The sequence below is a fragment of the Zootoca vivipara genome, chromosome 6 (assembly GCF_965207765.1).
Source record: "Zootoca vivipara chromosome 6, rZooViv2.hap1.1, whole genome shotgun sequence".
NCBI lineage: Eukaryota > Metazoa > Chordata > Lepidosauria > Squamata > Lacertidae > Zootoca > Zootoca vivipara.
In genome coordinates this window covers 61,411,497-61,466,289 of record NC_142589.1, presented here as the reverse complement: position 1 = coordinate 61,466,289, position 54,793 = coordinate 61,411,497, and the positions used below count along the sequence as shown (strand labels likewise).

Genomic DNA, 54,793 nt, shown 5'->3' with positions numbered 1-54,793 from the left:
TCAAAATCTTGTGGGGGTGGGGCTTGCAAATTATCTCGAAGCTTCTACTCGGCTACTCGTGAATATTCTACCAGCATCTAATTCACAGAAAACTTTGTATCTGGAGGTTTCTTGTGCGTGTGCTCTAGTGGGATAGCATTGAACTAAGAAAGCTTGCTTGCAATTCTATTTCAAGATCAAATCAATCTTATTTTGATCCATTGTCACGGGGCCGTAAGCCAAGGCCTACTCTGCCTATTTCGTAATCCGGCTCTGTCCAGCAACTTCATTGTGCCCCCACCTTCCTGCCTTCTTTCTTACATCCAGTTCAGAGCGCAAGGTCTGTGAGCTTAGGCTCAGTGTTGCCCTTGTAGAACTCAGCAGGGAGAAGGATGGTGACAAAACTAGAATTACGGTAATTGGCTTTGCCTCTCATTAGCTGTGGCTCCACCTACTGCTGGCCATCCTGTCTTCCGCCTCACCAGTCCCAAAGGGCACCAGTCACCACTTTTTATTTCAGACTGCATAGGATCGACTTGTAAAACATCGTGAGCTTTACCCAAAGTATGTTCAACTACCTCAACTGCAGCCTTTAGCTTTCAATTAAAATACAAACAGTCTTGCAAAGAAATGTTCCTACTTAAAGTGTGAACCCCAACAAAGAAAAGGAATGAAAGATCAGGTTTGTGTATGCAGTGTCTGCTTCTTATCCTCATTCTCTGACTTCCTCTGAGTCTCATTTGCTTGGCAAAAGAAGTTGGGTCCCTCTGTTATTGGATGCTCTTGCTCCAGAAAAATAATTAAAATTCGGAGGTGCATTCCCTCTTCACTACACTACAGATTGACACTGACTCACCACCAGGTCATAAACCCCACCTGCTCTACACACCACTTCAAGCAGACATAGCTTCCCCAGAATAAAGCTGCAAGCTATAGTTTGTTAATGGTGCGGAGAGTTGTTAGAACGGCACATATTCCTTTCATAGAGCTACCATTTCAATCTAGAGTGGTTTAAAAGTCAACCCCTCTCCCCAAGGAACTCTGGAAATTGTAGCTCTATGAGGGGAATGAGTTTGCCTAAGAACTCTCAGCACCCTTAACACTGCTACACCACATTTCACACAGTTCATTGAACTCGACATTGACTTTCCCATGTGAGTGTTTGTTTGGCTACACTTTTAATCACATTGCATTTAGTTGATTGGGGGAGCCACATGTATGCTGCAATTGCGTAAAGGATGTAGATTTGCAGGTGGGGTGGGGATAAAATAAACTGCTCAAAACTTGACGCCTGCAATTCCCTTAAAAAGAGCTACAGCTTCCAGATCATTTATCACACCTCCAGGTGTCTGTGCATTCTTTCCTACCTATTTCAAAATGCTGCAAACATAAATAAAACCCCACTTTTGGCAGTTCAGATGCAAAATGACAGCAGAAATGAGGTCAGTACGGTGGAAAGAGATGTTTAAATGATGCTGTAAGAGAGGATTAGTCTGCATTCTTCCATGAGATGGTTTGAATAGGATGGAGAGATGCAACTCCACCTATAAGGTGTCCCAACACCAAACGTTTAACAATAACAATCCACAGTAGGCTATGACTGGTTTTGAGTATATCACCTATATAGGGGGAGGAAAATGAATGTGCCATTTGTCTGCAATATACAGATGAGGAGTGCTGGATCTCATGGGCGTAGGCAGAGGGGGCTGTTGCCCCCCCCTAGAAGCAGGGCCGCTGGCCAGCCTACCCCGCTGGCCGCCGCTGCTCCTTTTCTTTTACTCTAAAGAGCAGTCTTTCCAGGGGGAAAGCAGGGGATAAAGGCAAAACTGCTAGGACCCATGCATAGAAAGCATAGGTCAAGTGGAAAAGCACTTTATAGACACAGGACAAGCAGAAGTGTGAACAAGCCCTGAAATGCAGCCAACCTTCAAAATTCACACTTCTCCTAATTTTGCAGTGCAGTTCTCCAGCCAAGTGATGAGTACAAAAATGCACGTACTGGGATGGTGTGTGCATAAAAATGCATATGAGTGAAAACAACATACAAAAATACATTATATTAGGAGAAATGCTTTGCAAAAATGTGTATATTAGGAGGAATTCACACTGAAAAGCTGATGATTTTCATTAAGACTAATTTTTTAAAAACCGCAAACTGATGTGGGCATTTGGATAATTTAAGATGGGAGAAATTGAAACTGAAATTGACAGACTTTCCCTTTTTGGAGCCACTTTTCTCTCTTGCTTCAACGCCGAGTTAAAAATCCCCACATGAAACTTACACCCTGCACATTCAAAAGCCATTTGCTTGCTTGTCTCTGTTGTCAGTCTTGCTTCCCCCATGTCTCTTTCCCTTCCCTTGACCTTCTCTCCCACACAGTCATTATTGAAACGAGTATTGAAACTTTTTTGGGAATTGTGCCAGTAAGTGCTGCAATTTAGTATTTATTGTATTTTGATACTATGGATCCTGGAGATTTTAGCTTGGGATCCTATGACTGTATTCTTTCTTGCAAATCAAATAGATTTTTAAAATGGTGAGCAGTACATAAATTATATGCATGCACGTATAAATAAATATAAAGTTTGGTTTGCATCCACTTTGAGGGAGACCTCTGTGCAACTTTTTTCCTAGTGCCATGTAAATTAATGACACTGTGCAGATAACTGCAGCCTTTGTCCTCTCAGCTGCTGAGAAGCACTTGTATGAAAAAAAAAGAAAACACTGCTAAGTATCCAGAAACTGTTGGACCTGGGAGGGCATACTCAACCCTTCACATTCATTTACTCTTCCCTGGACTCCTCAGGAGCCATTGCCTGGTTGGTGCCTGGAAGTGTGGTGGTGTGAATTGGGGCTTGCTTAACAGGCCAGGTGGGGGCAACAAACCAGTGAGCACTTGTGGCCCATCACAAACATGAAGCAAGGCAACTTAGGCACCCCAGGCCCAACCTGTCTGATACAGAGGCGTATTTTCTAACTGTCAATGCTTGATATTAGTTTCTGCTCCAATTTGTTGGTGTCACCTTAAATTTTGAGACCAATCCTCTAGAATGTTTGCAGGCCCCTTGAATTTTGTTTCCTCTGTTAAGAAGATCAGAGCCAGCCTTGTCACTAACTCTAAAGGAATGCTGTAGTCACAGCTATTGCAACCCACTATAACGCATGTAGAACACTAATTAATCAGTGAACTGATTATGTATGTTCTTTACTGTTACTTTTTGTAACAGACAATCCAATAATATGTATTCCATATGCTGTTTTCATTTTTATGTTGTATTCCTGGTGTTACTGTTGAAAACCAATATAATATATATTTAAAATAAAAATAAAGGAATGCCGTAGGATGCCTGCCTAGTGTCAGTCCATTGACAGTAACACCAACTGATGTTCTTTTTACTTACTTTATTATTAAATTTGCCCATCACTTTATCTTGCCCAGGGCAACCCAAAACAACTTAAAATCAAAGAGTAGCTCCTTGTAGGTCACATTTTAAAAGAAAGTCCTGTGGGACTACTAGGTAAGTTCAGAATTCCCAATGCTGGCAAGCCTAGAGCCATAATAGCTGATCTTCTGCTTACCTCTACACACTAACCTCAGCTACCATAACTAAATAAACCATGTCTTCTTCCTCCTCTTCTTCCCCTCCCCATCATTTCTAAGAAAACTATGTTTTCTACCCATCTAGGCAGCTCTGAACAGGAAAGATAGAACTAAGGCCTCATTTGCTCAGTTAACAACCATTTCATTGCCTTGAATTGTTCCACCACCACAGTAATTTAATTAGGGTGAGGCAACAGCAACACCTTCCTCCAGGCAAAAAGCAGAACTGGTTCTCAAAGTCTGGGCAACACATTCTGAGGCGGCATGCCTCTCTATGCCTTCTGATATTTCACCGAAATTCAGAGACAGATAACCAGTGGTGTAGTGGTAAAATCTGAAGAGCAGGAATTCATCTTGATAATCCCTGTAGTCATCACACCCACCCCAGGCAAGTCAAAAAAATGCACATACCTATATTACATTCACATACACACGCACAAAAGACAACAGTACCATCCACACACATGAGGAAGGCGTCAGGAACAGGCTTGGAGGAACCCCAAGGTTTGCAGATGTAGAAGTGCATTTTTGGGTGGGGGGTAGAACCAAAGCTGGGGATGGGGTCAGGAGACCAAAAGCAGCTCAGTGAGGACTGAGCATGCTCAGCGGGCACAGAATACCGAGTGTCTGGGGTATGGAATGGAAAGAAAAGGACAATTCTATAGAATATTGTTGCATTTTAAGCCTCCGTCTTTTAATTCCAGTGCTAGAGCCCACAGATTCCTTCCAGATTCGTTTCAGCCACTGGTTTAATAGTTTGCTGGCGCCACCACGTGGTAGAATAGGCATATGACCTCAGAGAAAAAGGCTAGCAAAAGATTAGACTAGGAGCCTTTTCACACAACCTTCAGGCACACACCATAGAATCACAGTTGGAAGAGAACCCAAGGGTCATCTAGTCCAATCCCCCGCAATACAGAAATCTCAACTAAAGCATCCCTGACAGATTTCCTCCCAATCAAAGAGGATAGTCCCAATTCCCCAGTTCCACTGTTGAAGAAATTTCAGGCAACTGTAAATTCTCAGCAGCAGGACCTTTCGCAGGATTATAAGAGCCTGCTGGATCAAGCCAATGGCCCATCTAGTTCAGCATCCTTTTCTCACAGTGGCCGACCAGATGACATATATGTTACTATCTTACCATTATTTATGTGAAAATGGAGGGGTGGCATTTGCAACATTGAGTGTGTATTCTGGTGAATGGAGATTTTATATTCGAGTTACAAACCTGATCGAAATAAGAGCCACTTAAGTCAAGAGTGAAACACCCCCTATAGACCACAATAGGACACGATCAAAGCTTACAGTGAAAATTCCCTGCCCTCTTCTACAATTGCATCACAACTGTTGCTGAAAACTAAATACAGTGGTACCTGGTTTAAGTACACAATTGGTTCCAGAAGTCTGTACTTAACCTGAAGCGTACTTAACCTGAAGCGAACTTTCCCATTGAAAGTAATGGAAAGTGGATTAATCCGTTCCAGATGGGTCTGCGGAGTACTTAAACTGAAAGTACTCAAACCGAGGTGTACTTAAACCGAGGTATGACTGTAGGTTTTAAAAGCAATCCCTGATTACATGTATGGCGAGTGAGAAGGATTATTCAGTCATGGAACCCAAGTGTTCTAAGTTTGAAAATATTATTTTAGAGTTCTTTACAGTCCGTAAAGAACAGGCCAGCATGACTAAGCCGCTTCTGGCGAACCAGAGCAGCACACGGAAACGCTGTTTACCTTCCCGCTGTACCTATTTATCTACTTGCACTTTGACGTGCTTTTGAACTGCTAGGTGGGCAGGAGCTGGGACCGAACAGGAGCTCACCCTGTCATGGGGATTCAAACCACCAACCTTCTGCTAGATATGAGAAGGGAGGACTGCAATAAAATGTTGCAGTGAGAATCCCCAGCCTTGGACAGCAGTATTCTTGTTCAGAGCTCCAGGCCACTTGGTAGAGGAGCTTGGAGCACTCTGCTGGAGCTCAAAGTAGGGCAGGATTCAGGAGATGGAAAAGGAACACAATTTCCTCCTTTCTCATCTGGTTGAAACCTCTTCTGTTGCGCTATCAAGAATTACAGCTTGGGGACTGGTTGCCAACTCCAAAACTGAGAGGCTTATTGCTGTAGCATATACCACGTGTAGGAAGTTTCCAGAAGTGGGAAAGAGATAAGGGATCACTTTTTCTTTCCAGTCTGAAAGAGCCCTGTTATCTGCAAAGAGGGGAATTGCCTATTAAACTCATAACACATGTTGGGCTCGTCACTCACTCTCAACTCAACCTACCTCTAAGGGCTGGTGTGAGGATAACATGGAGCGAAGAACTATGTACCGGTATGCTACTTTGAGCTTCTTAGAGGAAAGGTGGAATATAAATGCTAAAATAAACATCACCTACAAGCCTAATCCCCACCTGCAGGATATTTACCATCCTAACATGATAATAAGATAATTAATTATGTAAAATTTCCCCACAGTGGACAGTGAGATGAATAACATATTTTTTTGGCACACACTGAACTGCAGAACAAAATGGTTCTTATCTAAATGCATGAGCAAAATGACCTTGTGGACCAAAGCCAGGCAGTACTGTGTTTACAGTAGACATTAAATGTGGAGATTTGTCTGATGGTTTGTATCTTGCCTCCAACTTTGGTTCAAGACACCACTCCAGTGGAATAGATTACATCACTGCAGATGTTTAACCTAGGCTATTTCAAGCAGTCTCTATCAATTCATTGTGGAAACAAACTGTTTTTATTCTATTAAAAGAGAGTTCCAGCAGTTCAAACTAGGTACATGACAAGAAGCCATCTCTTTTAAAGTTGCAATGTGATTTCACTGCAATAAAATAACGACTTGTTTAATTGTTGAGCTTTCTCGATAAGCAAAAGCCATTTAATATATTTTCTTTGTCAGTGGCCTGTCCAGTGCAGCAGCTGGAGCAACTGTGTGTTTGGTGGTGTGTGTCTTTCTTGCACAATGTGTCCTCACAGCAGGAAATACTGGTGCAACACTAGCACAACACGGCTGTAGCTTTGCCAAACATGTTTGTTGCATAAAGTGTAAACCAGCTCTTCTGAATCTTGTGCGGTTGCTGTGGAAAGAGTGTTATTTTTACAGGGCAATCTTAAAGCTATCTACTCAGAAGCAAGTTCCACCGAGTTTAATAAGGTCTACTCCCAGTTAAGCACACAGAATTCTGGTCTTAATAAGGTAAAGGTTGAAAATAGGGTTGTGGGGGAACATCATTTCAGTTTGCATTTAAAGGTGGATCTACCTAATTCACACTTTCCAAGATCATGAGCAAATCAAAGCACAACCAGCCTTCAAAATTTGCAATGTTGTTCTCCAATGAAGCAATGAGTATAAAAATGCAAATGCAGGGTGCATAAAAGGCATACATTAATGAAAATAACACACACAAATGCTTTAAAGTAGGGAACCTTGCTTTGCAAAAATGTATATATTAAGATAATGGCATACACAAATTTATATGAGAAGTTCACACTAAAATGCTGATGAATTTCTAGGACATTTTTCTGAATCACAAACTGGTATGGGAATGTGGAGAACTGAACTTAAGATTTGGAAAACGAGAAACTGAGGCTGTGTACACACTCCTGTTTACTATGCATCTAGTGAGCTATCACTGCTGCTTTGGGAAGCAGTATACACATTAGCCACAGTCCTTATCTATCCTGACATTCCTTGCAAAAGACTACATTTTGATGCATTCCCCGCTAAACCAGCTTAGATTCAAATGGGGGGGGGAGCAAACTAGCTCTGCTTTAAGATAGTAATGTAAACCCAAACAAAATGTACAGATTTGCCTAACTCTGGTTGAAGAGCAGCATATTTTAAAACTGAATAAAATGGTCCCAACAGATCATAATAAGGTTTTTTTAGATTATGGAATTGTCATTAATGGAGCTTTTATGTTTTCGACATTCTTTTTTCCTACATGCCTTTTTAAGGGTTTACCCAAGGGACCTTCCTGCTATTCGAGGTAGCATATTGCAAGTAATTGCAATTAAGATAGAAACATACAAAGCAATTATTCCCCTAAGAGCTGCAATTTGAGCCCAGACTCATCGAATTCAAAAACAGACCCTTAGCTTGTGATAGGATAAAATAATTCAACACCTGGGAATTCATTTGAGTTGTTGTTGTTATAGGAATAAAATACACTCTGCCCCATTTCACTGGACCAAAAATGCATAAAATGTGTCAGTTCCAGTTCATTTTGAGAGAAGGCGCCAATAACCCATTGCCAAATTCCTCCATATGTAACATCCCACTTTTATTAATAGGCAAGTTAATAGACAAGTTACACTAACTTCAATTGCTCTACTTTAAGAGAGAGAGAAAAGGGGAATACTTCCTCCCTGTTGGGCAATTAAATAGTTTTGCAAGATTATGCCAATATATAGGAAATTTAAACTTTTCTCTTTTTAAAAAAACACACAACACTTTTGTTCCTAGTGTGCACAAGTCTGCAACAAGTCATAGGAGAGAATTTCCAAAGGGAAAGTTCAATTTACTTGACATCTTCAAAAGCTCTTAAACTGGGCTTCCTGTGACGCTTTTAAAATGCAAAGTGCTGGAATATAACCAAATATTGCATGTGTGAAGGGAAATTACTCACTGCAGTGATAAACAAATTGACAGACTCAAACACTTGAGCTGAAAAAGGATCACTCTGTATCTTTTGCATCTACTGTAGGAATCAAGGATTTCCCTTCTCTCAAGACTGGAGATTAGTAAACTCCGAGGCGTATCTTCCACTGGATCAAATGTCTTCGTGGGGTTTGCCATCAAACAAGAAAAAAATTGGGCAACCCACTTCCACATTTAACACTTCATGAATTGGATCACTTATATATAGGCAACTGCAATGCACATCTACCGTATAAGCTTGTACCTTTTTAAAAATGCTTTTTGTGTGAGGAAAGCAGATATAGCTTCATATTGGAATTTCTGAATTGAACCAATTAAATACATAAACAAATACCATTTCTTTTTGGTCATCAAACACCCCCAAACTTTGCCAATAATGATAATTTCAGTGGAACCTCGGTTTATGAACACCTCGGTTTATGAATTTTCAGTTTACGAACGCCGTGGACCCATCTGGAATGGATTAATTCACTTTCCATTACTTTCAATGGGAAAGTTTGCTTCGGTTTATGAACGCTTCAGTTTATGAACAGACTTCCGGAACCAATTGTGTTCATAAACCGAGATACCACTGTATTGGCATTACAAGGAATAATTCAATTTTTAACACGATAAAGCTACTGGATTGTAGCCAATGAAGTTCTAATCCAGGGGTCCCCAAACTACGGCCCCCGGGCCGGATGCGGCCCAATCGGCCTTCCAATCCGGCCCGCGACGACCCCCGCCGCCCGCTGCCGCCGCCCGCTCTCACGGCGCGCGGCGCAGCGGCGATCTGAAAAATTGGCAAAAAATCGCCGAAAATCCTTTGTGCGCATGCGTACGGGCCTCTCCCGACCCGGAAGAGGTCATTTCTGGTGCACTTCCGGGTCGGGGGAGGCCCATACGCATGCGCACAAGCGATTTTCGCCGATTTTTTTTCCGCCCGTGTGCGTGTGCGCATGCGCACGGGCGAGCACTCCCCCGCCCTCCGGCCCGCTGCGCGCGCACTCCCCTGCAGTCCGGCCCACCGCGCGGTCGGCGCGGCGGGCACCGGCCCGCCACTCCGTAAGTCTGGGGACCCCTGTTCTAATCAGAGTAGATCCATTGAAATTAAATAGACCCAAGTTAGCCGTGCTGATTAATTCAATCGGGCCCACTCTGAGTCACTGAGCATGGCTGAACACTGAATAAAACCCACTGTAACACCCGTCAAAACATTTATACCAACAGGTTTTGAGAATCTACTTTTTTGGGAACAATGAAAAGCATTTTCTCCCCTAAAAGGCATCTCAGAGTGTATTAGGACAGTACAGGTGAAACTCAGAAAATTAGAATACAGTGGTACCTCTACTTACGAATAACTCTACTTACGAATGTTTCTACTTACGAATGGAGCTCCGTCCGCCATCTTGGATGCGGTTTATATAGGATTTTTTCTACTTACAAATTTTTAGATAGGGTTGCTTCGACTTATGAATTTTTTCTCCCAATGCATTCCTATGGGATTCAACTTACAATTTTTTTTCGACTTACTAATGTGCGATCGGAATGCATTAAATTCATAATTAGATGTACCACTGTATTGTCGAAAAGTGCATTTATTTCAGTAATGCAACTTATTATTTTTTGTTTTTCTTTTAATTTTTACAAATGCTTTCTTTTGGAAATTCCACAGCAAAAAAACAAATAGTTACAATAATACAAAAATAAACATCACTATTACATTTCATTTATAATTGACCTGCCTAACGACAAATAATTACAATTACAACAAATAAAGGCTTGACATATCTTGCTTTGCATGTCATGCATCTATTTCATATATTGGTTTCACCTTTTAAGTTGCATCACGGAAATAAATGCACTTTTCGACGATATTCTAATTTTCCGAGTTTCACCTGTATATGAAACAGAAATGGACAACTGGAGGACTGAAGTTATTTGGCTCCAAATGTGATTAAAAGTGTGCAAAGTTTGACTTTTAAGGAAAAGGATTGGAAAGAAATACAAGTTATCAGAAAATCGGTATCAGGTTAGCTAACCTGTGGCTCTCTAGCTCTTGTTGCCTATCTAGCTCACTATTGTCTATGATCCAGCAGGAGCTTTCCAGGATCTTAGACAGAATTTTTTCCATAACCTGTCAGCAGCTCATTTTTAATCAGATACCAAGGATTGACCCTAAGTACTTCTGCAGTACTATAGTACTTGAGCTATGGCCCCTTTCACTACACCAGGCATCCCCAAACTGCGGCCCTCCAGATGTTTTGGCCTACAACTCCCATGATCCCTAGCTAACAGGACCAGTGGTTGGGGAAGATGGGAATTGTAGTCCAAAACATCTGGAGGGCCGAAGTTTGGGGATGCCTGCACTACACTGTTGCAATTAGTCTTGTTATATTTGGATTAAAACAGGAATCCTCTCTCCTCAGCCTCTATGAACAATTAGTTTTAATTTGGAAAACTGCCTAAATTAGTCAAATGTACAAATACACATTCTAAAGTACAGTATGCTTAGAAGAAAAGGACTAAAAATATAGTAAAGGTAAGCTATGCGATGTACAGCCACTTTAAAAGATTTATATTTTTCATTAATCAAGCTTTTTTTGCAGTCATGCACAAATATCATGAGACTGAAAACCACAATTTCCTGCACTAAAATTTGAAGAGAAGGCACAAATCATCCATTACTTGAACATGAAAAGCTCACGTTTGCATGAACATGCAAGGTCTATAGTAGACACTTTAGCACCATTATTACACTTTAGCACCCCAGGTAGTGTGGTTGCTGACCTTGAGCCAGCCATCTTGGAGAGTGAAGTCAAATGGGCCTTAGAAAGCACTGCTAATAACAAGGCCAGTGGAAGTGATGATATTCCAGCTGAACTATTTAAAATTTTAAAAGATGATGCTGTTAAGGTGCTACACCCAATATGCCAGCAAGTTTGGAAAACTCAGCAATGGCCAGAGGATTGGAGAAGATCAGTCTACATCCCAATTCCAAAGAAGGGCAGTGCCAAAGAATGCTCCAACTACCGCACAATTGCGCTCATTTCACACGCTAGCAAGGTTATGCTTAAAATTCTACAAGGCAGGCTTAGGCAGTATGTGGACCGAGAACTCCCAGAAGTGCAAGCTGGATTTCGAAAGGGCAGAGGAACCAGAGACCAAATAGCAAACATGCGCTGGATTATGGAGAAAGCTAGAGAGTTCCAGAAAAACGTCTACTTCTGCTTCATTGACTATGCAAAAGCCTTTGACTGTGTCGACCACAGCAAACTATGGCAAGTTCTTAAAGAAATGGGAGTGCCTGATCACCTCATCTGTCTCCTGAGAAATCTCTATGTGGGACAAGAAGCTACAGTTAGAACTGGATATGGAACAACTGAGTGGTTCAAAATTGGGAAAGGAGTACGACAAGGTTGTATATTGTCTCCCTGCTTATTTAACTTATATGCAGAATTCATCATGCGAAAGGCTGGACTAGATGAATCCCAAGCCGGAATTAAGATTGCCGGAAGAAATATCAACAACCTCAGATATGCAGATGACACAACCTTGATAGCAGAAAGCGAGGAGGAATTAAAGAACCTTTTAATGAGGGTGAAAGAGGAGAGCGCAAAATATGGTCTGAAGCTCAACATCAAAAAAACCAAGATCATGGCCACTGGTCCCATCACCTCCTGGCAAATAGAAGGGGAAGAAATGGAGGCAGTGAGAGATTTTACTTTCTTGGGCTCCTTGATCACTGCAGATGGTGACAGCAGTCACGAAATTAAAAGACGCCTGCTTCTTGGGAGAAAAGCAATGACAAACCTAGACAGCATCTTAAAAAGCAGAGACATCACCTTGCCGACAAAGGTCCGTATAGTTAAAGCTATGGTTTTCCCTGTAGTGATGTATGGAAGTGAGAGCTGGACCATAAAGAAGGCTGATCGCCGAAGAATTGATGCTTTTGAATTATGGTGCTGGAGGAGACTCTTGAGAGTCCCATGGACTGCAAGAAGATCAAACCTATCCATTCTTAAGGAAATCAGCCCTGAGTGCTCCCTGGAAGGACAGATCGTGAAGCTGAGGCTCCAATACTTTGGCCACCTCATGAGAAGAGAAGAATCCTTGGAAAAGACCCTGATGTTGGGAAAGATTGAGGGCACTAGGAGAAGGGGACGACAGAGGACAAGATGGTTGGACAGTGTTCTCGAAGCTACGAACATGAGTTTGACCAAATTGCGGGAGGCAGTGCAAGACAGGAGTGCCTGGCGTGCTATGGTCCATGGGGTCACGAAGAGTCGGACACGACTAAACGACTAAACAACAACAACAACAACATTGAAAATGAAATCTACAGTCTTCTTCGCCATGTGAACATTCATATCTATGGTAATCCAAAGTACAATAGTTGCTTTCAGTCAGATCCTATATTTGCAAATTTCATTGTGTTCAATGGAAACAATACCAATGTACTCACGATGGTGGTGTTAGGCTACAAATTCTAGACAAGTCTACTCAAAAGCCGTGAGTTCAATGGAACTTACTTCCAAATAAACATGCATTGAAGTCCCAATGTATTGTCTCAATTTTGATTGCTTCTTTTTCTAAATTCCATAGTTGAGTTCTAGTAGATACAAACTTATTTCTCTCTCCAAAGAGTGGTATATACACCTGGGAGGTACGGGCAAGCAAGGGATTTTATAGTATGAAGAAAATGACTGACGCTCTGAAGACTTGCAACCAGGCACACTGTCATGCAGAAATCAGAAGCTCTCAACAAGTTTCTACAAGCACATTTGTGGATAGCAGTATGTCCAATTTCCCTTTAAAAGGATAAGTAAAATAAAAATACTAATCACCAAAGGCAAAACTTACCACAATCCTTTTCAGCTGAGTAAACTCTTACAATCTTTGAGTTCTGCTGAATATTAACTAAGAAAGGAGAAATATAATTTTAATATGTCTTCTAAACCGCTTAGGTTCCACTACAATCAAATGGTATACTGTACTGTATACATAAAGGTAAAGGGACCCCTGACCATTAGGTCCAGTCGCTCATCTCGCATTATTGGCCGAGGGAGCCGGCGTATAGCTTCCGGTCATGTGGCCAGCATGACAAAGCCACTTCTGGCAAACCAGAGCAGCACATGGAAACGCCGTTTACCTTCCCGCTGTAGCGGTTCCTATTTATCTACTTGCATTTTGACGTGCTTTCGAACTGCTAGGTTGGCAGGAGCTGGGACCGAGCAACGGGAGCTCACTCCGTCACAGGGATTCGAACCGCCGACCTTCTGATCAGCAAGCCCTAGGCTCAGTGGTTTAACCACAGCGCCACCTGGGTCCCACTGTATACATATTGCTAAATAAATAAAACTAATGTTGACCTCCAGATGTTGCCAGAGTACAACCTCTGCCATCTCTGACCTGGCTGGGGTTGACAGGAGTTGGGAATTCACCAACATCTAGTGGTGAATTAACTACATATTTACCTTCCATTATTCAAGTAAAAAATCAATTATCAGGGACAGATAAACTTGATGAGTGGAACATCAAAGACCACAATGTGGAAAAATGTTTTACCACAACCCCCAATGTAGTAAAAAATATATATCATTTGATTACTGCATTAAGAGTGTGTGCATAAATTGAGCCTACGCTTCAGACTGTATATTCATGTTAATTAGCTTGACCAGCCAGATACAGAAAGGGGCACTTTACAAACTTGGCCAGCAAATCTATTTATTGATATAGATTTTTATCCCACCTTTCAGAGAATCTACCTTCACAAGATGACTTACATCATCAGTGACAAAAAATATATATACTAAAATTTACAAATTGTTAAAACAGCAATAGAACTCACATAAAAAGCAGATTAATTACAACCAGCAACAGTACAGTAAATCCATCCTGGCACCAAACTTTAGCATATCCCAGAAAAAAAAGCCAATCTTCAATTGGACGCCAAAACTCAGCAGGGAGCTCGAGAGCTGGGGTGTCATTACCAAGAAAGCTCTCTCATTTTTACTTCAGTTTGCCCCAGCTTGAGATGCTACAGCTAAGAGGGCCTCCCTGGTAAATCTTAATAAGTGAGAAGGTCTGTACAGAAGCAGTTGTCCTCTCAGGTCTCCAAGGTCCAAGTTGTATAGGGCTTTCAATACAAATATCCTGAAGTGGGCCTTGTAGTATATTGGCAGCTACTGCACTAACTTCAGAAGAGGCATTACGTGCTTATGGTCATATTCCACAAGAGACTGTTGCAATTTGTATCTATAGCTACTAGACCAGATTGAAAACTGGTATTACACCAATACTTTCTAGAAGTTGGGCCATCAGGCTAAGATTTTCCTGCTCAGGAACAGCTGTAACGTAGGTGTGGCAGATGTATTTTTATGCATGCATGTTTGTGTTGACAAGTTTACCATTTCTGTTTTAGATTGAATATATTTGCTAAGGCTAGTTAACCTGGGAAAACTGGGAATAAGTTGAATGTACATAGTTAAGTGTGAGACAGTTATAGGCAGTCTTGGCAACTGTTACTAAGGGATTTGGGATGTTGGGAAAGTGAAAGTTGAAGCAGTTAAGGAGGGGGGGGAGAAACAGAGGGAGAATGAGATAGAAGTGCGATTATGAATTTTTTGGAGTACATCTGGTTAAAGGGAGACTGTAATCAGGTGCTGCATGTGGATATGGAAGAAAACAGGGATAGAATGTGTGGGAGGGGGATCCAGAAGTCTACACCAAGGAGTGTCATGAAAACATCGCTCCACAGAAACAGCCAGGCAACACCATGGTATAATACAGGAATCAACTGGGGAAAAGGACTGCAGTGCTGAGTCATAGTACAAGGACATAGCCTTGAAAGGGTATTATGTACTAGAGAAATGATTCTGTCTATAATTTATAACAAAAGTTGTTTTAACACGTGTAGGCTTGCAAACTCTCTTCCCAGAGTGTGAACTTAGAATGTAGTCTTCCAGTTGTCATACTGACCTACCAGCCAAAGGCCATAAAGGACTACATTCATTCAGAGTGCAACCCCATCTAGAACAAGCAATTGCCCTGATTTCTGGATCTGGAAACTATCCACTCACAGGACCTCAATCTTTTTGGGATTCACTGGCACACCACTAAATTCAGGCATGAGTCCGGAACCTGCATAGCTTCACCTGGCTTGTATAGAGAGCATACTGATGCCACTCCAATCCCCCAGTGACACCACCTAATGTTTCAACACCACTGGGGACAGAACCCTGTAAACTCCCAGTTCAAAATGCAAAGGCCTGATAATGGTTGCAACACTGTGCTTCCAAGACCTATCTCAGAGCTGCTCAGGATACCATGGTGAATAGTATTAAAAGCTGCAGAGATCCACAATTAACAAGGTTGCCTTCCCCATCCATCAGCATGACCAAAGCTGGTACAGGCGCCCAAACAGGCCTGAATCTAGACTGGAAAGGGTCTAAACTTTTCCTACAAGAACAGATAAGAGCTTAGCCAGCACCACCTTCTCAAGCACCTTCCCTACAATGGGATATTGGCAACATGACAGTTGTTTCAAATAACCCACATTAGACCTGGAGATTTGTATCATTTCCTGAAGGAAATTTAGTACCGCCTTAGTAGTGATTGGCAAGTTTTGGTTTCCTTGTGAGCTGAATTTATGCATCTGAGAAGAGGCTCATAGCAGGAGCATTATAGTATGCAAAGAATAGTTGGGAGTGGTGTGGTGTGCTTATGAGGAAAGAGCAATCTAATGAAAGGAGCAGCAAGCATCTGCAAAACTCTTTAATTTTCCTATTTTATTTTTTGCTGTCACAAAATCCAATTATGCAAATTTACACATATATGCTTTTGGAAGGTCATGCTAAGTTACTAATTTCGAAAACATTATGAGGACTTATAGAAAGTGCTGTAAAAGAGCTGATGCACTGGAAGGTTTCGTCTCACCCAACTTTAGTCTCAGAACTCTGTTCAACCTGCTGGATTCAATTTGATTCCATATTTCAAAAAAGAAAGTCCCACTGTATTCAGGGGTCAGCAACCTTTTTCAGCCGTGGGCCAGTCCACTGTCCCTCAGACCATGTGGTGGGCCGGACTCTTTTTTTGGGGGGGGGGGAGAACAAATTCCTATGTCCCACAAATAACCCAAAGATGCATTTTAAATAAAAGCACACATTCTACTCATGTAAAAACACCAGGCAGGCCCCACAAATAACCCAGAGATGCATTTTAATGTAAAAACACACGGATTCCTGGACCATCTGTGGGCCGGATTGAGAAGGCTATTGGGCCACATCCGGCCCACGGGCCTTAGGTTGCCTACCCGTTCTAGAGCCTTTGAATCTTCCACTTTTTTATGGTGTTACTTTGTTTTTGAAAAAAAAAATGAAGTGTGCATGCACACGAAAGCTTATACCCAGAACTAACTTAGTTGGTCTCTAAGGTGCTACTGGACAATTTTTAAATTTATTTCGACTGCGTCAGACCAACACGGCTACCTACCTGAAGTTTGCTTTTGGTTATTCTAAGATTAACTTAACATGATCAGATCTAAACCACATTGTGTAATACCACTCTTGGCCTTCAATTCAACCTTGTGTTAAGCATTCAAGTGGAGTTGTCCACCCTATACTTCTCCATGAATTCCTACTCCATTCCATACTGCCGTAGCCACCAAGAGTCACATGTAATCAATCACTATTATTTATGAACAATAAAGGCAAGATGACTACTGGTAAATCCTGTAATTTACCTAAGCAGATAAAGTCTAAAGAATGAGTGGAGCCTCAGGTTCAGAGCTGAATGGGGCCCTCCAAGAGAGAACTCTAAGGCACACCCTTCACCAACTGTTTTTGAGTAGTTTTGCCTGGCTGGAATGTATTGAACTGTAACAATGCTTCTTTGCTTACTTGGATGCAGAGCTATGCATGTATGCTGAAACCTCTAACGTAGCCTCCTGTCTAAAGGTAGGGTTGCCATATTTAAAACAGTGAAAATCTGGACAGAAAGGTTGTTGAGCTTTCTTGGCAAAATCACAAAAATTTGCTGTTTCTGAGCTCCAGTGGGACCTCGGGTTAAGAACTTAATTTGTTCTGGAGGTCTGTTCTTAACCTGAAACTGTTTTTAACCTGAGGTACCACTTTAGCTAATGGGGCCTCCAGCTGCCACCACGCGATTTCTGTTCTCATCCTGAAGCAAAGTTCTTAACCCGAGGTACTATTTCTGGGTTAGCGGAGTCTGTAACCTGAAGCATCTGTAACCCAAGGTACCACTGTGCTTTTCTGGAAAATTGACAAAAACGGCACTGCCGTCATGGGCTGCCATACGTCCGGATTTTTCCAGACGTTTTTGTCGATTTCCGCCTGGACACTGCTGCCAACTGCACTATTCCGGATATGTCTGAGAGATTCCGAACGTATGGCAACCCTAATCTGAAGGTAGAGTCAAATCTGTTTTATCCCTCTTTTGCCTGTCTACCACTGGCATTTGGTCCCTGGAAGTTTGTTCACAAGGAAATAAGGCCATTGGGCTGAAAAAGGTTCCCCACCTGTGTCTAGAACAGGCATCCCCAAACTTCGGCCCTCCAGATGTTTTGGACTACAATTCCCATCATCCCTGACCACTGGTCCTGTTAGCTAGGGATCATGGGAATTGTAGGCCAAAACATCTGGAGGGCCGCAGTTTGGGGATGCCTGGTCTAGAACCTTAAACATTAAGATAAAAGGCACACAGTACGACTCAGTATTGCGAAAGAAGCACACAAAAGTTACTAGCCTTGAAAAATGTTTACTAAGCCTACTGGGGGCTCAGAGAAGAGGCAAAACACCCCCTTTTACAGCAGCTGTGAGCTTCCATCTGTCTACTCACATGCAATTCCTTATCACCTATGGGTATTAAGGGGTAATTCTTAAATACAAGGCTGGTAGAACTCTTCTGAGATTATACCACTATAGAAAACAGATGGGGAAAAGCATGAGAAAATATTCAAAATAGCACCAGGGGTGAGGGGAGAATAATTTTCCAAAATGCTACTTTTGCATTTTGTCATGCAATTCCTTCACCTACATTTATAACTGGAAAATTCCCAAGAGAATTGAACCATGTGATTTTTCTGATCATGTAGATCAATGCTTAGTGTGTTTCTATGACAGCAATGTCATTTTGAAACGTATATACTTACATTTAAGCTCACCAATGTAACCCTGAAAGAAAAGCACTAGAAATCAGAGAACAGAGTAAAAAGGAAAAAAAAGAACAGTCCAAGCCAAACAATATCCAGCTTTATTAAAGGTACTTTTCATAAAACAATCAATCAATGGTATTCAGGCAGGACATGGTCTACAATCTGCAATGTTTTACAACAAGTTCCAACTCCCCTTTCTTCTTGGACTACCAAAATGTAAAGTTACTATATAAAACCCAATGAAATCTTCAATTCTTACTTGGAACAGGGAAAGTTTAGAGTGAGGGTGGACACTTTCACACTTAGTATGTTGTTTAACAACTTTTCACAAGCCTACCCTGACTTTTAGAGGAAAACAAAACTGTAGAATTCTTAATTTGAAGATTCACAATATAAGAAATGTGGCCCACCCCATAGTATTTGACACCAGAAGTCTGGATTGCCTGACACTGTGAGTACGAATCTGATTTATGAGAGCAAGTATCAAAAGACCCTATGCCACACTCAAAGGAGTGGTAAATGCAATGCAAAAGACAATGTGAAAGAACAGACAGAGGAAGTCTAAGTACTGTTTTAAATGTACTTTCTCCTCAGACACAAGCATTTTGGGAACTTCAGTGTTCACTCAAGTATTTCAGAAACCAAAGATGAACAATATCAGGGAATCCCCCTTTCTTGTGTCCATGTAGACCACCTCTTGTAAAATTGTTGGGGGGCTTTTAAAAGCCCAGGTTCTAAGTAACAGAGTCAATGGCATTTGTCCCCTCTCCTTCCCCCAAAACACAACAACGAAGCGTTCTGTGTGCTAACAACATAGCTTTTAAAAAAAAAGTAAAACAAAATTCTGCATTGTTATAAAACTTGATAAAAAATAGTATTTCAAACTGTACAGTCACCAGAAGTACACAGTTATCAAAAATTCACACAATTCACTTGGCATCCCCAGCACCTTCAGCTTTCTGTGCCTGAAAGACAAAGGCAGTCCCGTCAGAGAGTTCTTTATGCTAATGCGAGCTTACTACCCATATAGGCCAATGTCTGCATGAATCTTATGTAAATTGTATGAAACAGACACACACCCATTTTCACAATACAAGCTATTATGAGAAAGTATTGATGTTAGACTTGAACAGAAGAACAAAGACAAATATTTCTTACATAATTTTAAAAAATGCAATCTCATATACAATTGGGAGCATACTATTCCATTCATACACAATCATTCCACAACAAATTAACAAAGGAGTTTAGCAAAGTAAATAAACTACTATATTGCTATTATACCTGGTCTGTTTTGGCATCTCCATTTTCTGCAGGATTGTTTCCATCCTTGCCTGCATCAGCTTTCCCCTTCTTCCCCTTAGGTACCTTCTCAGCCTTCTGCCAATCAATGGAAATAATTAATAGTTCACAAACCACAAACATCTGCTGATATAAAGGACTTCACACAATTTAAAGCAATTGTTTGAACATAAGTATCTCAGACCAGGGAACAAAAATGTATTCGAGCTCAAATTGCATACAATTTGAATTTTACCTTTGGAGCTGTTTTTTTAGGTTTAGGTTCAGGCTTTGGAGGAGCAGGTTTCTAGAAAAGACAGAACAATTCAAAAGTAGTTTTGAAACAATAAGGTATTTGTTCACTTTAGTATATGATGTCATCCTTAACAGCCAACTTAATCCCTTTCAGGGTGTCAATGAGTTGACTATCAGTAGTTCTTTAGAAGTTACTACTGCTAACAACCCTAAAGGACATTCCATCACACAGCATACTTACAGCAGATAACCTTGCTGATCTCCGCTGTGGCTGTTTTAAAAAAGAAAAGTTAACCATTAGAATAATGAGTTGTTTCTTTTAGAATAGACCTACAATCCAGCATTCAAATACACACATTACATTCTACCTATACAATTTTCAAGATCAGAAAGCTAACATACTTCTAGTAGCGTATCTCCATCTGACAGGTAAGGTTAAAATGAGAATGTGGTAAGAAAGCTACATACATATAAATATTTGCAAATTACAGTACAAGCTTAACCATCTCTACTCAGAAGTAAGCTCAACTGAATTCAATGGTGTCTAGTGGCAAGTGAATACATTTGGGATTTCAGGTTTAGTCTATAACATAAAAATATAGTAATGCTCTTACCTCATCCTTTGCTTTGGCCTTGTCACCCTTGGTATCTCCTTCAGCCTATAAGGAATTTAAAAAGTGAAACAGCTGAAGAAACCCTACGCCAACAATCTAATTTCTTCGAAGGTTTTAAAAACTTGGATAAGCTGTTACTTAAATATATAAAGAAAATTATTTGACAATCTCATCTTTGTCAGATTCCTTTTCCCTCAAATTTTAAATTAGCACACGTTCTCACAACTACTTAATATTATTTTTTCTCCCTGTATACTGTACAGAAAGCTGCCATATATAGAATAAAACCATTACTCAATCTAGCTCAGTATTGTCAACATTGACTGGCAGCACTTCCCAGGGTTTCAGACAAGTCTTTCCCAGCCTTATCTGAAGAAGCATGGATTGAACCTGGAACCTTATGTGTGCAAGGCAGATGCTTTACTACTAAGCTATGGCTTTTATATTTTAAATCAAGACGTTGGCATTTTAAATCCTAGGCTCGGAAAACCAATAAATTGCTTGTGAAAAATCAAGTAATTTTTCTTGTTGCATAAAGAAAATATTATGTGGCATAGAAGATGCTCCCCTGGAGCCATATAGCATCAACTATTGCAATATTCCAATTTATGTTCCTACAGAACCAAGTTTTACTCAATGCAAGTTCCCATAGTTTTTGACAATTAAAATTTCAATAAATTTGATATAATTATTACTAGTATCTTCTCATTTTTTAAAAAATGGCTACATTGTATGCACTTCTGCATCCTTAGTGACCATATGTTCTCCCAATGAGAGATGTGTTTGTGGGAGGGTTGTGTGGATAACAGCATTGCCAGATGCCCCTAATTTTGATGCATTATTCTTTATTCCCTAACACTGCAGCTCTAGGCAACATAATGGCTCCTTTTATTTCAGAACACTATGACCTCTATTGAGTCTGTGTAACAGACCCAAGATCTCACTTATTCCTGGAATTTTGATCTTGCAATTTGAACCTTGCTTGCCTGCCTACCCCTAGTGCCTCTTCAGACCTATGAAACCACTCAACTGTGCGACATTTAAGGCTGTACCGACTCTCTGTTGCTTTAAGCCTTAAGGGATCATCCCTAGATTCAGAGCTCAAGGAACTCCCCTGGGCCCAACATACCCCCTCCTCCCAAGACACAATTGGGGAAACCAATCCCGAATGCCTCTTGAAGTGAAACGTGGATTTGGCAACGTAAAGGGCTCCAGAGAAGCAAGCCACAACGTGTACGTGTGTGGGCAACTCTAACCCTCCTTCGCCTCCCAACACTTAAGATGGTCACTTTCACCCTTAGAGAGAAGGAAGGGGGAGGGAAAGATTCGCTAAGGAGCGCATGTAGGGCGGGAGGCGGGGCCTCTTCAACATCTTCACTGACAGGGGAAACCTCCATCCCCCGCGCAAACAACTGACAAGTCTCTCGCCAGGACTCAATAGGGCTGATCTTTCCCCTCCCCCAGGGCTTTCAAAACTACCGCTTTTTTTGCCTTCCCGCCTTTTCGGAAGCGCGGGGGATGGCGGGGGAGAAAAGCCTGCGCACCCCCACTATTATTTATTTGTGAAGGGGGGGGAGGCGGATGACAGAACGCGAGTGGGAGTGCGCGCACGCGCCCATTTTTCCAACGTACCCCGCTTTATGTTTGCACGCGCGCGCACGCGCGCGCCCAAACACCTACAACCAGCCACGCACGTGCCTCTCTCCAGCCAACCACCCTCCCGCCAAAAAAAACAGCCAGCTAGCTCCGGTTAAGCTTAGTCTCTTATCTTCTGTATCTTACTCCTCTGCCCACCCGCTGGCGGGTGCGTGCCCCTTCCCTATTGGCGGGGACATAAGTGAGCGCGCGGGCGAGAAACTGCCAATGATTAATATTCTCGCGCCCATTCGAGTGCGCGCGCCCCCGCGCGCTCCATCTCTCTCGCTCTCTCCTCTTCCTTATAGCTCCCCCCTCCCTACCCCCGGCGATCAAGAATGCGCGGCGGTTAACGGTCGTTCTCGCTCCGCTCCGCCCACTCCTCCTCACTTTTAAGTCCTCAGAAGCACCGTCGAGCCGCCTCGCGCGCGCGCGCTTCCCCCTACCTCACAACCGTTAACTGCTCGTGGTGGAGGAAGGAAAGGAGAACCAGAGAGGGTGGGGGGAGAGGGAGAAAGAGGAGGAGAAAGGAAAGAAAATGGCGGCTGATCTAAATCTCATCCCCGCATAAGCACCGCTCCTTCTGCAAACTACCATGTCTCTTCCCCACTTCCTCCTTCCCCGTCTCCCGTCCGAGCCATTCGGTTCCCTCGCCGCAGCCACGTACCTTTCTCTTGGGCATGTCGGCGGCGCGTGACAGAGGGGGAGAGAAAGAGAAAAAGGAGGCTGGGTTGGAAATATTAAAGCGCGGTCTCTGTAGGAGGGAAGGGAGAAACTCAACCGCCTGTAAAAACAAAAAAAAGGAGGGGGTGCAGAGAAGCCGCGCAGTAAGGAAGAGCAGAAGAGGAAAAGAGAGAAAGGGGGGCTCCGTTTGTTGGGTTCGCTCGTGTCGCTCACGACCCCACTAATTTGAATCGGGTGTTTATAAAGTTTTATATAGAGCCGGACGCGGCCCAACCGGTTCCAGCCGGATCCCCACCGCCCCGGTCGCCTATTGGACAGAGCGCATCACGTGGCAAGGGCCAGCCAGGGCGGGCGCTGCGAGGGGAGGCGAGGAGCTAAGGGGGCGCGCGCGCAACTAGTAAATCCTCCCTGCAAGAGCTGTTGCTCGGTCTTTCGACCACGGCGCGAATTTGTTTTAATGACAACAATAAACAGCAATACGAAGACCGACCTTCGGCGTCGTATAGATTTTTTTTAAAAAAATAAATAATAACCCGGACCTCTTTTTCGTTACGTATGTACGCAAGAAAGAAAATGCATTTCGTAGATTCTTATACCACTCTTGCTGCCTCCACCCTCCATTAAAAATAATAAAGAAACACTAATCTCTCTTAGGTCTTAAAAATGCACTGCAAAATTTAATAATTTGCTGACAAGGAGCTCTCTGCGTAATCTTCACAACTCCTCTGGCGCGGTGACTGGACTTGCGCCCAGGTAAGCGTATATAAAGCTTGCGGTCGAAAGTTACCGCTGAGAAGCCCGTGCGGTGTCTCTCTCTCGCTGCAGGAGGGCGAAAGACCGACCTGCCTGGAGCACCTGCACAAGCCATGGCGCGCCTCTCCTGCGAAGGCGCAGGCAGGAGGAAAATGTTTCCGAGAAAGGCCTTTCCCCTGTTCCAGGCCCTCCAAGCCAATAACAACAACAAGAAGAAGAAATCTGGGTGGAAGCTTGGGTAGAAGAAGATGGTGGCCTCTTCTAGCGCTCGAAGGGAAAGGAAGGTGCGGTCATTGCCTAGCTGAGGAGGGCAGAACGCAACCCACAGCGCCCTCTTCCTTTTCAACCTTGACTACGAACTGGCAGGGTCTCCCTCAAGAGCGAGCAGCAAAGGGCCTCAGGTGCAGCAGCCACCTCGCCTTCCCACTCTCCAAAGGGAGAAAGAGGGCGAACGGAAGCATTCTTGTGGCGCGGGGACACTTTTACCGAAGACGCTTTCTTGACAGGGGCCAGGTGAGGAGCTGTCCTTTTCAGCACCATTCTGTCCTGCTGCTGGTACAATACCCACCCCAAACCCCAGCAGTTAGAAAGAGGCAGGGACAGATATGGAATACCTGCAGAATAAGGCATGTTGCCCACATTTGATCTGTCATCATATATAGTGTCTCCCTTAACATAACTTGCCTTGCAATGGACACACCATGCAACATCATTACAGCTTGCACTATTAACTGGTAAAGGCTACATTCAGGGTGAAGTTAAATGAGAGAGTTGCAGTGATGTCTTCACTCGTACGAATAATTTCATGTAGTTTATATAGCATTAGAACACATTCTTCAATTGCACATGCACTGCTAATGGTGGAGGATCTTATCGTCTTTGTTCAGAGGCAGAATGCCACTGACTAGGCAATTGCTGAGGGGGCTGTATGTGGAACCTTGCTTATGGGCTACTTTGGGAAACAGAATGTTGAACTAGACACAACTATGTTCACAGGATGTAGTGATGGCTACCAACTTGGGTGACTTTAAAAGAGGATTAGACAAATGCATGGGGGTTGAGGCTATCAGTGGTTACTAACCATGATGGCTCAACTCAACGATTCTATGATTCTATGATTCTATGCTCTGCCTCCACAGCAGAACACCAATTGGATTTCCAGCAGACATCTGGTCGTGCACTGTGAGAACAGGATGCTGGATTACATGGACCATTGGGCCTGATTCAGCAGAGCTTGTCTTCTTATGACATCCTTCACTGCATTTCACTTGGGAGGTGCTCCTGCCAAGGCACCCAGAGGAGCCTGCATGCTTCCCCATGACTGTCCAGAGCAGCAGAGCAACCGTCTGGGGAGCATGTAGACGGGCAGGTGGGCTCCTAGCCAGAGTGGAAAGGTGTGATTTTTGTGCCCTCCTGGGCCTGCACCCTTGGCAGGGCCAACTTCACAAACTCCTAGATATGCTCCTGAGCTCAGGGATGGGGAATCTTTTTCAGTCTTAGGGCAAAATTCCTTTGTTGGCAACCATCCAAGGCTGCATGGGTGGCCAGACACAAGGGTGGGTGGAGCAAAGAGAGAGATTTACTTTTGTACATTAAGCTTCCTTCCAGCGGTGCAAAGATTCATAAAATGTATGTACTTCCCTCCAACCAGGCAAGCAAGATGTATTATCACAATTCAAGGTCACATTCTAACCAGGAAAAAGTACTCTAGGAAGGGCATGAGATTGAAGGAGCCCAGGCCAGACAAACAGTCATGGAGGGCCACTTTTGTACCCAGACTCAAGGTTTCCCATCCTTGCTTTAGATTAGAATTTTAAACAGGTTGGAAGTGCAATATTAGTAACTACACTAAGCACTTTTAAGATTTAACTTTTCATATGCCAGTTGCCAAATCTAACAATCTTCAACTTGCTTTTGTTCCATCAGGATTCTAGTTATATTTCACTATGAACAGTTACTACAGTAGAGCTAAACAACTTCACACTCTTAAAAATAACTCAAGTTGGCCTCTTACTCTCATTCTCCAGGAACAGAAATACCCCTTAACAGTAGGTGCAATGAACCACATAACTGCAACACAGCTGCCATTCATTCCAATTGTTCTCAGTGTGATCTACAAGCCATTTAAACAGGCAAGCATGTACTATAAGCCTGTTTAGTCAGATTAAAATCATTGACATTAAGCACAGAAGCAAGTTCCACTGAAAACCTACTGGACACCCTGAAAATCTGCTAGAGGGTGGTTGAATGTCTTTTTCATTCATAATTTGAGCCACCCAAGGCAGCTTTAAAAATACAAAGAATTAAAACCACAAAGCACAAATGTATGCTGGGTGGGGGTGGGGCGTGCAGAACAAGCAAGCAGCAGATAGTACAAAACCCGGAATCCAGCAAAATGTCCCACCATCCAGTCCAAAAGCTTGCCTGCCAGAACTGAGTACGCTCCACCAAGGAGTTCCCAAACACCCAAATATTTTGGTCACTGGGAAGGATCATATGGGAGCAGACTGTATTTTAGGTATACTGTACTGGTCCCACACAGTTGAGAACCATGAAGGCAAGTGTCCAGCACTTTCAATTGCTCCTGAAATTAGATCAGGAGCCAGTGCAAATTATTTAAATCAAGAGCCATAAGCTCCAAAAACGCTGTGCAGTAGTCTGGCTGCTGCATCCTGTACTATCAGGTTTCAGAAGATTCAGACACACAACATCCCACCCCCAGCACATTAACAGTAATCTAGTTTTGATGTGTGACCATGACAGCTGCAACTGGCAGCTAGCATGCTTGCCAGCATAGGATGCCACAGTAACTACATTGATGCAAACTGTTCTGTATACACCCAGTGATAATAAATAAATAAATAAAATAAAAATTCATTATTTACACCCCGCCCATCTGGCTGGGTTTCCCCAGCCACTCTGGGCGGCTTCCAACAGAAATAGTAAAATACAATAATTTATTAAACATTAAAACCTTCCCTAAACAGGGCTGCCTTCAGATGTCAGGTCATTATCTCCCCCACCCCAATGGCCAACCTTTGGCAGGTAAGTGGGCATCACCCATCCATCTGTCATCATGATGCAAGTGATATGTTGGTAGGCAGTCCCACTCCCTATCAAAAATTGACCCATGAGATGGGATGGTGGTGTTGAAGCACCAAGTAGGATTGAACCCTGTGCTCACCTGCTCAGGATTCAGTCAGGCTCCCTGCAGGAGTCTGCTATGGAAGCATGTTCCCCATAGGGAATGCACTGGTGAAGTAACACCCAGCAGGATTTAAAAAAAGCCCATCAGCTGATGGACACGTGGTTGTGATTTTTGGGGGAAATGGCATCACAAACCAAATTGGATTCCCTGAAGCACCAAAACTGACCCATGCACTGGAGGTTGCCCACCCCTGAGGCGGTTTGGACTGGTGTGCCTACATCTACTTCTAAACCATGTAGACAAAGAAACACCTTCATTAAGGATGTTGGACCTCTTGTTTCCCACAGAACAAACCATTCACGTTTTTCAACTTATTGATTGTAAGTTTTTAATGCAGAAGAAACATTTACTAATAAATATTCTTTCCCACCTCTGAAAAGATAACACATGGCTGGGAGATTATGTGCATGCCCTGTTCAAGAAACAGGAGACACATTCCCTTTAGAATTCAAGGCCTTTCTTAAAACGGCTGTTTCGGGCATCATAAAAGCTATAAAGCTATAAAGATTCAGCTTCCAACAGTAGGTAAAGCCACCGCATGAGAACAAAGTTCCAATATTTATTGTATTTCTGTATATATCCTTAGCTACTTGCATTGAAATAGGACACAATTCTTAAGTGGTTTGATGATTTACAATATCAGTTTTCTGAAAATTGGCTCATCCTCACCATTTTTTAAAAAGATAATTAAACTGCACATTTCTTCTTTGGATTCACAAAGCTTTAGAATAGGAACTTTTAATAATTTTCAGCTTATTTTTAAAATAAGCTGTCTCCCCCCCCCAAAAAAATGCTTTATTCATGGCTTGATGACATAATCAGCCTCTTTACAGCTGTATCCAGCATGCTGAATCTGCAAGTTTTTTTATTTTTTAAAAATGACATTTTCTGGTGCCATCTGAAAGTAAAACACTTAAAAAAAAAACCCAGAGAGAGTGCGCGCAAAGTATGCTGTATTACAGGGGTCAGCAAAATTTTTCAGCAGTCCACTGTCCCTCAGACCTTGTGGGGGACTGGACTATATTTTGAAGAAAAAAAAATATGAACGAATTCCTATGCCCCACAAATAACCCAGAGATGCATTTTAAATAAAAGGACACATTCTACTCATGTAAAAACACCAGGCCTTAGTTTGGGGACCCTGCTGTATTAGATACACCTCCAGCAAGCTGGAGTGTCCAAAGCTCTGTAGCACATACAGAGCCAAGCAGAAAGAACATTCTCCCAATTTATGTACCACTTAATGCCAAAATAGTTTTGGGGCAGGCAATGTATGTTTCCTTGTAGAGCCTCACAAGTACACAGGTTCACCAAATTAGGGTGATTCTATTGTTTCTGGCCACACACAGAAAGTTGAGATGAGAATTTTTATTTTTATTTAACGGGACAGCCAGTCTTCTAATTAGGCATCAAAAAAGCCCATCTAGAACTAGACACCCATTTGTCTGTGTGCATGCAAACAGGGTCCTTGTCCACTTTTCCCAACTGCACCTCTCCCTGCACTGCAAGCAACTTTTCAGAATTCGAAGACGCTTAAGGAAACTTGTTTAGCTGAGGCACTGCAGTTTGGAAAGAGGGAGTGAAACAAGGACAGGCCTTCCCAAGAACATCTACTCAAGGTTGTCCTTTATTTAACCAATTCCACACCAAATACCTCTTTGTTTGGTTACGTTTATAAACCCACATGGAATTTAGGAAGCATAAACTTATTTCAGACACAACCAAAGCTTGAATAACAAGCAGAAAGACAGAGGTGGTAAAGTCTTGTATATGTCTACTGAGAACACACAGGGAAACAAAACTTTACATTCCCATTAACAAGTGAAGACCACTGGCAGCAGCTGGACTGTTTGTAACTTGATTAATGTCCTTCCTCTCCTGCACCCGACTCCTGGCCCTACAAGTTCCTTTTTGTCATGCTGATGCCATACTCAGTTTTTCTAGGAGGTCCATTTGCTTATTCTCCAGGGCTTGCAAAAAACTCTGGATTCTCTCTTCCCGTTTAGCTCTGCATTCCTGGAGGAGCGTCCGCCGTCTCTGCGCATCTGTACAGGATGCAGAACCTTCTTCTTTCAGTTTCTCCAGCACGCAGATCTTGTCATTTTCCATCTGCTGCCACTTCCTTTCTTCCATGTACAAATCCCTGGCTTTCTGAAAAGAAATAGCATATGAGTTGGTGAAAATGAAGCAAGCCTAATAGTGTAGATGGGGGATAGTCAATGTGATGCTGTCCAGATGTTTGCGGGACTACAACTCCCATCAGCCCCAGCCAGCAAGGCCACTTGTCAAGGTTGCTGAGAGTGGTGTGCCTTAACATCTTGAAAGCACCTCACTGGCTTCCCTGGAATAGAGAAGCAAAAAATGCTGGAGAAATTTGCTTCTGTTTGGTTCGCAAATGCTTCTCCATCCACCATGCAACAGCTCCCAAAAAACAAAACAAGGAACACTCAATCCTTGGTGCTTCTCAAAGTTACAGTTTGCTACCTTGTCCTAAAATTATTTTTCTTCCATACACACTCCCACCAAGCAACTGCATTCCGTTCTACGGCAATGCATTTGTCTTGCTACATGCAAAAATTCAGTGTATTTGGTCACTATCAAATATTTCTGCACTTCTGATTTTTCAATAGTATTTAACTGAAACAGAAGAAGACATCTGCCCCACTTTAAAATCTACCCACAATGGAAAAGCCACTAGAACCATTTCCATAGGTCTGTTCTGCATATGACTAATACCGAACATCATCCAATGTCTACATCTGTTTCTAGATCACCTAATACCATTTTCACTAGAGGCACATTTGGGCTTACCGGTAGTTACCTTTTATGATGATGTCATATATTTAACCAATTTGGTATAAGGAAACTTATTTTTACCAGCTTTGAACTAATTGTACAGTCTACCCATAAAACAAACTAGGAGGACCTCACCAAATTGTACTCAAAATTTGATCTCCAGAAATTGGGATCTATTATTATATTATTCTTATTTACTAAATCTTGTGTTCAGCCTGTGAATATATAAATGACATTAGATGCAATGAATTTTTGCTCAAATCTGGGTTTGCCAGATTTGCCTCAGATTTGTGCCCTCCGGGTCTTACCTGCAAAGCATTGTAGTTCATTTGGAACTGAAGGACAGCCTCCCACAAGTTCCAGAAGGAGTAATCTGGCCACAACACAGACTGGAAAACCAAGCATGTATGAGACGTCTGCAGAAAGAAAGACATGGAGTTTAACAGGCAGCCTGCAGAGGGAAGACCACCACAGAATCAAGCTATGTTACCAGTGAAATTATTCTAGCACAAACCCACAGAAGGCCTTTCATCCATACACTACATACATTCCTATTCATTGATTGCATGGGTTATGTGCAGATACTTTGGACCATGCTGGAATCCTGTAACCTCAAAATTCTACTATAAGAATGTGAAAACAGGGCAGAGAGGTGCCGAGGGCCTTCTGGCGGTTCCCTCGCTGCGAGAAGCCAAGCCAAGTTACAGGGAACCAGGCAGAGGTCCTTGTCGGTATTGGCACCCGCCCTGTGGAACGCCCTCCCACCAGATGTCAAAAAGAAAAATAACTACTAGACTTTTAGAGGACATCTGAAGGCAGCCCTGTTTGGGGAGGCTTTTAATGTTTAATTGATTATTTTATTTTTCTGTTGGAAGCCGTCCAGAGTGGCTGGGGAAACCACGAGGTATAAATAATAAATTTATTATTATTATTATTATTACTTAGCTTTGCACTATGACCTTTGCAGTCATGAAAAGTGTCCTCCCCAGTGCCCCACTGCTGCTGAAAGAAAGGACTGAGGTTGTGAGGACTCGAGTGTGCACATCCAATACCAATTGCCATTCCACCTCAATATCCTTTTGGCATCGAAGGGAGCATGATCAGTTCAACTACACCTCTAAAAAGTTTTTTGGGTTTTTTTGGGTGGAGGTTGGGGGTAGGAGAAGGGAATTGAGCTCTAAGGATGTATGCCTGAGGTGACAACCTGTGGCCTACTCTAAATGTACTACTGTACATACATTTCTAGATCTCTCGCTTACACACACACACACACACACACACACACACACACACTCCAGTGGGTTCTCTGCTGTGATACCCAAAACTATTTGTGGCTCCCTCCAAATTTCTCCATAAAAAAGAAATTAAAAAATCCTCTCCTCTCCCCACCCCAACAGCTCATGTAGGTCCCTCACTGTACTATTGTGATGCCAAATGGCTTGTGTCCCTCCAAGCCACCCCTACCCCAGTTCAATTGATCCATTTTATAACAATGACTTACTCGGTCCATTTTAAAACAATGACTTACTTATAACAATGGTTTTGAATAGTCTCAAGTTTATCAAGAAATATCTAAAATAATTAAATCATCTGTACAGGCTTCCGCACAATTGTCTTTACTGAACAGGCTGACTGTTAACGTGAAGGCTTGCTGCTCTAAACCACCTTTGGCATGGATGCTAACTGCAACCAGGATGGTTGAAGAACATATGGACTTCAGCTATTGCGGGGGGTGGGGGTGGGGGATAACACTGTTTATTCAGAGGGATGGATGATCCAGATTGCTAGTGGGATTTTATTTCTCATGCTTTGGACTTAGATGCCCAACATTCACCATCCACGCCAGCTCAGGAACTACAGTTCTTGTTGTGCATATTTTCCCACTTTGGCCATACCTCCTGGACAGCCATCGTGTCCACGTGGCCCTTTGCCTTGAAAAGGTTGGCCAACTCTAATGCAGGCCAAAGAGCACAGATTCTTGCAGGCCTGCTTCTTGCAGTCCTTTTTGTAGCAAAGGGCACCCCCTCCTTTTCTGCTGGGAAAAGGATCATGTTGCAGGAAACCAGCAGGTAGAATGACCCTGGCATTTGCAAAGCAGGGCGAGAGCTGCACTTGCTTCACATTCAACCTACACAATTCACTAGCCTCCTAAATATCAAAATGATAGCTGCCTGTTTAATCTCAGCTGGTAACTGATTCCAGAAGGCCGTAGCTGCAAGACTCAAAGCCCAGGTTCTAGTACAGGCTAAGCGCACCTGTGGGGCATGTGGTACTCCCAGAATTCTATATGGGGTGAAGAGGTCCCTTAGCAACGGGACATGGGAATCAAAGGGGGAATCCTGAAAGGAAATTTCCCCATTTATAATTCATGCTTTAGCATAAAACGGAAAGCTGTAATTCAGGGGCAGCTAACCTGCAGCTCTCCAGACACTGCTGGGGTATAGTGTCATTGTCCTTGACCACTGACCACTCAAGGCGGGGCTGTTGAGAGCTGGACTTCAATGGCATCTGGAGGGCCATAGGCCACTCCTGCTGGCCACTCCTGCTGTAATGTTAACAGTATGGTAAGAAGAGCTCTGTTGGATCAGACCAAAAGTCCATCTAGCTTAGCATCTTGTTCTGACAGTGGCCAACCAGGAAGCCCACAAACCTCCCAGTAACAGATATTCAGAGGCATATCCATGGCATATTGGCTTAACTCAGAAGCTGCAGCTAGTGCAGAATGCAGCAGCTACCGGTAGGTTGCATAGCTGCCAAGTTATCCCTTTTTTAAAGGGATTTTCCCTTATGCTGAATAGGCTTCCTCGTGAGAAAAGGGAAAACTTGGCAGCTATGGACTAGGTTGGCTGTTGAGGTATTCTATTGACAGTAGCATCACAATGGGGAGGTGGTGGTGCGCCCCGGTTGCCATGTTTGGGGTGTGTGACAAGGCACCCTTGTGGGGGCTCACGGCGGTGCAAGCTGCCATCGAGCAGAGGATCCTGGCACCGGCGGCAAACCGCTATGTACAGTGCATGTGTGGCATCGCATGCATGCGCTGTACATAATCGTTTGCTGCCGGCGCTACTCAAGCACCATATGGACAGCAGTGGGATCCCTCCATCGCCACTACAGCTGCAGAGGATCCTTCGTTCATGGCTACAGCCATGAACAGAGGATCCCAGCATTGTCCGTACACACTGGATCAGCACTGCTGGCAAACCGCTATGTACAGCGCATGTGCGGCGTACATAGCGGTTTGCCGCCCTGGGTGTCACGATGCCACCATATAACACCTCTGCTGAGGGAGCTGCACTAGCTAGTGGTACAGTTCAAGGTTTTAATTTTAGCATTCTAAGGCCTAAAAAACTTGAGACTAGGATCTGGAAGGGAGACCCTTGCCCAATATAGCCATACCAAGCTACTGCTCTTCTCAGATGCTATAGTGTTGAGAGTACCATATGCCTTAACTTGCACTAGAAACCAGACTTTTGGCTCTGCAGTTCCATTTCCCTGGAATCAGTTACCAGCCGAAATCAGTCAGCAGCATCAAGCTGTCTAGGCGCCTACTAAGTACATTTTTGTTTCAGAAGACTTTCTTTGAGGCATGACCCAGTCATTTATGCAACATCAGTTTTGTATCTGAACAAGATTTTTTTTGGAGCCCGTAGGAGTGGCTTTATTGTTTTTAAAGCTTGACATTGACTCTCAACATTTAGCCCTGATCTGACAGCTCCTTTGTTCACACTGGAATTCCAGTACATGATGCAGGACTGCATATCTTCGAATGTATTTTTATTCCATTGGTTTAATGAAGAGAGATTTATATTCCATCCCGAAGCAGAAACGCAAAATCTTTCCTAAAACCTTACAACAAAATCTCCAGAGCCAAAGTACTAAATTATTTCTAAACAAGACCAAGCAGAGCAGGAGAGGTGAATCTCACTCTTCCAACCTCATGGGTAATTTCAGTTCACTGTTACCTGCCAGAGCATGAAATCGCTAAGTCTGACTTCTCCGGAAGTCCTTATTAGGATGTCTGGATGAGGAGATTTACAGGTATACAGGCACTTGTCGATCAGCGACTCAGATACATCACTAAGAGACACAAAACTTAAATTAGGGAGGCAATGTTTATCCACAAAGTGGAATGCACATTAGATAGACCATGAAGACCATCTGGATCAGGCAAAGAAGAAGAAGAAGAAGAAGAAGAAGAAGAAGAAGAAGAAGAAGAAGAAGAAGAAGAAGAAGAAGAAGAAGAAGAAGCCAACTTATCCCAGCATCCTCCTTCACACACTGTAGCCATCCAATGCCTATGGCAAAACCCGTAAGTGGTACACGCGGGTATCAAGCCTCACCTGCTGTCGCTCCTCCAACTGGTATAGGTAGCCTATACTCATCATCATGGCTAGGAGGCAGTGGTAAGGTTCCTACCCATGAAGACTAGAAAGATTGCATCATGTGCTTATTTCTGTACCTCTGGATCTTAACTTTAAATTATTCCATCCGAGTGCCAATCTCATTAAAGAAAAAAAGGAGGGCACAGAGAGCAGCATGGTCTACCCACTTAGGAAACTGCCTTCCCCAAGACACAAATTCCAAGCATTTTTCTGAAAGCACTGAGGACTTTGTTTGAACTTGCTTTGGGTGGTAAGGAGCAAACTGGCACAAGATACATTTGATAAACATGTTTCATATACGATCAGACTCATTTTATTATTGTTTCTAAAGTGTGGGGCAGATTCTAAAGGGTACAAGGGAGATTAGAAACTCAAAACAAAACAAAACAACAACTCTTGAATCTATACTAGCACTATGCCTATTTCCCCATTCTTTGTTTATGGCACTTATTTTCTTTTTTCATCTCAATACTACTTTTCCACTAGAGAAGAATGCACCAAGTAGGTGAAGAAGAAATGCAACACAGTTACAACCACAACCACAAAAAGGCAATACAAAGAGTACCAGCATTTAAGACCATGACATCTGTAAGAGCATAAAACTAAAATCAATCCACTTGTGTTTGATCCTCATGCCCTCCAGAGACTTGAAAGAACAGGGAAGTTCTAAAGAAGCATCTCAGTGCATGGAAAAGCCTTGTGAATAAGAGTCACTAGCACATAGCAACTAGCATGCAGATTGTGTCACCAGCTTTCTGGGGGCTGGCAGAGAGGGGTTGAGAATTATGCTCATCCTCTTTCAGCCTGATTTGGTTTCTTGGGTTTCTGTGCCAGGTGTGGAGGTGCTCTTCCTCCTTCCCCAGTCCTCATTTGCCTAAATGGAACTCCATGTGCTTGCCTACATGCAAATCCTTATCACCTATGGCTACCAGATTCGTGCTTAAATACAAGGCTAGCACAGGAGGATGGCATGTGGTGAGCCTCTTGAGAAGCAAATTCCAAAAGAATGGCACCATTGCTAAGGTGGTCCTGCTCCATGCATCCACTGATGTAAAAATTCCTATGGGTCTCAGTGACCAGAATACTTTTGTATGTGGAGAAGCCCCCACTGCATCCCAATGGTCCTCCAACCCCCAAAATGGTAGTTTTGTGACTGGGCCCAGGTGGTGGGTGTAGAATGCAAGACATTCCCAGGTGACACTGATCAGTCAGCAGCTTTCAATACAGTCCACAATGCTATCCTCCTGAAGGGGCTCTGTGAGATGGAAGTCAAGAGGTGCAGTATTGTGGTAGTTCCACTCCTATCTGCAGGACCACTTCCACAAAATAGCACTGGGGGACTTTCACTCGGCCTCAAGGCAACTCTGCTGCCAAGTTCCATTCTGTTCCCCATGTGCTCTAGGAAGCTGCTAGGAGTGTTCTTAGGAGGATTTGAGGCTTGAATAGCTGAAAATCAGTTTTTGTTTAGAGAAAGGATGGGCCAAACGCAGCCCCCTCCAGGCCTCTTAGTAGCTCTCAAGACATATATGGCTCAGGAGGGGCACAGCCTGGGACATGTCACCAGCACTGCTTTGCAACCTCCTATTGAGTACCCAACGGTCTGTTTCATGTTGTTTGTTGTAGCATTTTCTTGCTATGTGTTTATTTTGTTTTTCAAATAGTTTTGCTTGGTTTTAAAAAAACTATATGGGCAGGTATTTGAGACGGAAAGGTGGCACTCTAATTTTTAGTACACGTGACTTCTCTCAAGAGGTTTGGTCGCACTGGTGCGGGGCCTCAGGCCCCTGCAACTATGATTCAGAATGGAGTGTGAGAGGTGGAGGGGTGCCGAAATTTGGCATCACCCAGGGCACCGCTGAAATTTGAGACCCCAAGATCCACCACCCAAGATCTAAGAATATTTAAGGGGTTTCAGAATGGTATCGGACTTCTGTGGGAAGGCCCAGACAGTTGCAGTGGAGAATGTAGACGAGGAAGAGGTGTAGGACACTAGGAGTAAGTCAACGTGATGCTGCTGGACTACAATCCTATTATCCCTGACCACTGGCCATGCTGACAGGGACTGATGGAAGTTGAAGTCCAGAAACATCTGGAGGGCACCATGTAGGCTAGCCTTGCGAAAGTATTATTATGGCTGTGTACAAACAGACTGGAAAACTGTAGCTGGCATGAGCTTTCCTCCTGCAGCATGAGCTTTGCTTTCCCCTACCTTTCCCTAAGTGGCACAGGTAGACCCTGCAACTCAAGTCCTGACCGCCAGCTTGCCCTTCCGCCAAGGCTTCGGATTTCATGACTGCTTTGTTTGCATTTCCAAGAGCCTTGCATATTTATGCCCTCCAATGTTTGCTTAGTGCTTTAAGATTGCTGGTGTTTTTTGCGGTTTTTTTTTTTAAAAAAAGGTTTTCATGCTTTGAAAACTGCTCTTCATGATTGACACAATGGCCAGCCAATCAGTACAGGAATGTGCTCCAAGGAGTGGGGGTGGCAGCAGCATTGGTGTGGGGGATGGGAAAATATGGCTTCATGATGGGCACAAGGGCCCGATAGTCAGCACTATGATGATCCAAACTACTTCTGCCAAGCCTAAGGAACAGAGTTCAACCTGGGACTGAAGATGGTATGCCACAGAGTGGATGCTTCCACAGCAGCCCCATTGCGGAAATCAAACATGCCCCCAAACATGCAAGGTTACCTGGGTTGAAGCAGTCCTTCTTCGACTCCCCAAGCCAGCTCTTTCACTGCGTTGCTAATCTCTTGTCTTGATGTGTATGCAAAACCAATGTTCAAAAAACACCTTTTAAAAATAAAAAATAAAGAGAGAAGAAAAATGATGCACGGTGTTAAGAAAGTTTTCCTCCCTCTCTTATCATACCTGAACTTCAGTTCATCCAAATAAACTGATAGTCTATCCTGAATCTCCTCCTAAAAGGAAACTGAAAGGAAATTTTTAATGTTTGATGCTTTATTATATAAGCCGCCCTGAGGAAACTCAGCCAGATGGGTGGGGTATAAATAAAATTATTATTATTATTATTACACAATTAAAGAAAGCACAAAGGGTTCATAATCCATACTAAGCCAAGATATGGACGGGCCCAGGGTTTCTGATACAATTGTGGAGAGGTTATGTAAAGGGAGTGGTCTGACTTAATACCTCCCTGCCTCATTTTGACATTAAATACAGACCCCAATGAGAGTAATGAATGATCACTTGGTTTTTGTTCAAACATCTGACAAACATGCCCCTACTGATGTTCTGTTGGCTTTTATGCTCTTCTTGTGACAACTCCAATAAAAACCATGTTTTAAAATGGCAAGACTTTGCAACAGGACTCACGAGTTGTAGTGCTTCGTTGCCAGCACAACTTTGGCAATCAGTTCCTGGATATCTTTCGGCAGGAGGTGCAGGTCCCCGAGGATACGAACGCACACACCGTGTCTCTCCAAGTTCTCCCTAAAAGGGGAGAAGAGGAAGAGGATGGAGTAATTTGACTAACACAACAGACAAGCCAAACCCCAGCAATGCCAGCACATACAGTATATAGTCATTATTAACTGAAACTCAGTTATTCAGAGATTCTGCTTACATCTTGCAACAGGAGACATGGAGGAGTGGGGGAGAGAAGAATACAAGTCACAAGGGTTTTTCATGCAAGCAAGAGTTGGATCTGGGGCCACGTGAACAATGACAAGACAGGAACACATTTGAAACTGTCCTGCCAAAAGCTCCAAAGATGTTTACTGTATCATCCAGCAGCCATGATTTCAGCTTACAGTGGTACCTTGGTTCTCAAACGCCTTGGTACTCAAACAACTTGGAATCCAAACACTGCAAACCCGGAAGCAAGTGTTTCAGTTTGTGAACTTTTTTTGGAAGCTGAACATGCTCCATTTTGAGTGTTATGCTACAGATTTGAGTGCCACACTTCCGTTTTGAGTGTTACGCTGAGGTCTGTCTGTTTTTGCTATTTATTTTGCGTTTTTGTTTTGTTTTTGTGACTGTGTGGAACCCAGTTCAGCTACTGATTGATTGTGTGACTGTAGTACATTGTTTATTGCTTTCATTTTATGGATCAATGGTCTCGCTAGATAGTAAAATTCATGTTAAATTGCTGTTTTAGGGGTTGTTTTTAAAAGTCAGGAACAGATTAATCCATTTTGCATTACTTTCTATGGGAAAGCGTGCCTTGGTTTTGGAACACTTTGGTTTTGGAACGGACTTCCGGAATGGATTAAGTTTGAGAACCAAGGTACCACTGTACTTTAATGAGCTGTGAATGAACAGCAATGAAGTGTATTGTGTGGGTGTTGGTTTTTCAAACCCATTCCATGGGGAAGCATTAACAAATTTAGTCTACTGAATTTTACAAGAGAGGGACCAGGGTATCTACACAGTTGCACTTTGCTTCAGCCTAGGGTTGAAGGCAAAGTTGCTCAATCCTGCCATCGCCAGGCTCCACTGGCTAAGAGAGCCCCAATAAAAATCATTGCCTTCAGAATCCCAACTGAATGTCTACTCCTCTTAGACATAACCTGAGAAAAAATATATAAAATCAGGTTTACGCTACAGTAAGAAGAAGGCTATTCAAACCCACTCTAGAATTATATTTACTTTCGTCTTGGTCTAATTTGGAGCAACTCCCCCAAGATTCGAGACAATTTAAAGGGGGGGCCTGCAAATATACAAATTACGCATCTTAATTGTTTCACTTCAGAGGAAGGACACACACTGAAGCTCCAAGAGTGCCATTTGGATCCCTGTTTACTTCCTTTACTGGCTGTCCCTCTTATCAGTGTTATGGTATCATTTGAAACGAGTTTTGGTTGTGAGCAGGTCTTAGCTTTAGGAGAACAGTAGAGAAAAGGATATAACTGTTCCAATTAAGAATGTTTGCTTTATACCAACAGAAAATTTGAAAATATAAAAATTCCCAATAACAACAACAACAACAACAACAACAACAACAACAACTTATTATTTATACCCCACCCATCTGGCTGGGTTTCCCCAGCCACTTTTCCCCAATGTAAACTACATACCAACTAGCAGGTTATAGCCAGTTTGGTTAATAATTCCAGTACAAACAACCTTTCTTCCCTAAGTGAACCAGTCAGTAATTGGCAAACCCTGAAGTTTCACTTCAAGTACAGGACAGGACAGGACAGGACAGTACAAAACATACTTTATAATTAATGTAATAGCTATCATATGACACTTTTCTTACATACTTTTTACATACAAAATATATAATTGTTTTTAACTGCAATACTTTCCACATACAATTATTCTGTAATCCTTATGCACAATCTTGTGGAGTAGGTTACAGTGACTATCCCTATATAAACAGCAGTGGGGATGGGGTTTGGAGCTTGTCCCCAAACCACCCACTGAATTCATGACAGCTGACTTTAATCTGGGGATATCCTTCTTCACAGCTCATTCTCTTAACCATCATGTTACCCTCATCTCAATGATAAATAACTATGGTTTATTTACTTGTGTTTAATTTTGTATTTTATTATGTGAACTGCCCTGAGATCTTTTGAAGGACGGTATACATTTATTATTATTATTAAATGATGACAATTATGATGATAATAATAATAGGTAGGAAAGCCTGTGCCCCTCCAGATTTATTTAAACCCCAACTTTCTTCTCTCATGGCATACATGAGGTTCTCAGGTGGTTATCCATCCAGGCACTGATCACAGCCTTGCTCAGAATCTGAAAGATGGTGGTCCTCATGTATTTTCAGAGACCCTGTGGGCACCCATGGTTGGGGCTGATGGAACTGAGAGTCCAGCATCATCTAGAGAACCCTTCTATCAAGTATTTCTTTAGGTGAACTGTGTGTTTGAGGAAGCAGGCATTGTTGCGGCCTGTGGAAACTTGATTCCTAATGGCTATTTTCATCCCGATAATAGCACAAGGATGTGGAATAATCCTCCAAACTCTCCATAGTCCAGCACAGAACTGAAAAGAACCCAGAAAGTACCCGCTACTCTAGTTTCTTCCTGCTGTTCTGTCAATATACACTAATGGTCCATTTGACCCAGTGAAATCCAAAACACAACCACGTTTCTCTCTTTTTATCCTGGTACCCCTAACGGCTGTAATACAGTCAAGCAGCAGCTATTCACAGGAAGACCTCTAAAAGCTCAGGCTGGTTTTATTTTATTTTGTAGTGCAAAAATATGCAGAAACATGAATAATATTCCTATAAATAATATACCTCCAACTTTCTTAGCTTAATTTGGTGCAGGAAGTTAACAATGGGACAACGAAAGTAGATTTTATGCGCTTTAATGGTAGCCAAGAGACTGGTATTGATGAACTGGAAGAATAAATACATTATCTCCTTTTCATAATATGATAACACTTGCAACTGATGAACAGACTGCTTACAGATGTAGACTCTGCTTGGATAAATGACAATATCTGGAATGCATTTATACAAAATGTGGTAGGCTATTAATATTTACATTAGCATTAGAATAATAATATCAAACTTATAAAAGAATGTATGGGTTAGGGTATTGTTGTATATATTCATATGTTTTTCCCCTTTACAGAGTTTTGTGCTGTTTTTTGTTTTGTATCACTTTATTGCATTATAATTGAAAACGCTTCAATAAAATATTTTTAAAAAATTTAAAAAAGATTTGCTGGTAAACATCACCCTGGTTTTTTGCAAGAGAATGATGGTATGTAAATAATTTTATAATTATGAATTAATAAATGTTAGGAAATGATCACAAAAAATATAATATTTTGATGCAGGTCTCTTTCTTGCTCTCATATTATCACCACAGGGGTTAATTAGCCGACTAATGTTTATGTGATCAACACTGCTTTGTAACTGGTCCATGCATGTACATTTAAGCTTTTAATTGTCACAGTCTCTATTTTTTCCATTTCACTTCCCTCCAACGTCACTGTTGACCAGATTTTCTTTACCTCCATCCACCATCACCCCAAACATGTGCCTACTATGGCACTTCACAAAGTAGACACTAATCTACTAAAGCTTATGCCCTTGAAATTATATACTGAAAATAAAATAAATGGATGAAACTTTGGGAAGGTATTGTTCCAAAAATAAGTTAAAGCACAGCAATATTCCATATCCTCAGTTACTAATCTGTCAGTTCCCAGAAACCTCGGCCATTTCCCTGTAGAATTATACAAAAAATTTAATCAGTAAGGAGACGGACAACTAGTGTGATATTTGTCTCCGTATGTACCTACCAAGACTTTAAAAACCTTCACCTGAGGTCTTTCTCCAAATCACTAGGTGAGATGTGGCAGGCAGGCAATGAAGATGGGGCCTTTTCAGTGGTGGCACCTCAATTATGGAATACTTTCCCAAGATGTTTACCTGGCAACCACCTTGTTATCTTTTTTTGGCACCAGCAAAGACCTCTATTTTCCCAGGCCTGTTAATTTGTTTAAACTGCTTAACTGTCTTTCTCTCTCCACCAAATGGTTTTATGCTGCTTATATAGGTTATTATTGCTTTTATTCAGTGGTTTCTTATTTTTATTTTTTAAAAAGGAATATTTTGCTTAGGTAAACCGGCTTGGGAACATTTGTCAGAATGGCAAGTTATAAATACTAAAACAAATAACTAAACCAAACCCTACTTCCAACAGTTTGCCTTTGAGACAATACAGAAAAGCTACTTTAGAATCAAGTATATTTACTGCAATTTCTCCCACCAGGGCAAAAATAATGTTCTAATGCAGGATTAATTCATGGGTTCTTTCCAACTGACTTTTACTCAGAATGGACCCACTGAAATGAATGGCTTTGACTCACTTAGGTCCGTTAATTTCAATCAGTTTGTTCTGATAAAAGTCAGCTGAATACAACTCAATGTTTCCTGCTGGTGACAGAAGTGATGACTCAAGTCAGGCCTAACTTTTAAATACATTCCTTAACAGCAAATGAGGGCAACCTGTGGCCCTCCAGATCTTGCTAGACTACAACTGCCATCATCCCTGACCATTAGCCCATGTTAGCTGGGACTGATGGAAGTTGGAGTCCAAAGACAACTGGAAGGTCTCAGATTCCCAGCCCTGGACTTGCAGGTTGTGGTGGGGGGTTAGAAAGAAGGAGCTTACTGTTCTTCTAGAAGTCGGGTAAATTTTTGCCTTGCCAGCTCCATCAAGCCTTCTACTTCTTCCTGGGATCGCTTGAAGTTCTCAATACTAAAGGCGTAGACTGTGACTTCCCGGATACCCAGACTCAAGCACCACTGCAGTGTCTGTAGACAGGGAGATATTTATTCAAAGCCAAAGTGACAACAAACAAGTCAGTAAAACTAAATTTGTGTTTTTGGGTCGCCCTTCATCAAATAGCTTTAGGGTAGGTTACAGAACACACACACAAGCCTCTCCCCCCATTTGATTTACGGATATCTGCTAAATAGGTTATTTTTGCTCCCTTCGTGCTCATCAAATGATCTCTCCGATGACCACTGAGGTGCTACCGCTGGAAAGGCCCTTTCCCTGGAGGTTACCCACCTCAATTCATCCAGAGAACCCAAAAGAAGGCCCCTGAAGCTTTTAATGTTCAGGTAAGTACAGAGGGGGAAGAACTGTATATAAAGTAACTTGGTCCCAAGCCATTTAAGGCTGTAAAGGTTAAAGCCAACAATTTTAATCTGGACCTCAAAAGGAAGAAATTGGGCCCAGGCAGACAGAAAAAAAGAACAGGGAACAGGGTGATTAGAAACACACATTTTGACCTAGCCATGGCAGATGTGGGCCAAGTCTTGAAGCCACCATCTCAGCCTTTGAATCCTAAACAGCCACTTGTCTAGAAAAGGTCCTCCTCACCTGTGCTAGTTTGGCAAATCCCTGTGAATGTCCTTCTATTTTTTTCACTTTGTGTTTTTGAGCATAACGGCGGTTGCCATCCATGATGAAGGCGATGTGCTTGGGCATTGGGCCTGCCTAAATGCAAAGGTGGGGGGAGAGAAAGAAACAGAGAAATGATAAGCTGTCAGAAAAAGGATAATCGGACTCAATTTCACCCTAAACATGTATCAAAAGGAAAACATGTCTCCTCTTGCTGAGAGAAGTCCGAAGAAGAAAGACAAACGGAAACAGACTACAGCAAACATCCGCTCCCGTGATTCCAACAATCTTTGCTGGAATGCATAACACAGGCATGTGACCTGCACAGTGAGAGGAATAGAAACCTAATACTGACAGCCCACATTCAAGCTGGCCCTGACAAGAGCCACCTGGACTCGCTCCTCCTATTCTTGCTTGTTGACCTGTACCTCATTCTGGCCCAGAAGGGGTGAGCAAATAAAGACCTGCTGCCCACTGCTTGTTTGCCCACTGGTTGTGACTGGCAAGCAAGCGGGTGATAGCAATGATAAGTCACAACAATAGAAGTGAGTGGGTAGACTTGCTAAGGGCAATGAGAATGTCTTGCTAATGGCCCCGAAAACCAGGACAACTCAGGCTTGCCCTCCCTAAAGGTGAGCACAAAGGGGGGGAACCCTAAAATAACAGTTGTGTGCAGAGGAGAGTGCAGGAGCAAAAGCGACACAGATTAAGTCAGCAGTACACCTCTACCCCCCAAATTACAGGTTTTTTTTTAATAATAACTGCTAAGTTTTAGAACAAAAACACAGAAACTGAAAGGTGGTCCAGAGCCTAATCCTGGCAGATCTAAGCACCACAGGACAGCCTTGTTCAGATGGTCATAAAGGTTGGCAACCTGCAAATATATATATATATATATATATATATATATATATATATATATATATATATATATATATATATATATATATACCAACCTGCTGAGGATTAGGGGAGGAGGAACAGGGAGTTCTGTCCTCCCCGCAGCAGCCCACATTGTTTCTGTGCTGGGTGCAGAGGACAGGCAGAGCCAGCCAACCCTTCTCCACCATCCCACTCACTTATCTGCCTGAAATTCCTTCCTGCCTATGGCCAAAAGAGCTATCCTCTACAGCAGGGCTGTGGAACCTGCAGCTCTTTGTCAGGCAATACATGGCCCTTAGCCTAATATCATGTTAGGTGGAAAGCCTGAAGGGAGGAAACATATGGAGTTCTGAAAGTGATCAGTACAGAACTCAGAGAATAGTAATCTGCCTGTCCCCTCAGCAGTACACTATGGGGGGGGGAGGTGGGTACCCCTGCCTATATTTAGCTCTGGCCCCTGAGAGATCATTGGCAAGGGAAGGAATGCCACTGCAGAAAAAGGGTTCTCCAGGAGAGACTCTAGGACCAGAATTTCCAGAGGTGTTCCCCTATAGCAGAGGTGGGAATCTATGGCTCATGGGCTTAATGAGACCTGCCAGGCCTCCCCATTCGGCCCATAAGGCTGTTCTGGCCAAGCATGCCCACCTAAATGTCATATATGACATCGCGGTGTGTGGTGCTTTGCAAGATCTCATGGCCTACAAGACAGGGGATCTGGGTTGCCGGCAGGATTCAGCTCTTCACCCTTCAAGCCCTATAGCATCATACATGCAGCAATACTTCTAACACTCACATGCAAGCATCCAAGTCAAATAACTTGTGATAGCATCAGGATAACACTTACCTTTATCACACTGGCACAGAATCTCTCCAAGATGGACAAATCTCCTTCTTTTATCCAAGACATGGTCCACCCTTTTCAAGCAAACTTTTTAAAGACGAAGAGAAAGGAGAGCCTGAAAGTTATGGGAAGAAGAAGAAAGTTTTATTCATCCTTATTATGAATTAAATTTCTATCCTGCCCTTCATCCCAAAGAAGCCCAGGATTGGGGTGGGGGTGGGAAACAAAGCAGTGAAACAAAATAGTGAAACAAAAACATCAAGAACATCTAAAAACAGTCACATATCCTTTGAGTTAATATTGAAGGTCTACCAGGCTTGCGTGTTGAGCACACTGCTTTATGGAAGTGAGTTGTGGACAACTTACAACTGCCAGGAGTGATGCCTCGACACTTTCCACATGAGCTGCATCAGGAAGATTTTGGGTATCACGGGACAGAGACTCAAACAAAGATGTGCTCTCCCAAGCCCCCATTCCCAGCATGTCTGCACTCTGGTCTCTGTGACATCTATGCTAGCTTGGTCATGTCTACAGAATGGAAGATGAAAGAATCTCCCAAGGGCCTGCTCTATGGGGAGCTGGCTTTAGGCACCAGGTCAGTTGGCAGACCATCTCTGTGTTACAAAGATGGCTGCAAAGGTGACACAGAGGCTGGCAACATCAATCCCGCCATATGGGAACCCCTTGCAGACAATTGCACTATTAGGAGACAGTCAGGTCATGTATCCATAGCATTGACCAGAGGAAGAATTACTGCTGGGAGGAGTGCAGAGAGAAGAAATGTTGTGGTGCACTTGCAGCAGCACAACCGGACAATTTCATCTGTCGCTACTCAACAAAACATGTCTCCCCCCGTATTGGTCTGCACAGCTACAGCAAGTTCCGTAAGTCTCCAATGGTTTGACTTTACCCACAAAGGTGCACTCTTTCATTCATTGTCTCCCAAGACAGGCGGATGCCAACTAGAACAACTAACTGCTGGGAACAGTTATCTTTCAGCCATCAAATGCCTTTGTGAACAGGAATGTTTTAAAATACAACCTGAAGACACTGGAATTTTGGGGCACAGGGTCATCTTTGGATGAACATTCTTCTTACTGATCCATAACAGAAGAGATGAAGGTTCTCTGGTTCTCCATCTGTTGCTAGACTACAACTCTCATCATGACCAACTGCTCACTATACTGGCTGGCGCTGATGGGAATTGGAGTCCATCAACTGGAGACCCCCAGGGTCCCCATGCCTCGTTTTACAGCAGGTATGGAGGAACCTTTGCAGTTTATGGATTGCAACATGTTAGAATATTGGCCCAGTGTATAGTTTTTTAACCGGGTTTTAAGATCCACCAGCCTCTTTGTGCTTTCATGTTTGTTTGGATTTCTGTTTCAATTGCGTATTCTTACGCAAGGCAATTTTCATTGAAGAGCAATATATTTTAAAACCCTATAATAAAATTAATCTCTGGAGAGGATGGGCCTGCCATACTAGCATTGCTAATTGTGCAAGAGTTCATGGGCATGTACAAGGCTCATGGGCTCCTATACCGTACTGCACACAAAGCTTTTGCCATCCTTTATGTGCAAATAAATAAGAATTCAGAACTAACTCCTGCAGCAAAGTAGCAATTCCTCATGTAGCCAGCAAGGCTGAAGCAAGAGACGGTTTAATTTACTATTCTTGCTCCAACCAGTTGCTATGGAAAAGAAAGTTTCAGGGTGCAATTCTGCAGTACTTACCTGGGAAAGTCCCAGTGAACTCAATGGAGCTGAATAGATATGTACTGGATTGCAATGTCAGTTACGTATCTCCTCCCTCAGTAACAGCAACCCCTCTAGCAGTACTGCGGCAAAGGGGAAGAAGGCTTTCTGCCTTCTCTCTTGGCAATTGTTTCAGCGGTTTGAAGGCTGTTTCTCTTCTCTTGGACAGTGCTGTAAAGCAGCCTTGTATTTATACATTTGCCCAGCAGCCATAGGAGACCTGGAACTCCACATGAAGTGGGAGGAGGAATACAGTGCCCCATCCCTCCTCTGCACTCAGCACAGAAATGTATTAGGTTGCTGCAAGAGGGACGAAGCTATTCATCCTCCTTCTGCCAACCCCCAACAAGGTAATAGGGTGTGCATTTGGTTTTGGGCAGACTAATAACTTTAGTGGGGTTATTTGGAAGGCTGCTACTGGAGCAGTGGAAGGAAAAGCTGAGGTGGGGTTAGAACACAGCAGAAAAGGAGGGAATGATGTACCCCACAGAATGAATAATGGTGGCTCCCTGTCTGTGGAAGGCTCACCCCAGAGAGGCATGTTAGCACCATCACTATCTGTTTTAGGTGCCTGTCAAATACATTTTTATTCACCCAGACCTGTGGACTTTAATTTTCTGCTTATTTTAGTAGAGCGGGGTTGAGTTGGATCTTCTATTCTATACATAATATTGGTGAATATTTTAGGTGTTTTTCCTCTTGTTTTTACACTAGCTTTTAATTTTGTAGGTCAATTCTTGTTTGCCTTTCCGAGAAAAAGTGACTAATACAATCCATAATGATAATTATGACTACAGTAATATAATATGAATACTATATACACCTGTAACTCAGGATAACACTTTGTGCATCTGATAAAACAAACTGTGGTCCATAAAAGCTTATGCCATCATAAACCTGTTAGGTCTTTAAGGTGCCCCATAACTTTGTTGTTCTTGCTGCAACAAGATTAACACAACTAGAAATATGATGGAGGTGTTAGTCATCAATATACAGTATCATCGTTTCTGCTTTTTAAAGCTTTGTTTACTGCTCTTGAGAGCCACTTTGAGAATCATACGGAAAAGATGTCTAAAAATAAACTTGAAGAAATGTGGCCTAGTTTTCACTGAAGTGGCAAACCTAGGAGTGTTCCACTTCAGATTACAAGGCAAGATCTGTCGCATTATTGACTGCTCCTCCCCACAAATAATAATGATTTGCACGCAGAAAAGTAGCACATCAGAGAGAAGTATTCTAGCCTAGCCCTCTTTCAAAATATATATATTTTTGGAGTTTCTCTAGCCATTCCTTGTATGAGTTTCTGAACATACCCAAGAAGTTCCTGGTCTATCCATATGGATTATTTGGCAATATGAAAAAGGTAGTGGGAAGAACTTCTCTAAAGAGGTCAGTAACTCCCCGTCCTCATAATTACTGAGGTTGTTGCGAAAAACAAGGTATTTCATCAAAAGAGGAAGATGTAATTATTGTCACCTGAACTCTACCTTTAAAAACAGAAATAATAAAGCAGGTTCATTTTCATGGCCCAACTAAATGAAGAGAGTGGAAGCAAGACATTCCCCCCTGGGCCCTACTTCCTAGCACTCTCTCTCTGTGTGTGTATAGGTAAACAAATATACACAGGACCATCACATATGAATGACCGTACTTATCATCAATATTTATATCTTTCCTATAAAGTATCTCAAAGATGAAACCCTTTACAGTTGGAACAGATTCTTCCCCTTCGCCTAATATGTTCCAGGGTTTCTGAAAAAGTGCTTAACAGTTCAACCCTATGCATATCTACTTAGAAGCATGATATGCTGTAATCCTAGGAACTTACCTGTAAAGTCCAATTAATGGGGCTTACTTCTGAGTAGAACTATATAGGATCATGTTATTTTTTCATGGTTGGTTTCCCCCCCTATTTAATACATATATATGTAGTTGGTCTGTTGGGGGGGGGTTAGGGAGGGAGAAAAACTGCAACCTTATACAGTACCCACTTATCTCAGAGTGAGACCCTACTTTCCATGTAGAGTTGTTCTATAAATCTCCAGCAGTAGCATCAATGAAAGAGTAAAAACAATAGGATTTTGCCCTGTAAGAGACTTCAGCCAGCCTAACCCCACTTACCTGGGAGAAAGGTCCATTGAATTCAACAGGACTTCTGAGTAGGCATGCTTAGGATTGCAGAGTGAGCAATTAATTACAGCACAACCTGTTGTAAGTTCATAGGAACCCAGAAAACTGCCTCATGACAAGTCAGACCATTGAGCCACCTAGCTCAGCGCCTCTAAACTTGGCTGGCAGTTGGTTTCAGGGGAGTCAGTCTCTCCCAGCTCCACCTGAGGATACCAGGGGTTGAACCAGGGACCTGTTCCCATGCAAGGTAGATGCTCTACCCGAGCTATGACCGTCCCACTTCACCATCCCAGTGAACAGCGCTGTAGACCACAAAATCTTACACCGCAGTTTATTCGTTCATCTTTTAAGGCACACAAAAACTCTTTTGGCACTGCAACAGGCGAATCTTTTCAAAAAGATGAACACACGGTTCATGTCACTCACGGAAACAAACTAAAAAAACCTGGAAGAGGGGCCCTCTCTCCTCCCCTCCACCTTGAAAGGGGTCCCTCCCGAGACGGAGGGGGCACTGGATCCCCCCAAACCACCGCAGGGGGCAGAAAGAGCCCCGATCCCTCTTCCCGCCTAAGAAGGGCTCCTGCGTGTTTGCCTCTACAGGGCAGCCACTCCAAAGGAAGCCCCGCTGAGCTTGACCAGTAGGCGCAGGACTGTGGCATCGGCGCTTCTCTCACTCACCCGCCTGCCGGGTCTGAAGTTGCACCTCCTGGAGCCTCGGCGGCGGCTGCTCTGCAAAGGAGCGTGACGTGCCCTTCCGTATATGTCACTGCGACTCGACCCGCCTTCCGAGTTACGTCACCGTCTCGGAAGTGCGCGGCGAGCGTGCAGCCCTTGAGGGGAGGAGGATTCCAAGCCCTGGCCCCCTCAGAGAAAGAGGGAGTGCGCGTGCGCGCGTTTGGAAGTCTCTGGGACAAGCATTGAACGATTCGAATTGGAACGCTCGCGTTGCAGCTGCAACGGATAGTGCTCGAAGAGGCTCGCGATACTCTGACAACAACAACGGCGCTGGCATACAATAAAAAATTAGCCGAGCATATGTGTATATATCTTTGTGTGTGTATACGAAAATCAGTTCTAAATACAGCAGTGCAAAACATTTAAATCCTGATCGTAAAAATAATAGTGATGATGATGATGATGATAATAATAATAATAATAATATTCTGCCTGATCTCAAAACAACATTAACAATTAGGGTACCGATAATAACGGGAAGTGCAGGCAGAGGTGAAACGATAGGTATAAATGGCGGATAAATGGCAAGCTGACCTTTGTTCACCAGCCTTGAAATAGAGGCGAATCGCATGGCACTAACTACGTAGCAGCGACTGCCAGCTCCACCCGAAGCCTGGCTAGATCGTCGGTGGTTTTTAGAAAAAGTATTGGCGACAGACAGCCCGTCGCTCCCACAGTTTGCTCGAAGTAAATCTCGTTGATTTTAATGGTGAAAACTTGCATAGGGTTCGGTTGTAGCCAGCAATATCATCGCTATCATCGTTATTATTTACTGTCTTTTAGGATAACTTCTTACAAGTCAATGTGCAAAATTCAAAATCAATAGTAAAAACAAGATCAGTTACAGTGTAATGAAATAACATTAAACAGCGCTGCTAAACAAAAGTTATCTTAAAACATGCCAGAATACAGATAAAAACTAAACAAACCCTAAAACCAAACCAAGATATAACAAAGCAAATGCTTCCATCAAAAAAGGGAGGTGTGTGTAATTATTATTAAGACATCTTTTTTTAAAAAAGAAAAGATTATTTACTAGGAATAATTACAGTAGTTATTCAGTTTGCTTGTTTTCCTGTTCATGCCTAATATTTCTCCCTTTTTTATCAGGTTCATTCAGGGGTTACCAATCTTTTTACATCCATCGGCACACCGGGATTTTTCAGTGAGTGCTCTGGGCACCAACCCCTCTGGTAATTTCTCCCCTCCCCCCGCCATGCGAGACGTGAAAAGAGCATGCATACCACACACTTCACTTTTCAAAGGGTCTAAATAAAAGGCAGATCTAGTAGAATTAATCTGAGCACATGGAGCTGAAAGAAAAAAAGTGACTCATCCAACTTTTTTCTTCAACTGTACTTTTTGAGGGGGGAAAAGTGATTACCGGTAGATGGGGTGGTTCAGAGGCTTCATGGGCAATAGGGAAGACCTCAGCAGTGGTGGATTTGGGGCTCTTAAATTTCAGTGTCGCCCTGTGTGATGTTGAAATTTGGTGTCCCCTGCCTCTTGCGCTCTGTTTTACAGCATTGTTGTGCCGCTCGGTAGCATGGTGCCCACTGCAGCCGCACCAGTTGTGCTACCCTAAAACCGCCTCTGACCTCAGGATCTTGAAACCCAGAGTTTCCATGTTGTTGTTGTTGTTTAGTCGTTTAGTCGTGTCCGACTCTTCGTGACCCCATGGACCATAGCACGCCAGGCATTCCTGTCTTGCACTGCCTCCCGCAGTTTGGTCAAACTCATGTTCGTAGCTTCGAGAACACTGTCCAACCATCTTGTCCTCTGTCGTCCCCTTCTCCTAGTGCCCTCAATCTTTCCCAACATCAGGGTCTTTTCCTAGGATTCTTCTCTTCTCATGAGGTGGCCAAAGTATTGGAGCCTCAGCTTCACGATCTGTCCTTCCAGGGAGCACTCAGGGCTGATTTCCTTAAGAATGGATAGGTTTGATCTTCTAGCAGTCCATGGGACTCTCAAGAGTCTCCTCCAGCACCATAATTCAAAAGCATCAATTCTTCGGCGATCAGCCTTCTTTATGGTCCAGCTCTCACTTCCATACATCACTACTGGGAAAACCATAGCTTTAACTATACGGACCTTTGTCGGCAAGGTGATGTCTCTGCTTTTTAAGATGCTGTCTAGGTTTGTCATTGCTTTTCTCCCAAGAAGCAGGCGTCTTTTAATTTCGTGACTGCTGTCACCATCTGCAGTGATCAAGGAGCCCAAGAAAGTAAAATCTCTCACTGCCATGTTTCCATGTTGGCAACCCCCTATATCTGATAGCAAACATATGTGCAGTGACTGGTTTTCTTAACATTTGCACAGGGCCCTAGAAAATTGGGCATTTTCTAACTCATCAGCATTTCCTGAAGTAACCCTGTGTCAGTCTGCATTAAGAACACTGATAAGTGATAGCCTGAATTTGGCAAGCACGTAAGAAAGGGTGTAAATTGTTTGCTTTACCTTCAATGAAACTTCAGGTTTCTGTCAGTCACTGTCTTCGAAAAAGAGCTTCCAGCGGCTCCTTTTGAATACCACACAGGGCTCTGGAATAGGGCTAGGGAGCCTTTGACCCTCCAGACATTTTTGGACTTCAACTCCCATCAGCCCCAGCCTGGATAGACAATGATCAGATGATTGTAGTCCAACAGAGTTGTGGTCCAACACCTTCAGGAGGTTCATTACCTCTAGAAAATTATCAAAGTTCAGACTTAAGGCTGTTGGCAAGAAGGGCTATTCACTGCTCACTCTTCTTCTGGTAGGGATCCTGTGCCTTAAACAGCCAGTAGGCAAGCAGAATTTCAAGAGGGATAGCTTTTTTCCAGCATGGAGAGGGTGTGCTATGGGGAAAACTTTATCTGCTAAAATCTATCTGCCATGTAGTTGCTAATGCACAGGAGCCTTGCCAAAGGGGGAAATTTAAGAACTCTAATTATTATTATTTTAATTATTACCTATTGTTTGATTAATGTGTACTTCATTCATTAGCATTTTCAAATAACCTGCAATTATGCTTTACAATGTTGTTATCTTGCATCCTCTTCCAGTGAAATCGATTTACAGGATGGATCATAAGACCAAATTCCAGAACAGTAACCGTGGTATCCTTGTTATGATCAAAGCAACAGATAAAGCTAAGATACAGTGAGTGACTTCTTCAACCACCACTCCCCTTTCTTTGCAGTCTAAATCCAAATCATTCTGAAACACTCACTCCCCCCAACAACCTTGAGTAAAACTTTAGATGTTTCCCATTCTAGCCTTGACCTCTCCAAAACAAAGTGTTGTGTACTATGCTAGTCCTCAGAGCAGACCCATTGAAGTTAATGGGCATGACTAAATTAGATTCAGTCATTTTAGTAGATTTATACTGAGTTGAACATAGTTGGATACAACCCTAAAACTGAATAAATTCTTGCCTCTATCACACTTTATTTTATTTATCTGCTACATGAAATAATGGCATGTCATCTAAAACATGGTAGGAATGGAATAAGGGATTGGAAGGAAAATGGAAAGTGAGTACATTCAGATATTAATTCTTCATAATGTTCAGGGCTTGCATTCCAATTAAAGCAATTTAATTGATTTATCATAGCAGTTTCCATTGGTTGATAAAATGTGGAGACAGAGACCAAAACAGTACATACTCCAATTGTTGTATGCTAGTTAAACTTTAAGGAAAAAATATTTGTGTGAAGTTAAACATGAGGTTGAGGTTGGCTTTTCATTTTCATCATCATTATTAATTGTGTCACAGACAGGAAGTTCAAGGGGCTGAAGTTACAGCGGTGCATTTAAAGTAACTGTGTATAAGCAAAATTGTATGCAAAAATATGTATATTAGGACAAATTCACACTAAAATGCTGGTGAATTTTCACAAGGACTTTTTTTTTAAACCAACAACTGCAGATTAACGTGGAGAACTGAATTTAGAAATCAAAAGAAACTGAAATAGACAGATTTGCCCATCCCTACACAGAATCCCTATATCAGGTGCGCAAAGTGGTAATCTTAGTGGATAGGAATATATAGAGAGATGATGTGGGGGAGGGAATGCAGCCCATAGGTGTGTCCCATTATGATGCAGAGCATCATAAGCCACTCAGAAGTCAAAAGATCCAATCTGAATGGGTGTGTGACCTGCTGTCAGCTAGCAATGACTTAGGAAAGCATCTCATAAGCACGTACCGTAGAGAAGAACAATTATTTTCTGTAGTGTGTCAGCCACTCCTAGATCCTGTTAAACCTCAGTCTGATTATTTCAAATGTGGGTGATCGTCTGTGTCACCAATATGAGCAGTGAAATCAGTGATTTATATGGAATAGAATGTGAGAGCCAGTGTGATGAGGTGGTTAGTGTTTTAGATTAGGACTGGGGAGGCCGAGGTTCAACTCACAAAGCTTGCTGGGTGGCACTGGGTCAGTCATTCACTTTTTCAACCTACGTACCACACCATGTTTTGAGCAGGCATCAAAAACAGTACTGTGGAACCTCGGTTTTTGAACGCAATCAATTCCAGAAGACCGCTTGACTTCTGAATCGTTTGAAAACCGAAAACTGAAAGTGGAAGCCTCAATACAATGTTGTTGTTGTTTAGTCGTTTAGTCGTGTCCGACTCTTCGTGACCCCATGGACCAGAGCACACCAGGCACTCCTGTCTTCCACTGCCTCCCACAGTTTGGTCAAACTCATGTTCATAGCTTCGAGAACACTGTCCAACCATCTCGTCCTCTGTCATCCCCTTCTCCTTCTGCCCTCAATCTTTCCCAACATCAGGGTCTTTTCCAGGGAGTCTTCTCTTCTCATGAGGTGGCCAAAGTATTGGAGCCTCAGCTTCAGGATCTGTCCTTCCAGTGAGCACTCGGCTGATTTCTTTAAGAATGGATAGGTTTGATCTTCTTGCAGTCCATGGGACTCTCAAGAGTCTCCTCCAGCACCAGAATTCAAAAGCATCAATTCTTCGGCGATTAGCCTTCTTTATGGCTCAATACAATAGGGAAACTCAACATTTTCGGCTTCCAAAAATTGTTTGAAAACTGGAGCAGTTACTTCCAGGCTTTCGGTGTTTGAAAGCCGAAGCTTACGACTATGGAGACGTTCGACAACCGAGGTTCCACTGTACAATGAAGGTGCCTGAACAACATTAACAGGCAGTGAGTTCCAGAGAACAGGTGCTAGGGTTGCCCTATTTCAAAAAGTAACATTCCTGACACACACAAAGTGCATTGCCGTACACCTGGCTTGCCATAATTCCTCCCTGATGCCATTTTAGGCAAGCCTAACAGGTGCTGCCACACTATAGGAGTATAGCAATAGGAGTATAGCATCTAGATCAAGGGAAGTAATAGTACCACTGTATTCTGCTCTGGTCAAACCTCACCTGGAGTACTGTGTCCAGTTCTGGGCACCACAGTTCAAGAAAGATACTGACAAGCTGGAACGTGTCCAGAAGAGGGCAACGAAAATGGTCAAAGGCCTGGAAGCGATGCCTTATGAGGAACGGCTTAGGGAGCTGGGTATATTTAGCCTGGAGAAGAGAAGGTTAAGGGGTGATATGATAGCCATGATCAA

At 42.8% G+C, this 54,793-nt stretch overlaps 2 protein-coding genes across 4 annotated transcripts; both read right to left on the bottom strand.

The window, feature by feature from the left end:
• Window positions 1-18,483: 18,483 nt before the first annotated feature.
• On the bottom strand, window positions 18,484-24,058 carry HMGN2 (high mobility group nucleosomal binding domain 2). 2 transcript variants are annotated; one of them, XM_088672359.1, is made up of 6 exons: window positions 23,665-24,058; window positions 20,559-20,603; window positions 20,186-20,215; window positions 19,946-19,996; window positions 19,693-19,788; window positions 18,484-19,373 (listed from the first exon to the last, which is right to left on the bottom strand). In XM_088672359.1, the coding sequence occupies exons 1-6, from the start codon at window positions 23,743-23,745 to the stop codon at window positions 19,338-19,340; spliced, it is 339 nt and encodes a 112-aa protein (XP_088528485.1). In that variant the 5' UTR covers window positions 23,746-24,058; the 3' UTR covers window positions 18,484-19,337. The 2 variants fall into 2 exon arrangements, with proteins under 2 accessions (XP_088528485.1, XP_034974499.1); XM_035118608.3 differs by lacking the exon at window positions 23,665-24,058 and adding an exon at window positions 22,861-23,099.
• A 4,389-nt stretch (window positions 24,059-28,447) lies between these two features.
• On the bottom strand, window positions 28,448-49,381 carry DHDDS (dehydrodolichyl diphosphate synthase subunit). Of its 2 annotated transcripts, none has more exons than XM_035118609.3 (9): window positions 49,167-49,381; window positions 44,605-44,716; window positions 42,858-42,974; window positions 42,141-42,283; window positions 37,354-37,470; window positions 36,709-36,810; window positions 33,597-33,711; window positions 29,943-30,050; window positions 28,448-28,989 (listed from the first exon to the last, which is right to left on the bottom strand). In XM_035118609.3, exons 2-9 carry the CDS (start codon window positions 44,665-44,667, stop codon window positions 28,753-28,755), a joined length of 1,002 nt encoding a protein of 333 aa, XP_034974500.1. In that variant the 5' UTR covers window positions 44,668-44,716; window positions 49,167-49,381; the 3' UTR covers window positions 28,448-28,752. The 2 variants fall into 2 exon arrangements, with proteins under 2 accessions (XP_034974500.1, XP_034974501.1); XM_035118610.3 differs by having other exon boundaries at window positions 48,480-49,181.
• Window positions 49,382-54,793: the final 5,412 nt, after the last annotated feature.

Excerpts from the sequence above, each read along its gene's own strand:
- DHDDS (XM_035118609.3), bottom strand. The coding sequence starts at position 44,667 with ATGTCTTGGATAAAAGAAGGAGATTTGTCCATCTTGGAGAGATTCTGT. Across the intron at positions 37,471-42,140 it reads ACCCGACTTCTAGAAGAACA|GGAGAACTTGGAGAGACACG; the intron begins GTAAGCTCCTTC and ends CTCCCCTTTTAG. Across the intron at positions 33,712-36,708 it reads GAAGGACTGCTTCAACCCAG|TGATGTATCTGAGTCGCTGA; the intron begins GTAACCTTGCAT and ends TGTGTCTCTTAG.
- HMGN2 (XM_088672359.1), bottom strand. The coding sequence starts at position 23,745 with ATGGCTTGTGCAGGTGCTCCAGGCAGGTCGGTCTTTCGCCCTCCTGCA. Across the intron at positions 20,604-23,664 it reads ACCGCACGGGCTTCTCAGCG|GCTGAAGGAGATACCAAGGG; the intron begins GTAACTTTCGAC and ends AATTCCTTATAG. Across the intron at positions 19,997-20,185 it reads GATCAGCAAGGTTATCTGCT|AAACCTGCTCCTCCAAAGCC; the intron begins GTAAGTATGCTG and ends TGTCTTTTCTAG.